The 72089-nt window shown below is 36.9% G+C and overlaps 2 protein-coding genes across 6 annotated transcripts; both read right to left on the minus strand.

The window, feature by feature from the left end:
• Window positions 1–6841: 6841 nt before the first annotated feature.
• LOC119788111 (protocadherin alpha-C2-like) lies at window positions 6842–30588 on the minus strand. Of its 2 annotated transcripts, XM_038292266.1 has the most exons (5): window positions 27773–30588; window positions 26654–26712; window positions 18493–18578; window positions 14076–14080; window positions 7133–7385 (listed from the first exon to the last, which is right to left on the minus strand). In XM_038292266.1, exons 1-5 carry the CDS (start codon window positions 30314–30316, stop codon window positions 7275–7277), a joined length of 2805 nt encoding a protein of 934 aa, XP_038148194.1. In that variant the 5' UTR covers window positions 30317–30588; the 3' UTR covers window positions 7133–7274. The 2 variants fall into 2 exon arrangements, with proteins under 2 accessions (XP_038148193.1, XP_038148194.1); XM_038292265.1 differs by lacking the exon at window positions 14076–14080 and having other exon boundaries at window positions 6842–7385.
• Window positions 30589–44369: 13781 nt separating this feature from the next.
• Window positions 44370–59828, minus strand: LOC119788105 (protocadherin alpha-C2-like). 4 transcript variants are annotated; one of them, XM_038292257.1, is made up of 3 exons: window positions 57234–59828; window positions 51123–51159; window positions 44370–48965 (listed from the first exon to the last, which is right to left on the minus strand). In XM_038292257.1, the coding sequence occupies exons 1-2, from the start codon at window positions 59646–59648 to the stop codon at window positions 51148–51150; spliced, it is 2427 nt and encodes an 808-aa protein (XP_038148185.1). In that variant the 5' UTR covers window positions 59649–59828; the 3' UTR covers window positions 44370–48965; window positions 51123–51147. The 4 variants fall into 4 exon arrangements, with proteins under 4 accessions (XP_038148185.1, XP_038148184.1, XP_038148183.1 ...); XM_038292256.1 differs by having other exon boundaries at window positions 44370–48968; XM_038292255.1 differs by lacking the exon at window positions 51123–51159.
• Window positions 59829–72089: the final 12261 nt, after the last annotated feature.

Genomic DNA, 72089 nt, shown 5'->3' on the forward strand with positions numbered 1-72089 from the left:
AGAACAAACATTGGCAACTTCAAATTAAGGGCAAAACCCAGACATTGAGATAAAGATTAGAAGAGATTGGACAAGTGAAGCCAGACTACATTCTAAATAGGCCAACCTTTACAACTGGAGCAAATGTATAATTTACACCATTTGTAGCATTAAAATCACAAGACACTGATACCTTTGGATGATTATACATACCTGAGGTAAAGCAATTAATATCTTGATTAATTTCACACTTAATTTTGTTCTTAATTGTTTTGTAATGCATTTATTTCCCATTAGAATTAGCACATCTGGAATAATTATCTGATGATGTGTCAATTTGTTTGAATGTGGCCCTTGTGATCTGGTACATTATTAATTCCTTTGAGGACAAAGTGCTCCTTCTTTGGTGAGCGATGTTAACTGAGTAAACCTTCTGGTTACATTTTCAATGGTTACATTTCGCTACTCATTCATCACATACGGATGGATGGAAAGGTATAAGGCACACAAGGTCACACACAAGGCCTTTGTTTCACAAACTAAAAAGTCCAAATTATGGATTTTAAGATAAAAGAGCAATAGGCAACATAAGTAAACAATGATGCCATAGCTTCATCTCTAAAATAAACCCAGGAACCAAAGTCAGGTCCGTCTGTAGGCCTGCATCCTTAATAAGTGTTGTGCCATATGCCATTATCATAGTTTTTGGACATTGACAACCAGTGTCCAGATTTCATCTTGACATGATGACCAGAGAAGAAAATACAGTTTGGTGAATAAACAGCTATAAGACCATCTTTTCAACCAATACCTCAAGGCAGTCACATGGCAAGTAACAGAGGAGTGACCAACCACACCCCCCTCCGTGTTGAGGACTGTGAAAACCACAGAACATACAGGATTTTCTCTCTCTTTCCCATTAGGCTGCCTAGGGTCCACTTCGGAAGGGTCGCCACCAAAATGGATATCCAGGCCCAAAAAGACCCAGATCTCCAGAATAATCATGGATAAGACATCATGGTGACCTTTTAGAACCCAGCTGCTGCAAAACAGACTTTTTGAAACACATTTCTCTTGAGTTTTAGAACTTATAGAGCCAGACTGGATGAGAAAGCCTGCCTTGGTATGGACCACTGAGACAAATAAACCCCTGGCTGTTGTTAGCCTGACTGCAAACTCAAGCCTTCCAAATGGACATGGACAAAATTGCAGGTCTGGCACAAACAATATGTCTTTTTATAATTTTGATCATTTCATGTACTTACTGGTGAGTAAAGACAAAGCTAACAGAATGGACTGCATGCTACGCTACAGTGATATGTTTTGATCTTTTGTTGAAGCTTGGACAAGCTTTATTTCACTAAGCGTTTAAACACTGATATAACATTAGTGTTCATGTTCCTCATATACTCATTACATTTCGATTACCATGTATGACCAAGAGTCATTTAGTGGAATCCCAATGTCTACTCGTTGATAGCTATTTCAAAGAGGGTAAAGAATCATTTGACTAAAGGCTACTGGTTCCTGATTAAGCAAATAATTTAATAAAATATTATTGGCCAACTAATGTTTTATTCGCCTCATGGATTGCATTGTGAATTGGTCTGAAATATTCCAATTGCTCTAAATTAGTGAAAAGCTAATTTGATCATATCCCAAATTCTTCCAAATAAACTTTGTTTTTCAAACGGAAAATGCATCTTAAACTGTAATATGGTTTTCAACCATGTTTCCCCATTCTCTTCATGCATAGTAGTTTAGTTTAGTTGTTTCACTAGCTTTAGTTAAGAGTTTTAAACTGAAATATGTTTCACTTGGAGCTGAATGATTTTTGTTAATAAACTCTTATATTTTGAACAGAAGTTCTGAGAATTTCTTCCATGTATGTGCAGAATTAACTGTTTGACCACAACCTTAAACTTAAATCACTCTTTCATCTAATGTTCTAACACACAGCTAGTAGGGTGTGTGTTCATAAATAACATCTAACAGCCAAAATAATATCTGTTTAAATAAGATATTTGCCACCCCTACCGGGGAGGGCAATAGACGTCTTAAAGTATCAGAAATATATATATATAATATATATATATATATATATATATATATATATATATATATATATATATATATAAATATATATTCAATTCCCAGCTATTCCCAACATAAATATGGCATCCAACCTGGATTGGCATTGAATATAAATACACAACATAATGCTGTGCTAGTTTCCATTTTTATCACAGAGTCCCAGGGGGAAGTGGCAATCTCCAGGTGTCTGTTGGTGAAAGGCAGAGTATGCCCTGGACAGGTTGAGATTCCATCACACACACACACACACACAAACACACATGTTTTGTCAAACTATTCTTGTGGGAACTCATTTCTATGGTCTAACCCTAACCATAAACCACACATGCCTAACCCTAACCCTTACCATAACCATAACCCACATATGCCCGACCCTAACCATAACCTAGACATGGCTAACCCTGACCCTTACACCAACCTACTCAATTTGTAACTTAGTCCTAAACCTAATCCTCACCCTATGAAGAGAACCTTTCCTTGTCGGTCCCCACGAGTACCTACTGTATAATTCCCCAAAATGTGGCATATTCTTTGGAACTGTCCCCATGAGGTAATAAAAACATGGCCAAACACACCTATGCAATACACACGTCTTTATTTCTATCCATATTAAGACCTAACATTGACTTACATTCTTTTTAGTTACTGCATTTACGCATAACATGGCATTAACCCAACCATTATCAGTATATTCCTAACTTTAACCTAAAGCTTATTTACACCATACCTTTAAACTATCCCTCTAAGGTTAGAAATTGGGGTCTGCCACGTTAGGACCAGTTCTGTCCCCATAAGGCCTGTTGGTTCGTAGAGGGTTTGTAAATATAGCAAAAATGGTCCTATACAGGTAACATAAACAAGTAAAGACACGCACACAAATTTGTATTTCTATCCATTTTAAGTCACAAATTAACATTATAGTAATGCCTTTGATTGGGAAAACCGACACATGCAAATTCAGTAAGCATTCAAACCCAAAACATTCTTCCTGTAAGGCAACAGTGCTACAAAACTGTGCCACCATGCAGCCAGTTTTGGACTGGTTTTAGTAAAGCAATTAAGACTGTCACAGATTAAAAAACAGGAAAACCACTTTTAAGATATTTAAGAAAAAAACTTTATTTGTGACTTCTTAATAAAACACATTACCAGGTTGATGAAATAATAAGAACCACTATTATCACTGCAACAATGATTATCAGGTGTACAAAAAAGTCATGAACAGATCTGCACAGACACAGTGGACCGGTTTGAGCCAGTCACAGCTCACGCACCCAGCGACTGAGGAACGTTCACTATACACAAGCAGAGATTACATCAACTTTACTACTATGTTTTTTTTTTAACATTTAATGTTTTTTATACATTTTTTTTTTTTTTTTCTTATTTTTTCTACAGGGCAACAGACATATATGCAAGATGAATAAATGGTTTTATTTCACATAAGTGTTTGATCTTTACAAAGCTCAACAGAGGTTTAAGGACTGATTTTCTTAGCCATGAAAATCATATGGATAAAAACATGAAAAAAGGCCTTTCATAGTAGAATACAACAGCATTGCTTATGTCTAGATGATTGAAGTAGTTTTCAGCAGGATAAAAATGTGATTCTTTTAGGCTTTTCCACAATTTTCTGTTTGCAATAGTGTCTTCATGGATCAGATGTCCGTTTACCTGGATAGATGAAGGCAAGTCTTTCAACATGTATTTCTTGGGTTGGATCTATATGTATTCCAATAAACATTGCAGAAAAAACATATCTATGTATATATAGTATCTATATAGAATCTGTTCCTTTGCTTACAACATGCAAACAGTCACTTGGTGATCTGACAGCACAGAAGTATGTCTGCAGAAAGTTCAGGGAGATGGTAGGGCCCGGGCTGTAGAGCACCACCTACATATGTACCCCAAAGGTGATTTGCAATACAATGGTCTAAAGAAAGGAACACTGAGGTGAAATTTTCTGGCGCTTTTAATCGTGTTGTTTTGATACCCGCTGCTATGAACAGTCTGTCTGGTAAACAGTGGTTCACATTTTGATCCCCACTCAGGTTTAATGCTTGACATGGCACTTCCAGGCTACTTTGTTTCAGCGAAGCAATAAAGCAGTAACAATAACAGTAGAAATTATACCAGACTGGTATCCTTTTTTTCCCCAAATGACTACCAATTATAGCACAACAAAAGCATTTCACCACCATTTATTCTTACCACTCACCCTATTAGTATTAAAACCTTAGGCCGTTTCCATTAGCAATAAACTGTGCTTCAACCCCTTTATGATTGAGTTCATTCAACCCAAGATGATCCGTTCAGAATGAGGAACTCCAATGTCTCTCCTCAAGCAAAAGGCAGTCAAGTTACCCAGTAATGTCTCTGTCTTCTGCACTGGACCAACATTTTTCACTCCTCTCTGACTTCTCTTTTTTGCCTATCCAGTAGAGCACTTTCTGCTCACCTGTCAGGCGTCTTCACCATGCCAAGTGCACAGTCCATACAAGAGGAGACAGAGCTGTCAACAAAGAGTAGTCAGAAGGTGGGTCTCGCTGGCAGAAGCACCTGGGCTTGGTTCAAGCCAAAGCTGAACCCAAGGAAAGGGGTAAATTGAGTGTGGTGCATTTTAGCCTGTGTTGCCATGTGTGGATATATGAATATACACAAATGTTATACTCTGTTACAACTGCACAGTTCACTGAAGGAGAGTGACTGGAAGGATGCCGTCGAACCATGTAGATCTGAGGAGTAAAGGGAGGAAACAGGCAGCAGGGGCAAGCAAATCCTACAAGCACTGAAGCAGATGAGGCAGTGGTGCAGAGCTTGAAGAACAACTACTTAACATTCAAAGACAGAAGCGGAGGGAAAGGGGCTTGAACAGAAATGAAGCGACAAGCAACGTTCCTGCTTCTGAGGCATATAATACACTCTACTATTAAGTACTGACCTTCAGTTTTTCAGTTTCCAGAGTGGAGGGAGGATTCTTGGTTTAAGTTTTATTTTTCCTTTTTCCTAGTAAATAGACAGTCTGTGTGTTTTCAAATTATTTTTATCTGCGGGTGTGAGGCAACAAGTCTGTATTTGAGTGTCTGGTATATACCATATTGAACCGTCTCATATATTAAGAGGAAGGTTTAGCTGCTGCATTCATCAGCTGCATGAAGGCTCCCTATTTATTTCCAGTTCTTGCTTGACAAGCAACACTACAAAAATCAGTTTGAACGTAACCTTATGGAACAACTATATAAGTAGGCAAGCAATAAAGCAAGTGCAAATGATACATAATCACAAAACTGCACTCACTACCAACAAATTAGCAATTTTTATCCCCTTTTTTGTTTGCAAACAGCAAATTTTTGCATTAGCGGCAAAGCAAAGACCCTAAACTGTGTGTTTTTATGTTTCTGTCCATTTTCTACACATTATGTAACACAAACCAACCAGTTAAACATCAACATTTCTATCTTGTTGTTTTTTTGTGTTTTTGTCCGGCAGATTATTCTCATTTACAAATTTACTTGAGATGCTGCATTTAAAAATTTATGTTTGGGTTCAGATTAGCTTAAGATATTTGATCTAACCTGTCATGTTCATATTTCAATTGGTGAAATCTACACAAAGGGCTTAAAAGTAATACGAAAAAAACAACAACATTTTGATCGCTACTTATAAATTGACATCAAACCAATTCTAGTACTTATGCAGCCACAATATTATATATATCCTATCAATACTGATTGCCTATTTTAATGTTCACTGATGTCATTAGGAGATTTTAGCTGGAATAAAGCAATCTAAACTTTCTGTATTTATGACTGATTTCATTAATTTACAAACTAAATATCAGAATTAGAGATTGCCCTGTATTCAGATGAGAAAACTCACATTAATTTAGCATATACTTGATAGGAAGAAAAATATAATCATAAATAAATGTAAGGCAGTAAGAGAGTAAAGCTACAGCAAAGGCTGTACTCACTCTCAGGGTTCTTGAGTTTCAGCATGTTTGCATGTTATAGAACAGTCCAAAATGAATGTCAATAAAGCAAAACAAAAATTACAACAGCTTTAGAAATTTTTTTATAGCAAAGAGTTAATGGCAGAGAATGGACAAAAACATTTGTATTATATTCTAACCATTATACTATTTTACCTTTACTTTAATCAAAACTCCATGTTTATCAATCAGCAACATATTGAAATTGCTGAGAGAGTACTCTGTAACTAACTCTGTACAATCAATTTCAGTAACTCCCTCATTTCAAATGGACTAGCAGTTATGAAGCCACTTGCTTGTAAACTAATCTGGGGACAAACTTGCTGTATAGTTAGTGCAACCCAGTGCAGGTCTTTAGTCCATCCAGTATGCGGCTTCATTACGATACAGCTCTGTTAGAGCGTGCTCCAACTTCTCTCAGCCACCTCATCCTCTTAAAGGTGCTTATCTCCTGGTAACTATATAGGAAATATTTGAACTTTTTTCTTTTTTCCCTTTTTTACAAAAGACTTTTGAATTACTAAAAGCCCTCTGAAATACTGAAGATGAAAGCTTCCATTTCATTTGCTTTATTTCATTGTGGCTTTGACTTCACATTGGCTTGGCGATAAATGAAAGGGTGCCAGATATGTTGACACCAGCAGCTTCAGCTGACAGCTGTCAGATACAAATAGAGCACCGTCTATGGTGCATTTCTGTTGTCAATGTACAAAGCAGATAACAGTTTGGGGGACTGGATGGTAAATCACAGGAAGGCTGATCTAACAAATCAACTGTTTTTTTTTTTGTTTGAATTTGGTCCAGTCTTTGGATTAAGAATATTTGTAGTTCGGGTAATATGGGAGCCAAAGCAGATCAAATGAGCTTCTGGCCACTGTACAAAGTCTATGCAAACATGGTTCCCCTGGTTACATTGTGCATTTGGTTTATTTTTCTGGCTCTGGAACTGGGACGATAGATTACAGTATGTAGTAGCTCTGCTTTTTGGTCACCTACTTTTCCCCCTAATCATCGCCACTGTCATCCTTTCCCTTATCTTTTTTGTCCTTCTTGTCTTTCTTCTTTTTTTTCTTCTTCTTAGCCTCATCCTTCTTGCCGAAGCTAATGAAGTCACCTTTGTCATCCACAGGGCCTGGGTCATGGCGGATGGAAATGATGGCTGGAGATCCGGGGATGATAAAGGCTTCAGGGGGAATCTCCCCAGGTTTCAGGGGTTGAGGAGGGATGTAGCCTTGTCCGGCGCCATATCGGAAGTGCCAGCTATTGCTGTTGACTCCAGCACCCACTGGGGGTGAGAGTTCTCCACCCCCCTCTCCATCTAAAAGACATAATACATGTTAAATAGTATCATCACTAATCTAAGCTAGGCATTTATTTAGATTTTAAGTTTATTTTATCTTAAATGGAGTGTGTAAAAGTTCAAGAAACATTTTGCAATACAAGTAATCTCATTTACTCATTAATTAAAGTATCTACAAGCAAACTTTAAGAAGTATGAACTATATCTTAAAAAGATATTTTTATGAGAATAATAAAGACATTGATCATAAGACAAACAACTTGTTTAAATAATAATCGATCATTAGCAAAACAAGCTACAATTTATTTAAATATTCTTAAAAGCTCTTGGTTCATAAAATATGTCAACTTTATATATTTGATGCCTAAGGTAAAGAACAAAACTATATCAAAAGAACAAAAAATGAACAATACAAAAATAATCAAATAATAGAAACAGCTAAGAAATTTAGTTAAGAAATATTGCAGTTTTACATGCAACGATCTAAAAAGACAGAGCTGAATTTTTTTTAAACATGTCTTAAAGCTAATAGGCTTGTTCTAAATTTAGTTTAATATGGTTGTTGTGTCAGTTATCTAATAGATTACTGAGTAATCAGTTGTTATTCTGTACTTCTTTGAAAACATTACAAATTGAAGTTATTTAAGTGTTTTTCATAATAAATCTTAATTTTGGTAAAATATCACTATTTTCCACGTTTCATGTTTTTTTCATGATACATCTCAATTTTGGTCAAATATCACTGTAGTAGCAACTGTCAGCAACAGTTAACAAATAAATTAATGTTGCATCCCATTCTGGGATGCATTTGTTCTGTTTAGTTTTCACATTGGGTTTTCAGTTTCGCTTGGATTTATCTTATTTTGTTTTTACTTCTGAATTACTTCTTGGTCTTACTGTTCCTGTTGGTGTTTTTTTTTTATTATCTCCTGTTCAACATTCCTTAGTCTTTATTCTAGTTTTATTTTGTCATTTATTGTCTACAGTTATCTTTAGGTTTTATTTTCCAGTTGCTCTCCATTGCCCCCTAGTGTCCCCTTCCTTCCCATTGGATTTTTTCTAGTTCTTTCTCTGCACACCTGTTCCCACACAGATCCCTACTCCAATATTTGTCCTGTTAGTCGTCTTAATACAACTGCGTTCAACATTAAACCCACCAGAAACTATCTTTGCCTCCGCCTCTGCATTTTGGGTCCAGCTACAAATTTCTACACATCCCGACACATGCACAACAGGCTGAAATATTTGGCTGTCCTTGTTTTGGTCCAAGTGGATATATTGTATAGTTGCGGGTGTGAGGCTAAGTGCTTTTAGCTTGGCACCCATTTTTATATTTTCTTTAATTTCATAGAGCAAAGTAGAAATTTTTCAGCTGCAGTGTGGTTTTATGACATTCAGTTAAAAAATAAGACACAAAGTGGCTAACAGCATTCGGTTACTATAGAGAGACCCCTCAATTAATTGCGTTGTATCTCTGCAGTTGCATAAAACAGTTTTTCCATGTAATCTTTGTCTGATTGCTCGGTCTCCATTTTCTAAATTTGGAAGATCACTGATCAGCCAATACTAAGATGTGAAACTGATTTTCTTCATCAACCTTATCTATCTCTGCAAAGGTTTCAAAAACACCCACTGTCAATTCCTTGAAATTGAGAGCAGTTATTTCAGAAGTTTCAATGTTTTGCAGGCAGTGATTCATATTTTTTCACTAAGATAGTATTGAAATATCTTGTGTCCTGTGATCTTATAACAACTGACAATTAGAGAAATGAATCTATAAGGGTCAAAATTGGGATCAGCATGTCAGCCTTTTTAAAGATGGGAATCCGTGATCTGCCAGAAACGTGTAATCGATGCACCCCTCATAAACTATTACAATCTTTTCTTGGTCACATAAAGGTTATACAGCGTGTTAATCTATCTTGTGAGCAATCACAGAGAAAAAAATAAGCATAACTACATTAATACATTTTAGAATGAAGCCTTAGTCCACTTAGCTGACTCATCCTAAAATGTTTCTATTGTTTAGATTGTATGCTTCTGATTTAGGGCTGAAAGAATCAATGTGATTAATCAATTATTGAAATAATGGTCAATTAATGTAGTAATCGATTAACCATTAATTGGACAATAGAGCTTGTAAAACATGCCTTTAGCTGACAGAGTAACCCACTTTAATTATAAGTTATACTTGTAATATTAAGTAATTATATCAAAATTATAAAAACATATGTAAATGTTTTGCATTTAAATAAAAAAGAAAAACTTGATAAAAAACTCATTATGCTCTATTCAGAACTCCTCAAGTGGAGCCCTAATCTGATTAAATCAGATGCATTTAATAAGAGTTAAAGTATGGGTTATTAAACAATTCCCCTGGAGTAGTAAAATTTGATTACATATCTGCAACACAAGCTGCAAAACAGAAGCAGCTGTTTCTTTTTCACTAGATAGATTATTTCACTTTCCATTAGTTTTCTTTGTCTTTTAAACTTGATGCATAGTAAGTAATGTACATATGGTGCAACTATTATTTTCACATTATTTTCAGATGTAGGCACGTTAACAATATAATGTTCAACAAATTACTTGATATTAAACTACTACTCCTTAAGAAAACTAGGAATATAACACCAGAGTGTATTTAGCTAGTCACAAACAGCTATTTCTTTATTTATAAGCACTTAGGAAGATCTCATCGCAGACAGTATTGCAATATTAAAATTGAATAATACTGCAAAAAGCACTCTCCAGTGGCTGTCAGAACATTGCTTTGTCTGAGAAAATAAGCCTATTGAGGTGAGTACTTTAAACCTGACAACCACAAACATTTTTGTATTTAGTTGGACAAGTTTGTTCTGTAAGTTCTGAAGAACTTTACATTTTCACAAAATTTTAGAGACATGTTATAAAAAGAAGGCAGGAGGGTAACGGGCTGGAAATTAAATAGCATTGTGAACAAAGAATACTAAAGCTAGCTGATTATTAGCTGCTAACAGTTCTGTATTTGGCACCTAAATCTGTCCTCTGTGTTTTCAAAGGCATACTCATCACGGATGAAGAGGATGGTTTTTTTGTTTTTTTTTTTACCAAAGATAAACTACGCAGTTTGTGCTTTCCTCACTGTGATAAGACAAAAAAATTTATTTTTATTTTATATGACTTAATTAGAAATTTTCAAGAGAAAATCAGTTTTTTTTTTGTTTTGATCTTCCCAATAGACCTAATATAGGACGGATATATCAATATACCCCTGTTTATTTTTCTATATAAGTTTTATTACTATCCTGCTAAAAATCAGAGGGAGTGGACCTTTATAGTACTGCAATTCACCCTAGATGACTGAAAGCAAGGTAATAACCTTAAGAGCTGCTTAACGTATCTGCGTGATTGGTTTTTGTATTTAGATGATGCCAGCCACATAATCCCCCTGCGTAGGTTGCCAGGGACAGGGATTCAGGCTCTAGAGCAAAAGAATGGGTTTGCAAAAAAAATTAACCAAAATAGTAAGCCAAAATATATCTATATTTATTCATTTATTATTTCCAATTTTGAAGAAGGCTGTTTAAAAAAAAAAAAAAAGAAGATGTGTGAATATTACCTGTTGGGATCAAAAGGTCAGATATTTCAGAATTAAATGAAAAGGGGTGTTTGAAAGGATGAGAGCATGGCAGCGGGAAGGATGGGGGTGGGCGGGTTTCGCAGACACGGTGCTCTCAGGCTCACACCAGTTCCCTCAGCGCTGACCTACTTTCAGTCTGGATTTTATTTAGATCAAACACGAGTCCTTGCAAAAAGCTTCGTTTAGTCTTTTTTTTTTAAATTCAATTCCTTTTCAGGCTATTTGTGACATTGCTGGAGTGCTGAACGTGTTTTAACCACCATCCCTTCAGGACAAACACTATTTTTAAAATATCTGCAATACTGTGTACTATGTTCTCACATTAGATCCCTGCAGCAAGATCATCAACAGGAGGAATAACATGTACCGAGTACTAAAAGAGCAGATTATTATATTATATAGAGTATTATATTATATAGCTTCTGAGTTCCATATGTGAGCCTCTATAAGTGTCACGTTTAACCATTTAATGAATAGCTGGCCACATCACACAGAGACCTGTGGCAAGTTATTGAACCACAACTCACTGCAAACTGATTATATCAGCCCCTAAAATGCAATAATGGGAGCAATCGATGTGTCCAGTTTACAGAGAGAGAGCTACTGTATGATATGGTAACATAGCAATAGAGTGACTGTACCACAAGGAAGAAAACATTGATATTTTACTCCATCAAGAGATTTGCATATAATTTATTTGGGCAAGAACGAAAAAGATGTCTAATGTATAACTGCTTTTTTTTTTTTTTAGTCGACATTTCCAAAAATTTCTATATTTTCATTTATTTGAAAATATAAACATTTTAACTGACCAACGTGATTGAGCTAATTTAAGAACTACGCATTTCTCAGGTCAACATCATCCAACTTATTGGTGTAATACTGTAATGATGCTGCTACTGAGGATTATAAAATTCAAGAGGATGGTCTGTCCCGTCTTAAATTAATCTGGGTATTAAACAAAGTATTTTAGTGTTATATTTGAATTGCATCAGTGGTGTTTTTTTTCTGAGATCCACAAACATAGTTTGAATAAAATCAATAACTACAGATCAGGATCTTTAAAATACCACAAAGCTAAGGATTTTTTAACATATGTGCAGATTTGGGCAGGTTTAAATAAACACAAAGTTAAAAACATGTAGCATTCCAACAGGCCTTCACCGTTACCTCAACAACTACTGTAAAGCTTGATGTACTCGAAGAGTTCCTTTTTTTTAGGGCAGATTAGCACAAATAAGTTATAATTCTACTAGATAATATAAATCTGCAGCATTAGTACTTGAGAACTAAAGGTTATTTTAATGTGATATTCATCATTATAAGTTAAACATTTAATGTGTCATAAAGGAAGTAGAAGCTTATCTGTTTTATATTAACAATCATGTAAAATATTTCTGTTTTACATTTGTTTGTAAATATCTGTTGTGGATGTCATCATGGCACCAGCCAATGTTTAGAAAATGATAAACTACCTTGAGGGGCAAAAACCTTTTGATGCGATCCTGTTAAAATGACGTTTGGTAAGAATTTCCTCTCGGGTTGTTCCACATGGACAAAAGTTTTCCCATGTATTTCTGTATTTACATGCCCAATTGGTTTAGTGTGTTCAACCTTACACTTAAATGATTTCGTACACAAACTGGTTCTTAATAATGATACTTTGCCACAGAGGACACCATGTAAATTACTTCATTGTTACATAAAGTACATAGACACAAAATCTATTTACCGGTACACATTACACTTATTACACTTAAGTCATTTTCACTTTAAAGTTAATTGAGGAAACAGTTTAGCATAGACTTAGGCTTTTTCTCAGTTGGTGCCAAATGTAACAGTCTGCAAAGGTGTCACATCAAATCCAGCTGATAAAACCTTTAATTCAGATGATTAGCTGGTAAAATGCTAACTCTGCTACTGAGGCTTCATTACATATCTTAAAAGGTAAGCTTAAACTTGAGCTAATAATAATAAGAAAAAATTTATTTGTGAAAACCAATTATGTTTATCGCAAATATCTAGTGGAAGATAATTACTTAAAAGCATACTTTGAAGCAACTTTGGGATTTAAATCTAAAAGAAAACCTGTGCATATATTTGTATTGAATTCATAGTTGGGGTATACAGTATGCTATCCTCTAATTAGGCAGTAGATTTTCTTTTTGCATTAATATTTTCTGTTATAAGTGGCTATTATTTAACACAAAGATAAACAATTAATGAATCTGTGAATTAGATTAGATCATTTACAGATTGTTTACAGAACAAATATAGTGTCAGTCACTAGTCAATTGGCAACTCTGGCAAAATGCGAAAAATAAAAACGCTTCTTTAGCAATATGTACACACCTTGTTCAGAGAGAGATATTTTACCCAGTCCACATCATTCAGAGTGTTCTGTCCTATCTAAAACTTCTGAAAGTACTTTAAATATAAAATTATTACATACTGTTCAATAAATGATAAGTGTCATTTTCATTTAAATGCCACCTATCGGTTTGTGATGTTACGTTGCTGTATTGGCTGTTGAACAAGTCCCAGTGCTGTATCTGGTGTGTGGGTATCGGGTTTACAACTGGCTATTATCCAAGTCCTCTTGAAAACATTCTTCTTCGAAATGTTTGCTACATATGACGTGTTTTTTCTCTGGCAAGAATTTCGATGGCAAATCCTCCCTCTTCAAGTTGGCAATCCAACGACAAACTCGTGAATCATGAATCGGAAAGGTGTAATGACAATTTGTTTTTTCACTTTTACCAGATTTATTGCAACATCCAACTGCCATGCACTTGGGCATTGTCACTTTAACGATAGCTGTCGCAAATTAAAATGGTGAAGTTCCTTGCTGGCCGGACTTTTCCTTTGATTTGCTAAACTCTGCTTTTATATTTGGTATGGTAGGTTGAAAGTACTTTTTCTCTCACTCTTTCAAATATTTGCAGTAAATATAAAATGCTATTTTCTAATACCTTCCAAGCCATTCTGTTCACTGTGCTGGCAGATAAATACAGATTCATAAATTACTAATTAGACGTTTATTGAAACTCTGCTTAGCTTAAAGAAAAATCGAAATGTTCACTCACATTTTCTTCAAACGGAAAGATGAGACGATTAGTTTGCAAGAAGAAACAGAAAAAAAAAATGTTACAAAGGACCTTTTGTCCCCTGACTTAATGTAGACAAGATAAAGGTTGGATGGCACAACATTTTTCTTTTTTTTTATTATTATTATTATTTTTATTAGATGGTGATCCTGCAACAATTCATTTTATTCCACAACTTTAACACGTCTGCTTCTGGGTTGCTAATAAATGTGACTAGTCCTACCAAATGAGATGAAAATTAAATTGAAAAAAGGACAAAGTATCTTTCAGGTAAGATTTAGCTACATTGGCAGCGCGAAAGAGATCACCATTAAGCTTAAAAATAACCAGATGGCATTTTTCTTTTTTTTTTTGTGTTAAATCTTTATCCACCAACAGTTCAGCCAGAAATCAAACCTAAAACTGGCTTAACTGCCTGCCATGTGCTGGCAAAACCATCCACAATCTGTTTAGGATTTTAAAGATAAAGAAATGAATAAATATGTAGAAAGGCTAGAGATGAGACGGAAAATGAGTAGCAAATATTTTAAAGAACATTTTTAAAATACTTTTAGAAAGGTAGCTTAACTATTGCATAGGACCACTACAGAAGATTCTAGTAAAGTCTGGCTCTGCTATCAGAAAATGAGGCATGTTTCAAGCTCGAATAGAAAGCCTTGGGAGATCCCAAAGCTTCTTGGGCTGCTGTGACAATCTTGATCTTGGATATTTTCATTAAGATATTAATGATCATTAGAAATCTTTGTCTGTAATTTAGTGTCTCTGTGAGCAGGTCATGCCTCAGGTCAGCCTCCATGTTCCCTAATATGTTTCCATTTTTTTCCAGATGAGCCTATATCCTCATATGAGGACCTAAAATGGATTATTGTATAACCGCTGGTAAGCAGGTCAGTACAGCTCCTTGTGAGGACATTGCCATGACACATGAGGAGGATTTAAGAGTGTCTGAAGTCTCATTTTGCTTAACCTGATGTCCTACATTTAAAAGAAAATGGGCTAGTTTATTTTCAGTCTTAATTCAAGTGAATCCCTAAAGAGTTCACATATCAAATGCAATGAGTTCCCATCGTAAGACATAAATAAGCTTCACAGTTCTACTAGAATCCTCTTAACTTCACATTCTTTTCACCTTCTATTCACTCTAGCTGTATTTTCTTCCGTATTTTTCCCTTCTCCTGTCTGCAGAAATTCCATTCAGAGATACAGCCGGTTGCGATGGAAACTGTCTTCACCCGCTCCCTGCTGATGGTGGGTGCGGCTGCTGCAGCAATTTCTCAGTTAGACAGTGTTGCCAGGCAACAAGTCACATGTCGTTACCTAGCAACAACACCACTGCAGGAACCTGACAATCCTCTTAACCTTTCTCTTCCTCCATTCCCCCGCACTTTGCTTTTTTCCCTTCTATGCATCTTTTGCTATTTCTTTCTTAAACTGCTTTTAATGGATTTCTGATTCTTTAGTACAATATCTGATAATAGCTTGTGTCCCCCTCTGGCATGACACAAATGTCTTCCTCATGTGGGCTTGAACGGCTTATATAAAATGTGAGTTTGAGGATGCTGCACTTAAATGCACAATGGTGTGCTGATAAAGTTCAACACTGAAGAAGATTAACTGCAGCTATGATACTGTGCCATTGTTGGTACTTTTAAATGTGCCACCAAAACAAGCTCAGTCTTGTCAGTGTCTAAGCCTTTAAATAGTGTTAAAATAAAAAAAAAAAGCAGGCTAAATTATCACCAATTACTAAGATTCATTAGCTAAATAGATTATCTAAAGACAATATCAATATTCAATGCTTTGCAAAAAAGGCACCTGTTTTAGTTATTTATTAAGCCAGAAAGAGAAAGATCTGGGCAGTGCTACCTAAAACTATAGATTCTATTTGTATACATGTATTTCTTTCTTGTTTAAAAAAGAAAACATTCCAGTAACGACAGCTACAGACAGAAGTACAGAGACCATCTATCACACACTGCCATGCTACCCTTCAACTTGAGGTCCCCAAGCCTGTTCAAGTTCCTGCAGCCCGACAGAAAATCAATGAATGGAAGCACAGCTGAAGGAGGGGAGCACTCTGCAGCACTGCAATAATTCACCAAAGTTTTCCAGGCCTTTTTGCCACTTTCAGCATAATGTAGTAGTACCAGGTGGTCTTATTCATTAGCTCCAAGGCAGACGATTCTGCAAATGATGCAACACAGGTCAAATCTAAGGCTCTCTTTGCTCTTAAAAAAGTTGTTTGACCTTTTTGTGACTCTAGCAGTCTTTATTTGATTGTTATGAATGTTAAAAAAGGGGGCAGAGATAGAAGAAGAAATCCAGCAAATGAACCAGACTAAATTCTGCAAATGAGGCTCGCCTCTATACAGTGAATTACACAGAAGCAGATAGGGATTGCTGACATTAAGTCAATAGTACTTAAATTTTTTGTACTGTTATATATCTGCAATATCTGCAATATTAATATTTTATCTCCAATATTAATAATAAAATTGTCCAAGAGGGTCTAAATAAGCTAATAATCATCACTGTTTGAAATGCACTTAGGAGGCAGTGCAGAACCAATGATATCTAAGATGTCTAAGGATTACTTTTTGTGAATGTGCTTTGTAGACAATAGCAGCTCCAAAAATCTTAATTTAATTTTTTTAACATCCAGAGGTTTGCTTTTGTCCTGTTCCTAACATAAGTTCTTGAGCCGAGCTCAAAAAGCCATAACTAGATATTCTTTTTAAGAAATTTCTAGGAGAAAGTAGAATTTACTTAGTCATAGCACTTAGTCCAGGTTAGGGTTATCAGCCAGAGCAGACTCAGACCATCAAACTAAATTGGACTACATTACTGCATTCACCGTCATGCTCAGTATAATGCTATTTTTATTTAAAAAAATATCTTTATACAAAAATGAGTGTGATTGCCCTGCAAGGCAGATAAATTGTTGTGAGATTTGTGAATTCACAAAATCCTGAAAAAATGAAGCCAACAGATGCATTAGCCTCAATACAGTAATGTCTGGGAAGGATGAAATGTGCTGATGTGTATGAAGTCAACACGTAGACTAGTTCTGCACCAGTTCTAGATGGAATACTCTGTTTCTTTTTGAGAAATGAGCAAAAGGACACGATTTGAGATTTTGTGGATTGAAGGCAGACCGGATTTGGTCATTTTACTCCACCAGTTGGGGAAACAAATCAAGAATCTGATACGTCACAGCTGCTACTGCTGCTGTGATTGGCTAAAAGCAGGCATCCAATCAACTTGAAGAACTGTAGTGTCCTTCCATTTTGCGAACAATTTCCACATGAGGCTTTCCAGATGGATACTGTGTAGAATCCAAATTGAACTACACATATGGTATAGCTATAATTAGTAAATATAATTTTCCTTACAACTGAAAAATGCATTTTAAATTTGTGTTGTTTTCTGAGGTTTTTTGGTTGGAAATACTATTACCTTATATTAAAATCTGTTTTTATAACAAACAGCAATTTAAACAACAAATACATTTATGAGATGACCTTTTTTCTGTACTGTAAGGCATTGAAAACCTTATACTACTGCTAAAACAAATCCTAATACCTTCAACGACGCCACCTACTCAGGATTTGTTATTTCTTATTGAAAAGGCTGCATTCTTAAAAAAAAGCAGCTCACCATGCTCCTGGCTGCATGGGAGGATACTGTTGATTTTCTCTGGCTCTGGATGAGCACATCAGGCATTTGGCTTCTAATCTAAATCTCATCTATGCCCACCCGGGCAAAAAGATGTAGACATCATATCAATAATTCTTTTGAATCCGTTCAAAATCAAAGCAAAGTCTCTGTATTAAATCTAATTTATATCTGAGCCTTTACATTTGGGAAAGTGGTATAATTTGTTCTATAAAGCTTATATTTTGCCTGCCAGTAATGCCTAAAATAAAGGTTACCAAAGAAGAAGACTGACATTTTGGAGAGTTCATTCATCCATATAAATGCTCAGAGTTAGATAGTAAGAACTGCTTCAGATTCTGCATCTGTGTATTATGCTTGATATAGCTTAAGATTAAATATTGAGCTTAACACACAAACCTATCAGTTCTGTGACAAAAAATGCCTAAACTCAGAATTAATCCAAGACATTAATACCCAGGTTTTAACTTTTATAATGCATTTTTTTAAAATATGTGATTTTTGTCTTGGATACTCAGCTATTTATTTTCATTTTTCAAAGGGAAATATTAAAAGGTTTCACATTTGTAATGTGCAATTTTGTTAAATTGAGTCCAGGATTCAGATTGTAGAGATACCCTCTCCTAAAATGAAATGTTGCTTGATAGTTTTGTTTCAGATTATCAGCCAAAAACTTAATTTAGTCCTGTTTTAATAAAAGAACATCCCGATGAGCATTCACCTGCAGCACTGGAGACAGTAGGCCAGTTCTGGACCAGCATCCCTTGGGCGCCCTGCATCACTGAGGACTCCTCCATGTGGACAGAACTAGAAGACAGATCAAACACAAAAGCAATAATTTGCATAATTAGTTTTTTTGGAGTTTGGGTTTTTGTTTATGACTTTTAGTAAAAGAAAAAAAAAGAGATGTTTCTGTAACAACTGATTATCATCTAACTAGAGAGTGATATTTTTTCAAGAGTTCATCTATTTTTGTTATTGATCACTGCTTTACAGATAAGATTACAATAAGATTACAATAAGATTAGGCTACATGATATGGTGAAAAATAATTTTTCATATAAAAACTTGGGACATACTAAAGATGGGATGTTTCATGCACAGCAGTGCACAGCATATGCACCCAACTGTTGGTTAGGAATTCTTCTGGATGGATTACTGCATTAAAGCAGGCAACTCATAATATCAGCCAGTGGCGCTCGGGATTCGGCTGCTTTTCAGGTCTCTGCTTCTTTACTCTTGTGTCTCTCATCTTCTCCTTCCCCTTAATCCATAGATCCCCTTCATTGTTTATGTTTAGGCCAGCGTTCTCTATTACAGCACAGCGATGCTACGAATGTTATTAGTTGTGACGGCTTGTCAGGAGAAGGAAACGTGGTGTTCTAAAAAAGACTGATAGCTACTTCATCTTTTGACTTTGTTGAACGTAAAAAACAAAAACAAATGACATATGGATAAAAACATCACTGACAATGGAAACATTTTTCTGGACTTAAACAATAAATGTTTGGTGCCTCTCTAGCCTGACTTCAAACACTGCCACCTTGATTTCCAAAAATCAGGCAAAGTTCAATTCTTTCAAATCATAAGGCTTTGGACCAATAGGTAGATATGTCTCATTGATTCTCTATTCTTTCAGCAAAGTCGGGGTCCTTCGTTTTTCCCTACCTGAGTTTCCCTTTCACCTTGAAAAGAAGACTATGAAATGTAGTAGCAGTTTTATTGTCTTATATCAGAAATCAGAATCAGAATATATCCTACAACATTGCTCTATACTTACTTAGCAACAAAACAGTACATCTTGAAGTTCAAGTATGAGTCTTAGCAATAATAAAGTCTCTAATGCTGTAGAATATAAATATCTGGCTGGCTTGCCAAATATGGAAGCAGTTGTACTGCGTTATGTAGTCCTGTTTCTGACCTTATGTCCACTTAGCAACACAGAGAATGCAACATGTAAACAGAGAGTCTACAAGCTGGGAGTCACGTACGAATCTTGGCAAAAACAGGGTTCCTACTGGCTGACTCGCACGCAATCGGGTCACAGGCCAAGAACTTCCAGGAAGTTCTTCAGAGCGTCCAGTCGTGCACATGCATCCACACAGTGCGTTGTGGAGCCTATAAAAGGCCGCCCACAATGGATTAAAGGTGGGGGAAAGACAACATTTAACAGCTTCAAAACAGTTTTTTTTAGCAAAAGCCCCCTCCCGTCTCTTCTTCACTCCTTGTCCTATGAGCCTGTCTGTGTGTGCGCTGACACACACACACACGCTGGAAGCTTAAAAATGCCACGACGTTATGTATCTGTTAAAGCTGAAGTCTGTAAGTTTTTAAAAATCACTTTTTTGTCATATTGGCTAAAACTGTCCCTATGCCCAGACAGCAGTACATGTGATATGTAACCTGTGAAAAAAACTGCTTCAATTGGTACCGCCTACTGCCTGTATTTCACTCTGGAAAGAATAATTCGGGACGAGTCAAAACAACCAATCACAGCCAGAGGAGCGTCTGATGGAGTGTCAATGAATACCCCCCCCCCCCCCCCCCTTCTGGTCGCATGCGGTACCCGCGCAGATGCTGTGAGAGGGGTGGAGCTTGGAGGTGGGGCATGAGTGAAGCAGAGAGGGTGGGGGAGTGGCGTGAAACCTGTTTTTCTTCAAATTTTCAGTCGAAGTCTGCTCTCTCCTCAATGTTACAGACTGCAGCTTTAAGCAGGACTACATATTGTTATAAACAAAACTATGTTAGAAGCCGGCATGTGTCTGTCTATGTGTGTGTCTGTCTTTATGTTCTTTGTCTGTCTGTCTGTTCTATGTTGTTTGTTCAATGTCAACATGTCTGTCTGGGGTATAAAATATTTGTTCTATTATGTTTCAGTATAAACAGATCAATAGGAGAATTAAACAGCAGATAATTAGATTACAGTTATGTTAAAACATAGATTAATATGACAACAAACATAAAATCCCATGAAGAACTGGATTCTCTCTATGCATCCACGTCCGGACATATGATAAGAAAGGTATGCAGGAAATCTGTTGCTGAAAAAGTTGAATTTCTGCACGTTCTTACTATTTGGATGCGTTTTGAGTAATTCAGTAATGAGTGGGACCAAAGTCATCAGAAAATACTACAAGACAAACAATAATAAAACTTTCTAAAAAGAAAATACAAATAATTTGCACAAGAAAATACGAATAATCTGGTCTAGACGATTATAAAGTGTTTGGTTTTAGTTATATTTTGTTTGTTGGTTTGCAAATGCTATCGATGTTGCTGTGATTTTTGGAGGTGAACCTTGAGAGGAGCTGTAAATATATGCAGTGTTGATCTTCTTGTTCAAATGTGTGTAAAAAGGGAAAAACTTTGGTCAATTTTATAACAAATATATTGATTAATATATTTACATCTTACTATGTCTTGAAATTAACATGTTAAAGGTTAGTGCTGTAAACCCCCCCCCCCCGCTCCCACCTCCCACCCACCCAGTAAAGTCCAAAAATGGTTCTGAGTTCTGTCCCTAGGCAAACGGAAACACAACACACACATTTTCTACACACAGACATTATGCCTGACACACACACAGCTGCTTGTTTTCGCTGAGAGGCAGAAGGAGGAGCACAGTTACCAGAGTGCACACAGGGGCGATCAAAATAGAATTAGGGCCCGAGGGCTTCGAAGCATTTTTAATTTAATTGACAACTTATTTTTTTCCCCTGCTACACCCGGCTAAGCTGCTTCGCTTCTTCTTCTTCTTGTTTACTACTAGCGGTTGGCTTTGGTCGCAGCACTGCCACCTTCTGCTCTGGAGTGTAATCGCTTCCTCTATGAGAAAAAGGAGCAGCGCATGAACCGAACGAAACGCACGTGAACCGAACCGAGACAGTCGAACCGAACGATTCTGACTGTCTTCATAAATCGTCCCATCCCTAATATATATATAAAACCTGAAAAAATGGTTAAGACATGACTATTTGTGTGCAATGAATAAAAGACTTGAGTTTTTACTTTTTAAGTTGAATAAATCATAATAATAAGAAAAAAAAGTCTAGTAATATTCTAATGAAATCAGAGGTAGTTAAATCTTTGTCATTTCATTTGTCATTTGTCTCATTTGATGCTTTCAAAATCCCCCAAACAACAGTTTACAAAGATATATCATAAGAACATAAGGGTGCCTTAATGGAGGAAAGAACACTGCAGTAAACCACTGTTGATGCTTGCTGAAGCTGCTTTGTTATTGAGGTTTTAAAGCACCACAGAAAACACTTAATACTTTAACTCAATTCTAGGGCCAGTATGAGTATCAAGCAAATAAGTAAAGCATATTATTTTGACATAATGAAATAAAAAAAAAATATTAAGCGTATATGGTATCTCTTTTTGCATTTATCTCAAACAACAGAAGTTTCAGAAAGGTTTTAATCTGGAAAAGGTGGGGAACTATAAACAGACCATGTATCAAATATTTTTGTCTTAAAACCTGTAAGGTTTGCTAAATAAAGATTGACTTTTGGGTAGATTTACTGCTCAAAATCATATCTTATTCATACATAAGTTAATAGCACTTACTGACATTATAGAAACTAGGTAGACTCTTTGATTTTGTTCATGTTTCATTTTGTTATTTCAATTGAGAACTTTGCATTATAAATTCTAGATTCAATGCCTTTTCATGAAATGGCTTGGGATTTCTATAAAAAAAATCATCTAAAACATGAACACTGAACTGCTTCACAGAAACTTGTGAGTTGACATGAGCTAGGCAGGTTTGACTAGAATCTGACTGTCACTACAGAAAACCTTTGCTTTAACATAGTTGCTGCCCTTTAAATCATTTAAATTCAAACCCCAGTAAACAAAAAAACACTGCAGCATCTGCAATTCAATACTGATCAAGCTAAAAATGAAAACATAATGACAAAGCTATGTGTGGACAGAATAAGTACAGTCAGATAAATATTATCAGTGTAATTGTTTTTATGTATGCAAGAAATGAGAATTGAACTATTTTGGAACCTGATCAAGTTCTTAATGATTTTCAAAATGTTCTAAGAGGAATAACCCTCACTATGACTATATATGTATTTAAAAAATATATATACAAATTGTTACATCCCTTAAAAGCAGAATTAAAAAGTTCTATGTTTTATTTATACATTTTTCTTTTATTTCATCATTTCAGAGTGAGATTTTTCAAGTCTTTATTTTTTGTGATTCTAATAATCGTGGATAAGCAAATTTCAGTATTACATAATATTAAGAAATAATTATACCTTGATAAAATAAATATGTTACTGACTGGTACTTTAAACTGACATTTGCTCCATCCTCTTGGAGCAACATAAACAGTGCAGATTGACAAATCCAATCATGCCTGCGCAGAGGTTAAGGGATAATATCACCCACCTCTGTGTCTATGTATGTTATAAGCACTGTCACTTTAAAAGATGGCAGCAGAAAATTGCAGTGATGATTTGTGTTAATCCATGTCGTGTTACAGTGACTTGATGACAGCATACATGCTATGATCTCCTGCTCACCATAAGAAATTAACACTAATATCCAATTAAATCAAACTTAGATGGACTCGATGATCGCACAAGTGAGCAGTAAGCACAGTTAGCATGAAATTAGAAAAAATGTGTACAAAGCGTGGGGATGTGAAGGAAACTCATTAGTTCCTGATGTTCCAGCTGTCGTCATACAGTATGCAGATGGAGATGCTCTTTGAATACACATTTAGAAATGTTTGCCTGACCTATAACCATAGTTGCATTTTATTCAGGTTGTTTTGATCTCCTTAAATACTGAAATATTCTGGTAAATATAAGCAGATACATAATAAACCAACCTGTTGTAAGAATTTGGGTATAAGCTTCAATTAGTCATCTTTAAATGCAATTTCCATAATCAGTTTGCCAATGAGTTAGTATTTTTGGATTTAATTTAATAATCAAAGCTTATGATAAAGAAGATATAGTTCATATGAGTTTAAACTGCCTCATATGAGAGGGACAGATGTCCATGGGAGGTAGCTTTTACAGCAGAAATTATCTTGTGTGCATCACATAATCTGAGAAAGGTCATCGTCAGCTCATTTTGTCCTTCATGCTCCATACGTAAGAACTGGAAGGGGAGGTGGGGGGATACTTGAATGCTGATGACCTATATATTACCACACTGCAGAGGAAAGCGGTTACTGGATCCACAGGCAGAGCTGTTCAGGCTTTTTTTCCCCAATGGAGGAGGACAGAGGTTCAAACAAACTCTGGGGCATACCCAGAAGCAGTTACTGAAAATGAGAGATGCTGAGCAGTAATATGATGCTGCTGTGTCTTTTTTAAAATGCATATTACAATGAGATTACAGTGTGTGTAAGAATTGAAAAATCTCATTTGAAACAATACTTATTGATGCACATTTTAAAGTTAACGCAAAAAGTAAACAATCATATGGGTTTTATCATAGTATGTAATGGGGTTAAAAGGTTAGTGCATCTCTGTTCAAAAATCTTCAATCTTCAACTTCTTGATTTAGGTTTCTCCTCATAGCAAAACTTATTATCCAATGCTCTAGTAAAATAAACTGGTCTTGGCCCCTGTTAGGGCCCCTGTATTGAAGACGGGATACTAACACAGTTTCTTTAATGTGCTGAAACAGAAACCATCATTGATTGGTGCCTTACACCAATTTAAGTTTTTACCTTTACTGTTTTACTTAAAAGAAAAAAAAAAATTAATTAAGGAGTTGCAATTATAGCTTTAGCCATAGCAAGAGAAAAAAATTACAGTTTTAATTTACTAGATTAGCCTGCAATATTCCACAAGCAGATTTTTGCTCACTTAATTAGATCATGAAGTAGTGAACTATTTTATTTACTTATTCTCTGTGCCCAAATGAACAAAAAAGGACTTGTTCCCCTGGTAAATTAAATACTTCAAAGTGGTTAACTCTATAGCACTAATATTGGTCATGAGATGACAGGTAACAATACAGATAAGTTGCTCTGTAAGGTGTGAATTATTCAAGTTAATAAAGTAAATTTGCCATTGTTCAATCTGTGTGAATGTCTAAACCTTTAGAGGAAAAAACTAAATACATCGCATAATTGCCAAAGGTTCATCTTTGATCTCATCTGACCAGGGCTAAATCTTTCAGATGTTTGCTGTAATCTAACAGGTTTGTACATGTGGCAGACTACAAATACTTCCCTCTGTGCTTTTCATTTAACAACTAATGATTCTTATCACTTTGACATTAAAGCCAGCTTAAATCATTTCCCTTTAACCAATTCTCCCACTTGAACTTTGCTTAGATCTCAACAGCTCCTGTAGAATACCTGCACAGCTCTTGCCTATTTCTCTGATTAAAGTTTTCCTGGTTGATTGACTATGGTGGAAAGTCCTCTTTACTAGGTTTGCAGTCATGTATTTTTTTTAATAATAATTTCTATGATGCTTTGTTAGAAGTTTAAAGCTTTGAGAATTATTTTTCGTGACCTAGCCCAGTTTTGAAGTCAAGACAATGTCTGTGTAAACATTCATTGAAGAAGCACAGTTAACATTGTTCTTTAATCTAACGACCAATTTATCAATAGGAAAGACCAAAGATGATGTTACATGGGGAGATATTTAACAGTCAAGAAAAAGACAAAATTCACATGATTCTTTCACTATTTAGCCATCCATCATCTACTGTGAGCTCACGTAGTGAGCTTCAATTTTATAGTTAACAAATTGATTCCAAGGGTCAAAAGTATATCTATTTTTTTATTACCAAATATCAAATCTGTTTTGAGTACAATAACAGCTATACTCAAATCATTATTTCTGGTTGAAAATGTAGCTAGTCCAAGAAATATTTGTGCATATTGATCTAAAGAGTCGTTTGAAAAAGCAAGTTGCAAAAAAGATGGTTCCTGGGTAGTCTTTGGGTCCACCAAACCTGCATTCAAGCATTGCCAGCAACCTCTCTCACAAAATAACAACAAAACAGATTGATAAAAAAATGAACAAAAAGAACTGATATTGTAAGATTTGTTCTTGTCAACTCCTGTACACACACACATTCTGCTATATATAGTGAGGACCATGCGTGACTCCCATTGACTCCTATTGATTTTCAGTCATTTTCAACCCATTCTATGCCCTACCCATAAAACTAACCCTAAATCTAACCATTACCAATGCATACCCTCACCCCTGACCCATTTGACACCTTAGCCCTAAACCTAACCATTAGCAAAATAGCATGTGAGGACCGCCAAAATGTTCCCACTTTGCAACAACTGGTCCTCAATTTGATGTTGAAATTGGAAAAATGGTCCTCACTCTGAGGGCTAGACAGACACACACACACACCTAAATGAAGCAGGAGTGAACTTCATTCACCCTGCAATGCATTCTACAATATTGCTTCTGTTCTTACCATTTTTGTTTCATTTTCATAACACAGCACATTATTTGTTACAGCCTAACCCAGTTTATTGGTAGGTTATGACAAAGGAGGACAGAGTCTTTGTTATTAATAATATTAAAAAAATTAATATTAACAAGTAAGTTATATACTTAAAGTGGTGTAATTCATACCATTGTATTAAACACACTTAGGTATATATTGAATAAAAGTATTTTAAAAATCAGGGACTTAGATATACTCAAGGAAAAAGTGTTGCAATCATCCCCGGTCTCACCTACTAAACATTGCATCCTGGAAACATTTATTGGTTTTAATTCACAAAACTAGTTTATCTGCACATATCTAAATCAGAGCCTTGCGTATTAGTGAGGCACTGATTTAGATATGATTGAAATCATTAAAGAACTTTAACCATCTTAAGAGTTCACATAAAGTTGAAGGGAGGGGAAAAAAAAGCTTACCTCTGCACCCCTGCCCTCAATGATGCAGAATATCGCCAGTCAGCATTCGGAGCTTTTGGCTGAGAGAGCATGAGGAAGAAATAGCAGAAGAGAAGCAATGGATGGAAAGAAACACAGAGGGAGAGAGACAGGGAGAGTAGAGAGTGTGTTTAATTTGATCTCATAGTGTGCATGGCCGTGCAGGGCCATGGCTTCATCTATTATTTATCAAGCACATCCCAGGTCAGGATTTGGTTGGAAGGCTGCACTTGTGTCACTCCATCACAGCAAATGCAGCAAAAAGATTTTAAACATGGCTGTGCTGAGCCAATATGACAGATTCTTTTTGACAGATTATTACTTAATCTTCGAATTTGACAGCTGAAAGTGTTTAGCCCTGTCCCTGAGTGCTCATGTCTTTTATCAGTCTGATGTGTGTGGGTTTGTGAATATCTAGAGTAAATCTGTCTGCTACTGATATATCTAGTCTGAAAGTTGGAAGGTCTCAGTAGACATGAATTGCTGCATTTAAAATCCAGAATGTAACAAACTTTATTGCTAAACAGTTGAATTATATTTCTATGGAACTAACCAGTACAAAAATAGGCTATTTTTTTTTATCAAGCTTTCGTGTTTAGCATTAGCCAATAGCTCTATTTTTCTTAGTGATTTTGAAATGTTTAAACCTTACAGTGAAATTGCTGATTTTAGATACAAAAAAATGTGGCTAACCAAACCTCAAATGAATAGTGAACTTGCTTTAGATCAAGGGTTGAAAAGGGTAAAAAAAATCTGGAATATTCAAAACCATCCTCGAAACATTCCAACTACAGTTAATCTAGAACAATTTTGAAGATATTGCAAATGCAAAAATTTAATGAGATTAAAAGAAATTAAAGGGTATTAAATAATAAAAAAATTTGACATTCTGGTGTGGAAAAGCATCAGGAGTGACACTAATGCAGAATAAGTCCTGAGCAACAAAGTCTGCATACATTTGATTCACAAGACGACAGGATAAAGAAAATACCCATAATGAATATAATCATAATAGTCTCACACACATTTCAAATTTGAAATATAAAAGCTTCACAAAACTATTAATATATACATGTTTTAATTCAAAATAAAAGGACCAACCTCTGGGCAGATCTGAAGAGAAGCATCAGGCATACTCAGTCTCCGTACAAATCCACTTCCACTAGTGAAGAAACGGTCAGCACCACTACCCCAGGTGCCACTGATTGGCCGACCCGTGTTGTAAAACATAAAGGTGTCGCTGCCAGAAGTAGCAGTCAAGCAGGTCTTGTAGCAGTAGGTTTTTGTCAGTGAGCCATTCCCACGCACCTCAATGTAATGAGGCTCCACTTTCAGGTCTCTTCGAAGCACCACATTGTTATTAGGCTGTCCTGCGGCCCCTCCGACACCTCCCCCGCCTGCACTGACACTGCTGTTTCCACCATCTGGGGGAGGCTTCTGTGAGCCACAGCAAGGAGAACAGGAACCAGGCTGGGTGCAGTAAGCATGGCAACGGACAATGGCAAGCACCACCACGGTGACCAAGAATACAAATGTTGTGGCGCTCAAAGCCACAATAAGATAAAGAGTAACGTTTGAGAAAAACAGCGTGGCATGAGGTCGCATTACCTTCTTGGTATCAGGTGCAACTTTTGGTGCCACCTCCATGACTGCCACATTAATAGTGGCAGTAGAGGAAAGAACTGGCTCTCCGTGGTCTTTTACCAAAACTGTAAGAGCAAAAGAGGTGGAGTTGTCCTCCAGGATTCTCCGGGTTGTCCGGATCTCTCCAGTGTGCTCATGCACTTTGAACAGGTCCAAGTCAGTGGCTGTCTCCAGTACGTAGACCAGCCAAGCATTTGGACCAGCATCAGCATCATATGCCACAACTTTGGTCACCAAGGCACCAGGCTCTGCATTCTTTTGAACTGTCTCTAAGGAGCGTGTCCCATTGCCAGCAGGACTTACTATTAGTGGAGCATGGTCATTCTGATCCATAATGTAGATGTAGACAGTAGCAACTCTACTTAGTGGAGGAATGCCCCCGTCCTGGGCTTTGACCTGGAAATGAAACTCTCTCAGTGACTCATAGTCGAAGGCTCGCAGGGCATAAGCCTCCCCAGTATCGGCCTTCACAGACACATATGAGGTGACAGGAATGCCGTGGTTGTTGTCATTGAGCACAGTGTAGGTAATGCGTGCATTCTCTTTGATGTCTGCATCTTGAGCTTTCACAGTACACAAAGAGGCCCCAGGGGCATTGTTCTCAGTCACATATACTGTGTATGAAGTCTGCTCAAAGCGTGGCGGGTTGTCATTAACATCCGCAACATCCACTTGTATCGTCTTCTGGGAAGATAAAGGAGGGTTTCCTCCATCCGTGGCACTCAGAGTGACATTGTAGGCATCAGTGGTCTCGCGGTCCAGGAAGGCTGAGGTAACCAGGGTGTAGTAGTTTCTGAATGACTTGATCTTGAATGGAAGGCCTGCTGGGATCTCTAAGGTCACCTGCTTGTTAGTGCCAGAGTCCCGATCAGTGACACTAATGAGGGCTACAACTGTATCTGCACGTGCGTCTTCCCTCACAGGGCTTGAGAGAGATGACAGCACTATCTGAGGGACGTTATCATTCACATCCACAACCTCCACAACCACCTTACAGTGGGCTGCAACAGCTCCCGGGCCTTTATCCATTGCCTGGATGTACATCTCATACGAGTTGGTCTCTTCATAGTCAACATTGCTCCTCACTCTTATTTCACCTGTATTGGTGTCCATGCTAAACATCTGTCTCACTCTTTCAGGGGTGTAACTACTGAAAGAGTAATAAACCTCTCCGTTTGTGCCTTCATCCAAATCTGTTGCATTTAGTTTGATCACCAGCGTGTCTTTGGGGGAGTTTTCAAACAATTTCACCTTGTAGACTGAACTGTCAAAAACAGGATTGTTGTCATTTGAGTCCAGGACCCGGATATTGATTTTGGCTGTCCCTGTTTTTTCAGGTATTCCACCATCCACAGCACTTAGAATTAGCTGGTGGTAAGGCGTCTGCTCACGATCAAGGGGCTTTTTAAGGACTAGCTCTATGTGCTTTGTGTTAAGGGAGGGCTTGTTTGATACCAGCGCGAAATTCTCGTTTGTGCTGAGCTGATACATGCGGACAGAATTGGATCCAACATCTGGGTCCTGGGCGTTTTCAATCGGGTAACGAGATCCCGGCATAGCAGATTCAATTATTTCCAGTTGGTACTCATCTCTGGGGAACTGCGGCGCATTGTCATTTGCATCCAAAACCTCCACCTTGACATAGTGCACCTCTGTAGGATTTTCTACCATCACCTCCAGATCAATGATGCAGGGGCTGGGTGAATCACACAGCGCCTCTCTGTCGATCCTGTCATTGACCAGCAGTTTCCCATTTTTAGGGTTGACAACAACGTACCGCTTCCCACTGATGGAGGTTAACTTGATCTTACGGGTGGAGAGCCTTCGAATATCCAGCCCCAAATCGTGCGCCAGATCACCTACCAGAGCTCCGTTTTCCAGTTCTTCTGTTATCGAATACTGCAACTGTCCAAACGCAAGGCCACAAAATAAGGAAAACAGCACAAAATAATAAAAAGGCACATTCCTCCCTGTCCAGTTGCATGTCCCCGTCACAGCCATGGCAAGCTCACAGGATCCTCAGACGGATTAAACGCAGCCTTCCGCCTTTTTTGCTTGCAGTATCTCGCATCCCAGCACCTCATTAAGGTGGACTAATTGGTCTCCCAGTGAATGTAAGAGGAGCGGCTCATCCATCGCGCTGCCCAGATGAAATCAACGCTCCACGGTGCACCCATCTTTTTTCCTTTGTCCGTGATGCGTTTTTTTCCTCTCCTCACTCCAAAGCGCGTTGCTGACGGGTGTGTTTCCCAGCCGCTGGAGCTGTGAGACTAACAAGGCAGATGAAACATTCACACACAAAACCGGAAACGAACATGTTTGATTTCAAAGTAAAACCACATATTCTTCTTCCTCTACTTCTTTGTATAAATTAATAGTATTATTTTTTTGGCCTATTAATTATTATTTGCAGTGAGGAAGAAGGCAAAAAAAGTATATAATTTTACACAAGCCTAAAAAAAAAATAAAATTATTTATTTTATACCTTTTTATATGCCAAGTCTTTTGTCATTGTCTGTATGTCTCTGTCATCAACTAAGAGGTAAAACGATGTAACTCAGATTTTTCATGAAGAAATCCAGCAGTTATTTAGATTAACAGGGAAGCAAACATCAGAAATAGTTAAAAAATAAAATAAAATAAATATATCTCAATTTTTTATTTAGCCCAGAAAGTTGCACCGAGGAAATATTTCAGAACTTGTTCATTTATTCACTTGCATTTCCTTGTAGTTTGGAGTCTAGTTAAAGGTATAAAGTGGAATGGGAGATTTTTTACTTCTAACACACTGAACATCTTATTATAAAGTTTGATTAAGGTGAAGAAATCTTATTGCTAACCTTTGAAACAAACAATCACACAGTGATGTAATATCATTCTCAGTTCAACCAATAGATTTATATAAAAAGAAAAAAGTCTACTATAAGGATGGAATAAAAATCGAATACAGTAACTAGGCATTTCAGCGGAAGTGGCTGTGTTTACTGATGCCTGCTTTACATTGAAAGCAGCGCATCCCACCCTGGCGCGCGCTCAGACTCCAGCTCTCTCCTCCTCTCCGCGGTGGCGCATCTTTCTTCCATCCACACCCATTTCTCTCCTATCTCATCCCTCCATTGCGATACTGGTTCTGAGAACTACTAAAGACAACACCTCCAGTGAGAAAAAATAAATAAATAAATACACAGAAGAGATCGTGGAAGGAAGGGAGGGAGAGGGCAAAAGGAAAAAAAAAAAAAAAAAAAAGCACCAATCATTTTTACACACATGCCCCCAGTGACAGCATTTCGGTTAAATAAATGATTCTGCTGAAAACACTAATGAAGAGATAATAAATGTGAATATAAAAAAAGAAAAACAAATTTTGGGCTTGGATGTGTGAATATAGCCGCCTGCAGTCCACCAATCCCATGTTTACAGACAGAAAATACGCGTCTGCAGCCTCAGACGCATGTTTAGAGACAGGCTCCTGCTTTTGTCGTCCTTTGTCTTCCACGCTTGACTCGCAAGGACGGTTATTTCGCCGGTAGCTATTCTGCGGCGCAGGCGGCCAACCCATTGGCAAGCATTTGGGGAAGACAGCATCGCCCTGACAATCGCAACCTTCCCTCCTTATGGATCACTGTCAGCAGTGGACCTCACGCTGTCAGGTCATATAACCGTTTCGAATACAACGCGAGGGGGACCTCATGAGGCCAGCAAAAAACCTAATTCCTCCTTTGGAGAAACAGGACGAATTCACCATGCATGTGGGGCCAAGCAACAGTATAAACACCCCATGAATATTTACATGTTTTTCACATTACAACTTCAAACCAAACAGAAATTCCTGAAATATTTGATTTAAGATTACAAACAAAACTTTAAAATAAGAGTTGTGGTAAACATGATTCTAAATGCCTGTTTTAAAAACAATAATCTATAAGTTTAGTATTGATATGTTTTAAACCCACTTAGTCAACACCAGGGGCTGAGATAGAAGGGGGGTCAGGGGTACCCATGGCCACCCTTAGCCAATCATTGGCCACCCCTGTGGCCACCCTACCAATTATTTCCCTCTAATACAGATGGTGGCAACAGTAATACTCTCAAGTGAAATATTCAAAACATTTTAATTTTTCTTATTTTAACAAAAAAAAAACACTGTGATTAATTATGCACATCAATATAACATTAAAGACGATAAATACAGAATTTAAGCAGAAATAGCTTTTGTGTTTTATGGGCTAAAGTGAACAGTCATCTAGGAGTCTCATGAAATCATAAATTACTATTTTAATAAAAAAATATTAAATAATCAATTTATGTAGATATTTGTAATTGTAAATATCAATTTTATGCAGAATGATAAAAGTAGGTAAGTAATGACAATGGAAAAGCACTAATCTTTGAATATATTCATCTATTTGTTAGCAAAGGCTGTGAAAATAAAGTTGGTCTTTATCTTGAAAGGATGGATGTTTTGCTTGTTAATTTTCCTGTTGGAACAGTGTAGATTTACCTTGAGGTTTTGGTGCCTATCTACTTTCAGCGACCCCTCAGTGTACATTGGTTATTGCCTGGCCACCCTTATAAACATTTTCTGGCTACACCTCTGGTCAACACTTAGCCTATGCATTGATATAACTGCAGCCTTTGGTAGTATGTCAACCAATTTGAAATAATGAATTAGATAATCATGCTAAACTTAAAGGTTTGTCATTTTATTCTTTGCAAATTCCTTGCTTAGCTCCGGGTGTACATTTCAGCCATTGTCTTAAGCTTTAGTGGTAAAGGCCAAGCCGACTGGGCAAAAGTTCAAATACAAAGCTTTCATTTCAGGCAGAAGTAACAGTAGCTGTAATGTCTTCTTTGACCAGCTAAACCGGCTGAAATGTAGAACATGTCTCTCCTAGAGGGAGGGTGCATCGTGTCAGAGCAGGGCCGAAGTCTGGGAAATCCATTCTAAACACAGAAGCAAAGTCGGTCACAACAGCTGGCACAGAGGGGCTGTCCTCATAGCCTTAAGCAGAACACATCATGGGACACATTTATTGAGGGGGCCACAATGCTTTTTCTCAATAAGCTGTTTGTATAACTGACTTTCTGTTTTCTCCTGCAAAACATAAATGAAATAAATAAATAAATAAATAAAATGTTAACTGTCATGACAATGTATCATAGGATACTTATAGGGTCTTTGACCTGGGGGTGGAGATCATTTCATCTTAAGTTATGTTTGTGTAATGTTGGCTTTAACTTGTGATTAATAATTTCATTTTCGTAATGGCCGATTGGAAAATATGAACAATGAGCAGTCAAAGACGGTGGCTAACAGGGGTCAGTGCCCTGTATAACTAGCCCTGGTCCCTCTTATGGTCCCTGTATTGGAGACATAATACTAAATCAATTTCTTATGATTATATTCTCTGGCATAGAAACCATGATTGGTCCTTTAAATTATTTAGACTTTTGAATTTCAAAGTTTATCATTAACCCAGTTTTCATGTTAGATCAGAGGTTGATTCTATGCTAACTCAACATTTTAACAATAAAATATTTCCATTGTTTTGATTTACACTCCACAATGGCCCTCCTGCTACATCTGCTGTATAACTTTTAATTGTTTTAATTAAAAAGCTATTGGACTAAATTAGAAATTGATTCATTAAGAAACAACAGAAATTACAACATTGAAGTTTTTCACCTTCAGACTAACATAGACTTTATCTTATATTTTGCCAACTTTAGGTAAGAGCAGGTTCCACTTATTACTGTCTTGATAGGCTATTCAAGATTACAAAGACATGTTTTCCCTCATCTAATAAAGGAAACACTAACCAGGTGGATAATAAAATAATTACAACTCTTTAGAACATTTAATCTTTAGTTTCCCTCATCCAACTTGCAAAGCCACAAAACCTCATCTCTTTGTTACTTTGTATTGTCCACCAGGTCCTTACTCTGAATTTTTAGATGAGTTTTCAGAGTCCCTTTAACAGAGTTAACCCTTTAAAGCCTGATCCAAGAATAAAACAAAACAGAAAATAACTTTTTTTGGTTTGAATTCCTTATTTGACCTTTTAACAAAATATGTAAAAAGAAAAAACAGAAATACATTTTTGATATTAATAATTTATTACTATGCGATAAGACAAGATTATTTTTTGTGTAATCTTCTACTGGTTGTTATCAGGTATATCTGATTGTGTACAATAGGATTTTGAGCAAAGTTTTTACCATTAAATTATGCAAAAGGTGTCAGATGCAAAACATTTCAGAAACCGTATGTATCAAATACGATACATTTGGCATTATAGGGTTAAAGGATAGTTCTCCTCCCCAACAAGAAGGTTTCACATAAGCAGCTCATTTTCAGATAGTGCAGTTATACATTTTAAATAATATGTTTCACTTTCTCCCTCCTCTGTGTCGCTGAGCAGTGTTGCAGAGGGCAAAAGTATTGTTTATTCACAGGTTGGTGATTTTGTTGATAGGGTTGCTTGTTCTCTGTGTACTGCCTTAGACAACGCAGCCGCTTTGAAAAAGAAAAACTTTCGAAATAGAAGGCTGGCTCCCTTAGCTGCACACTCTGTAGCAAAATACTAGGAAACTAGAGAGAAAATGGCACTCTTCATGCCTATGGGAATCCTACCTAGTCTGGAAAAATAGTTTACTGCTGTAGAGGATCCTTTGTAAAGTAAGAGCAGCATATTTTACCTCATTAATAGAGGAGAATAAGAATAATCCTAGATATCTTTTTTAATACAGTTGCCAAACTCAGTCAGAGAAACAACTCGTTTGAACCGTCCATCCCACCTGCTCTTAGCAGTAATGATTTTATGGGATTCTTTATAAATTAGATTTCATCCCAAACAGGGTCACAAGGGATGCTGGTGCCTATCTCCAATTAACCTAACAGTCATGTTTTTGGACTGTGGGAAGAAGCATGCTCAGGGAGAACATGCAAACTCCATGCAGAAAGACCCCGGGTCGGGAATCGAACCCAGATCTTCTTGCCGCAAGGCGACAGTGCTACCGACTGCATCACTGAGCAGCCCTAATGGAAAGAGTTCACCCTTTTATAAAACATGTCTGGATGTGTAAAGACCGGAGGCAAGGCCAGGCCAGTTCCTTTGTATCTCTGCTTCTTTCTGTATGTCTGCTTCTGTCTCCTTGAACCCCTGTCCGCCTCGGCAGATGACCACTCACAATGAACCTGGTTCTGCTGGAGGTTTTTTCTTGTAGAAGGGAGTTTTTCCTTTCCACTGTTACTATAAGCATATCTGGGGTGAGGGATTGTCTTCGAGTCAATGAGTCGATGCAATCAACTGGTTTTCCTTGGATAGAAAACTTTGAATCATTTTGACTGTATGATTTGGTTGAATTGTCACTCAAGTCCCTTGAGATGACATGTGTTGTTAATTGGCGCTATATAAATAAACTGAACTGAATTGAATTTAATTAAACATGCAACTAGTTACTGTGTGCAGGGAATTATTCAGACTTGGTCATTAAAACAGCTTTAGTCAGTAATTAAGGCATAATGCAATGTGACCTGCAACAGTATTATACAGAACGAGTTGAGATCAAACCAAAAATCAAAAGTGGTAACATTGCCATCAAAAACTCTGAAGTTATGCCATACGCTTTCAGATTTTAAATAATTGAGTAGTGTTTAAGATGTGGCGATGCTTCAAATGTGTCGCTGCTTGTACACCTGCCTGGTTCTAGAAACCATTTTTTCCCTTTTGTTGCATAAGAATTGTGTTTCCATGGTAACAGCAAATTGATGAATGCATGAGCTGTGACCAACATTCTAAATCGGATGTACCCCTCCCTCCCCCCTAAACACACACAAACAAGAATGTGCTTATGTATATGCAGGCTTAGTGACATGGCTCTAAGAGTGTTGCTTGAAGGACTATTAAAGCAAATCATGCAATATTGCCTTTGGGGTAGCTTCATCTTTAAAAGACACATATCAGTTTTTGAATGGTAGCCCTTAATCACCTACAGGATGAAAGAGAGCTTCCAGGTCTATGTTCATTCATCTGGTCATCAAATGCAGCTCAGACTGCCACTTCGAATTAGTAGGATAAACTCGGAAGGTAATGAATGCTTTAACTCAACCAGCAACGAATAGCAAATATAAACTAGTGCAGCAGTGGGCCCATGGCGAAGGCAGCCATGCACATAAGTAACCTGCCACAGGGCTCACTCATATAAAAGTCAAAATCTCACTGCTCCCTACCTCATCAGAACTGCTATCGGGTCCTCTGTTTCTCTTCCTGCATTGCCTCTAAAACTGAAATGTATGAGCTTTTTAAGAATAGATATAAATATTAAAGACAGTATTGGTATTTATCAGTTTCTGGATTTGCCCCATCAAATGTAGAATAATGACAAGAGGACAGACGTTGTCTGTAGAGATCTCCATTTTTATATAGTAAATTTTACAGATGCAGTAACAGATTTGTACTCCTGTCTTGTCCAGTGTGCTTCCTTAAATTGGAGTGACAACCTGCTCATATCAATTCCCTCTGCAGTGCTATGATTGTTTCATCTCTCCAACAAAGCCCCGTCTCAGACTGAAACGAGTGATGCACCCATTTTTTCCCCTCTGACTGCTGTTGGAGCCACACATCACTAGACACTTGCCGGAGAGCTCCTCGGTTTATCCTCCCAACTGTTATGCAAACCAAAGCTCTAGGTGAAAAGACTCCTGACCCCATTGTGCATGGGCTCTGGCCAGAGGATCGCAGAAAATGGGTCAAGCGCTTGCAGCATCTCTGACACTTTGACTGATGATGTTGCAGTTCAAAAAGCAACACAGATTTTTAATTCATGCTACGTTTTTGAAGTCATACTTGCTGTCCTGGCATGACCTAATGAAGTGGCAATTTAAAAAGCATAAAAAATCAAATAATAAATAATAAATTTAAGTAGCTAGGTTCGCAATGATAAAGTAACCAATTTCCTTTTAGATAGGTAGGAACTATAAACTGTAATTTTATATCTGCTCCTCTGGGGCTACAAGCATAAAGCGAGAGCTGACTGCTGTCATCTGCAGATGTATTTAACTTGACAAAAAGAACAGTTTTAAACCCACATGCAAATGGTGCACAACAAAGGATTACAGACCCTGATATGGGAATAAAACAAATCATTCACAAGATGCACATATAGTGCATACAGTACCAATTTTGCACAATTTTCGCAATACAACCAATTTGATTTTAGAAATGTACGCATGTGACAATCCTACAAAAAGTGAAGTTTGGTTCCATAGTGGAGTCAGAAATTATAATCTATGAAAATCTGGGGTGGGATTTTTTTTTCAGTTTGTCATGGTCAACACTCTGTTTCCCTAACATAAGAGCTATTTTGGGGTTTATGTCAGTCAGCTTTGTACATCTAAAGCCTTGCAAGAACATATCCATTCTTCTTCAGAAAGTGGCTCTAGGTAAATCTGATTAGAAGAATACAGTCTATGCACATCTGCTTTCAAGTCTTTCCCCAGGTTCTTAATTTGATTTAGGTCTGGACTTTTTTTGAGGCTAGCGTAAAACATGGACCAGCTTTTACCTAAACCATTCTGTTCTGTTACACAAAGATAAGTCTGAAACTATCAGAAAACAGCTTGACAGGGTGTTGCTGGAGAATAAATAAGGAGGAAGTCTTTTGCTTGGGACTTCATCTGATCTAGTAGTATTCCAGCGCTGAGGTAAAACTTTCCCTGTGTTATGTGCTTATCAAAAAATTGGTAATATTTTATTGGAATAAATTACATTAATACTTTTTTTTCTTTTCATTACTTGGAGAACACTCCCTCACAAACTGATAAAAGTGTCTTACAATCCCCCCGTAGCTCAGCTACCTCAGACCTGAGCTTTTCTATTCGCTTTCAGCTTTTTCTCTTGGATTATCCTAAATTAAGCTCCCCCAATTTTTACATCCCAATTTACCAGTATCCCTGTTCCCTGTAATGAATATCATTCCCACAGCCAGATTTAGCTACCACCATGTTTCACTCTGGGTGCAGGACGTGTGTGACCACTTGTCTCTACATAAAGCATTTTGGATTGTTTTCACCTGCCTCTAGCGCCTTTTTTTTTTTTTTACATGTTTGATAATTAGCATCACTTTAAATAGAATTGGGTCATCTGAGAGAGACCCAAGGTAACACAGGATCTGAAAACCTGAACTGCTTTTGGACTGCTTTCATGCAGTTACTGTAATCTTTCACTGTTAGGAAAATTATTATCTTCTCTAAGCCTTCAACTTGTATGTTAGACCCAGTTCCAACCAAGTTATTTTGAGGAATTATTCCCTATTTTCTCCACCTCAGTTTTTAGAGTTTCCTTTTTCATGTCATTTCAATATTGCAAAAAAATGAAATATCTTGACCAGGGGTTATGGTGAGAAACTAGATAATTCTGTATTGATATAACGTTTTGTAACCATAACCTGCTTTAATCATAACCTTATTCCTGACATGTCTACTGTGTATTTTAGTCTTTATGATGCTGCATCTTAAATGAAAAACTAATGTTCTCTAAAAGTCTCTGCAGTCATCAGAAGTCAGTGGAATAGACTGAGATTTATTTTGAAAATGGTGTACTTTATTAACCTATTAGGTAGCAATTTGAAAGCTATTGACTTACAAGTTTAATCAAAGTGTGCCAGGATAAAATGAGGAACCAATTTTTATTGGTAAATGTTTGTGTCAGCCATTTATTTTTTTCTTCTACTTCACTATTATGTGCTACCTTTTGTTGGTCTATCACATAAATATTCAAAGAAATATTTTGATTATATTTTGTGAATGCAAAGATACTATAAGGTATTGATGATTTTGCAAAGTAGTCTAATTGGTTGCAAGTATGCTTAGGAACCCACATGTTTACACTTGTTTTGTTGTTTTTTTCACTTTGGACACAGTAGTTAAGTACTCAATTTGAAAGAACAGCAGTCTGTAGTGAAAAAGCACTTAGAGGATCAATACAATGCTATCTGCAGGTCCAGCTCCCTGCAAACAAATAGAGTTTTCCCTATGACTTGGAAAAATACATAATATTTTATGATAAAGGCTGAAAACTACACATAAAGGCTTTGCATCATTGCATTCAAGAATGTAACGGCTCACTGACCAACCTATTGATGACATCTCAAGAATTATGTAATGTACTCATTGCAAATCATATTAGCTTTATTTATCATATATTAATTTACAATTACATCCTAAGACATTTCACAGACTCAGTTAAAACAAATGATACAGACAGATTGGTTAACTTTTTTTATGTATTGCATCGAGTCATTGACTTACAGAATTAACTCCTTCTGGATGAGCATATGGAGACAGTAGACATTCACTTGCATCATGTCGCTGACATAGCAGAAGTCTCTCCTATCAAGCATGCTTGTAGCAACAGTGGAGAAAAAAATAGTGCTTTAATAGTGAGAAACTTCCAGCAGAATCAGACCCATTATGAACAGCAATCTGATCTAACAGACTAGAGACTTGAGTAGACCCCAAAGAAGAACACAGGCACTAATCTAAGGTTGTGCTCTGTGTTAAAACCCAAGCATTTTTTGGGAGTCACTTGCTAGTTTAGGGGGCCTTAAATAGTGTCTACTTTCAATTGTGCCTTAGGCCAGCTGAGATGGAGGTTGGGGTCTGCAAATCTAACAGCTTAACTCATATGATGAACTGCAAAGAATGATGCAAAGGAAAAAGATTCAGGGCTCAAAATAATCTAGATAGCTTGTGCAAAGACATTGGTTCTCCATGCTCCCACCTTGCTAAATGTTAAAGAAATGTCCTAACGATTGTTTCACCAATGATTACACATCAAGAAATAATTGCATCAATATTGACTCTGAAAATGTGTAGTCAAAATATTATTTTGCATCTTACTTGAGTGATAATATGCTTCTGTAACAGATGATTAACTTTAAGCCCTTTTCCACCTTTATCAAAAACAGTTACCTTTTTCAAAGGCATATTTAAGATTAGAAGGCAATCTATAAGACAATGCTGCATTTGTGTAAGTCTTTGGTATCTTATGCAGCACATAGCCATTTTTACAGAAAATAGTTCATTTCTTGCTTCAGGTTATCTTAGGCACAATTTTACACTTTTTTAGTTTGGTTGTGAAGCACTTTCAGAACCAGGGACATTGCCCACTCTCAAAATCGAGCCCACAGGGGGGGAAGAACTGATGGCAGCAACACTCAGCACCAGTCTGTAGCCTGTGGTGCACTGGTTAGATCTGCTGACCTACTTCGGATTCTCTGAAAGCAAAAGCAAGTTCTGGACCTCAAGGCCTATATTGTGGCAGTTTTTAGTGTTGCAAAGAATCAGAGTAGTGAGAGATGTTGATGTTTTCTTCCTGCTCTACTAACTTGGTGAAACCTTTGCTTTTACATTGAAATTCTGCTTACCATTGCCTTGTTTCAGCTTAATTTCACACAAGGTTATTAGCTTTGTCATACACTATATTGCCAAAAGTATTTGCTCACCTGCCTTGACTCACATATGAGCTTAAGTGACATCCCGTTCCTAATCCATAGGGTTCAATATGACGTCGGTCCACCCTTTGCAGCTAGAACAGCTTCAACTCTTCTGGGAAGGCTGTCCACAAGGTTTAGGAGTGTGTTTATGGGAATTTTTGACCATTCTTCCAGAAGCGCATTTGTGAGGTCGCACACTGATGTTGGACGAGAAGGCCTGGCTCTCAGTCTCCGCTCTAATTCATCCCAAAGGTGTTCTATCGGGTTGAGGTCAGGACTCTGTGCAGGCCAGTCAAGTTCATCCACACCAGACTCTGTCATCCATGTCTTTATGGACCTTGCTTTGTGCACTGGTGCACAGTCATGTTGGAAGAGGAAGGGGCCAGCTCCAAACTGTTCCCACAAAGTTGGGAGCATGGAATTGTCCAAAATGTCTTGGTATGCTGAAGCATTCAGAGTTCCTTTCACTGGAACTAAGGGGCCAAGCCCAGCTCCTGAAAAACAACCCCACACCATAATCCCCCCTCCACCAAACTTTACACTTGGCACAATGCAGTCAGACAAGTACCGTTCTCCTGGCAACCGCCAAACCCAGACCCGTCCATCAGATTGCCAGATGGAGAAGCGCGATTCGTCACTCCAGAGAACGCGTCTTCACTGCTCTAGAGTCCAGTGGCGGCGTGCTTTACACCACCGCATCCGACGCTTTGCATTGCACTTGGTGATGTATGGCTTGGATGCAGCTGCTCGACCATGGAAACCCATTCCATGAAGCTCTCTGCGCACTGTTCTTGAGCTAATCTGAAGGCCACATGAAGTTTGGAGGTCTGTAGTGATTGACTCTGCAGAAAGTTGGCGACCTCTTCGCACTATGCGCGTCAGCATCCGCTGACCCCGCTCCGTCAGTTTACGTGGCCTACCACTTCGTGGCTGAGTTGCTGTCGTTCCCAAACACTTCCATTTTCTTATAATACAGCTGACAGTTGACTGTGGAATATTTAGGAGCGAGGAAATTTCACGACTGGATTTGTTGCACAGGTGGCATCCTATCACAGTTCCACGCTGGGATTCACTGAGCTCCTGAGAGCGACCCATTCTTTCACAAATGTTTGTAAAAACAGTCTGCATGCCTAGGTGCTTGAATTTATACACCTGTGGCCATGGAAGTGATTGGAACACCTGATTCCAATAATTTGGATGGGTGAGCAAATACTTTTGGCAATATAGTGTATGTTAACCTTAATAATAAAAAGAAAATAAATCGCTGATTAATTTACTCCAACCATAGTCATAGTACAACCAAAATTTATTGTAATGAAGATTTATTATACAAACATAAAAAGCATTTAATGTTGGGATCCTCAGGCTTGCCCACCAGAGGGCGCCGAGGATCCTCTTCTGCTCTCTTTGTTTTTCCCTTAGGTTTGGAGTTACTGTGGGGATCTGGAGATTACCCTCTGTCTCCAGCAGGATGCGCTGTGGGTCTTCTGGAGCTGGAACCTTTCTGCACACCTGTTCCTAATCCTCTCATTAGAAGACCTCTCCTTTATAAGCTCCTGCCTGACCTTGATCCCACGCCGCAGTGTTGATCTTAGTTGGTTAGCTTCCTGAACCTCTGTTACAGGTGAATCTTTGTTATCTCTAGTGTGAGATCAGATTCTAATTCTTCCTTGTCTCTGCCTCACAGGAATCCTGTCTCTTCGAGAAAGCTCTGGATGAGCTTAACCTCCTGTCTCTTCGAGAAAGCTCTGGATGAGCTTAACCTCCTGTCTCTTCGAGAAAGCTCTGGATGAGCTTAACCTCCTGTCTCTTCGTGAAAGCTCTGGATGAGCTTAACCCCCTGTCTCCTCGTGAAAGCTCTGGATGAGCTTAACCCCCTGTCTCCTCGTGAAAGCTCTGGATGAGCTTAACCTCCTGTCTCTTCGTGAAAGCTCTGGATGAGCTTAACCCCCTGTCTCCTCGTGAAAGCTCTGGATGAGCTTAACCCCCTGTTTCCCTGTGAAGCTCTGGAAGAACTGTCTCTCTGGCAACCTGTCTCTGGCCTGCAGCTCTGGGAGAGTTGCATCATAGGAAGCCAGTCCCAAGCCTGACGCTGTAGGAAAGCTAACCTGCTAATCTGCCCTGGTGAGCCAACCCTTGAAGTCTACGTGGATGCTACCTGTCGACTCCCCTGTGGAGTTTCCCTAAGAGGTTCCCATGTGGATTTCCCCTGTTGTTTCCCTGCAGTGAGCTGGAAGCTCAAATCCAGCCATCTCCCTTTCCCCGCACAGACCCCAGCGAATCAGTCCCCTGCCTGAGCTGTGATTCATGTGCTTGAGCCTTTAATAAACTCTTTGGACTTTTACCAGTGCCTCCGTGTGTGTTCTGCATCTTGGGCTTACTCTCTGTGACACCCATCATGACATTTAATGGTTTGGTAAATGAAAGTGATACATGTTTCTTTTTAAACTTTCTTAAAAGGAAAATTTGAAACTAGTGCATTCATTGTATGTACTCATCCCCCTTCATTCCCTTGACGTTGCTTTATAAAATCATATCCAGCTATATTGCCACAGTTTAGATGAAATCATTTTAATGTATTAGAATAGAATATAATTAAACTTTATTGTCAGTACACTGTCACAAGTACAAAGCAATGAAATGTTGTTTAGAGAGTATCTGTAAGAGGCTATAAAATAAATATGGAAGCTATATACAGATAACAGGAAAGTTAGGATATGGATTTTATATATATATTAGCAGGGTCATAATAATAATTTTTTTATAAAAAGATACATTCTGAATAAGTTAGAAAGCATAAAGAATCTGTTTGAATAAATTTTGTTTAATGGACAAGATTGTAGAATTATAGCTTTGTGTTCCCGCTGCCAACAGCAAGCAGACTTAAAGGCCTCTATTATCCTGAAAAATAGCTTTGTCGGGTTCTCAAATTCCAGCTGTGGCCCTATGTCCTTTATTTAGTTTTCAATTTCTAAGAATTAGCACACAGTATTATAATGAGAAACTGGGTCAAACTGTGTGTGAGGGAATTTCAGAGAGACAGCAGGGGGGGTGCATTCTGCAATACATCTTTATCACAGACTCAATGGAGAGATGGATTAAAAAGCTTTATTCAAACTTGCATGATCAGGCATTACATTAAAAACCAATAAGCAACATCAAAATCGTTCAGTTAACAAGACATGGACATAAAGAAGGACCTTTCTCATTCGTACTCTTTGATTGGCTAAGCAGGATGAAACTGGTGGGAATTTGATATAACTGCTGAAGCTTATTGTACAGTATGAGTGGCAAAGTACCTGCAAGAAAAAAAAGACAATAAATTCACTTATAGTCTACACTGAGCACAAGTATCTCCTGTGCCACTCAATCACAGTGAATACAGAAGATATCAAAAAGTTATGTTGTATAAAAAACACAAAGTAGAAAGCAGTTTCATTTACTAGTTCATAACAGAACCTCCCTTCTGAGTCTTAAAGTTCCTACCATACAAGCAGCTCAAGATATTGTAATCTGGGGAAACTTATTTATTACACCACACACACCTAATAACAACAACAAAGGAAACGCTGTTTTTTTTTTTTTTTTTTTTTTTTTTTTACCCATTCCCTGGGATTATTCTGTTGGGACAGAAGTTGGGTCCAACTGGCGAAACACTGGGTCACAATTGGTGACTGTTGATTGCAAAACAGATATAACCTCCTAATGGCCAGTTTTTAAATATACAAAAGCAAATCTGACTTCTCTGAACCCCTTCCACATCATTCAATAAGGAATAGTAAGATGCAAGAATAATTATACAGCTATGTTTAATCACTACATCTTGATTTACAAAGGAACGAAGAAGTTTAAAACCTTATTGTAAAGTTTATTAGCAATTCTGGCACAATAGTGTTACTTGTTTTAGTCAATTTTCATTTAGGAGTTTTACACTAAATACTGGGTTTTTGCTGTTGGGACAAAATATAGGTTGGGTTCCCTAAACACTGGGTCTAAAAATGCATCCATGTTGGCCAAGACAAGAGAATATATCAGGCTTACAATTTCAAAGCTGCAACCATATTGGAACCACAAATCCCAATGATTTTTTTCTAAAACTTTAAATAGGAAATGGTAACAAATTACACTGCATATTGAATGCTAAAGAAAACCTGGAACTTTTGTTAGTTCTAATTTATTTTAGCTATGTTAAACACAATTGACTCTGGGCAACAGAATTGGTCATAAACTGAAGCTAAGAGCATATATTTATTTCTGCTTTAAATGCTCCTGAAATTGTGTTTTTACATTACATTGTGTTTTGGTGGTGGTATTTGTACAAACAAAAAAGTTAATCAAAACTATTCTACAGAAAATAAAAGCCATTTGAAGATATTACATTGATGCAGTAAAGTAATTCCAGTGTTCATGTGTTGTTTATGCTTCTGTTCATTCAAAATAAGTTTGCTAATTTAGGATAGCATTAGCATCTTCCCTATTATGAAGCTAGAACAAGTACTAACCTTGCTTTTTCAGTTTTTGACCAAAGAACTGTTTAAGAAGTCAAAGTAGGCAGGTTAAAAAGCCAAATTCATAAGAATTTTAACTTTTCTTGCAATTTTTGTGGATACATTTGACTGCTTTAAGATTTGAATTTTGAGAAAAGATATGAACAATTTAGGAAAAGAACAGCAATTTAAATAAAATTGTCATTTAACGGGGATTATGAATTTCGCTGTGTCAAAAAATACATTGATTTGGTATATTTAATATATATATTATAAATTTTCTATGAATACTTAAATCAAATATTGGCATAACTTAATTTAAGCCCAGATATTACAGCCCAGCTAGATGATTCTTATATTAGGTCGAACCCAAAACTACATACTATATTGGTTTGAATCAAAACAAACTTGAACTGGCTCATAGTTTATGCAGAACTTGATTAGCAACATAACCCTTATATATGTTCATAAACATATTTTTTCCTTAACACTGTAATCCATTGAGTGAGAACAAAATACTATTGTTTCAGTTGTCAACAGTCTTTTACCAGGCAGAAGGCACGCATGGAGCTAATCATATGTGCAACCCGGTAAGTACATCATCACTGGTGAAATCAATCAGTTCTGTCACTGACTGCACATCTAACATGCACTTGACCACAAGATCCCTGGTTATTCATCTTGTTCAGTCTGACACACAGCCAGTGAGACGCTCTAAAAGGTGAGCAGCTTGAAAGAGAAGAAAAAGGGGGGTTACATTTCACTGACTCAGAGCGTGAAGCCGGATATATCCAGAAATACTCCCCTTTCACTGCATTACCGCAGAAGTGCTGCATGGGATTACATTTAGATTCTGTGCATATCCAAATTCAAACTGCTGTCATCTGCTTTATACTTTTTTTTTTTGCACTGTCAGCAGTCAGTACAGGAATACGGTCGCTATAATTAACACAATGTTCTCTTTCCTCTGCTAATCCAGCCTTCCTAAACTCACACCAGTATATTTGATTTAGCAGCCTAATTAGCACACGTAATAAGCTTCATGTAAGAGAGAAATTAAAGTCCTGAACTTGACAGTGGTGTAACAGCACTGCCTTTGAGGTCAAAAATGTTTTTTCTACCCTTTTTTATTCATGTACACAATTAAAACAACTGCACTGCACTCTAAATAAGCAAAATAAATTATTCTTTAAGAAGCTCACAAAAGCAGCAATAAATGTACATAAAATATATGTATAAAAAACATGAATATTTTCAAAGAACATATTGCCTCCACATCAAACCATTCACACCGGCCAAATTTGTACATTTCTTGTTCTTCTCCTGTATTAAACATAACTTTGATTATTTATATTCTATTTTAAATCTTGACCTTATATAACCTTTTTTCCACTATTTGTATAAATATCAATATATGCTTTTACTTTAATGGGTGGTTTTGGGGGAAAACCAAAATTGAACGTTCATTGATCTTTTATAGAAAATATTTGATTTACAGCCAAGTTGGTTTTGTAAAATGGTTCACCAATTGTGTATGATGTATTTATGAGATGCACTTATCTGACTTAACAATGGCAGACAATACACCTGCTCTCACATCAACATGGAGAGATGGGCTAATTGTATGCAATCCATGTAAATGTCTGTTTTTCTCAGAAACGTTGATTTTGCATTGACATATAACGACTGTTAAAAGTTTACATGCAATCCATTAAAAAAAATATTTTCATATACATTTTTGGCTTACAGTGATACGTTTGTCTAGTTATTTTTTTGTCAAATGGGTATGATGTTATATAAGCAATTAATATAATAAATCCTAATAATAGAGCATATTGGAATTCTGCTTATCCCAACATAACCAGCTCCAAAATATACATAGACCACCACTAGTATTCAGAGAGTGTGAATGCCCCATTACAAGTTGCACATCAATAGTTTTATTTTTGTGGGTTAGAACTCAGTAACTATCAGATTTAGGACAGGGATTTGATCACACCTTACAGGAAGTCTTTGAAGTCACCTTCCAACCCCAAATATTGACCATTCAAATGAAAAAAACTTTGATTAGAATGTTAGAAAAACCCCAAAATGAAGGTCTAAACCTGTTGCTAGTGCTCCAAAATTTTCATCCTCAAGCACTGGAATTAGCAGCTACCCGCATGGATAGAACAACGTTTGTGGTGGGAGATTAATACGTTACGCTTCAATGATATAAAGAGTACCTGGATTGAAGATAAGCTTTTCAAGTTTTACATGAATAGAACAACTTGGTAGCACCATACCGAGGGGTCTGTTTCACACAAGGAAGAGATTTAGAAAAACATTTGCGCCCCTCAAAAGTGTTCAACTGCACCTTAGAATAATAGCTTCATTACTGAAATTTGGACAGAACTTGGCCTTACAGTAAGACGATCCAAACACATTAAAATGAATAGCCTACACTTAAATCTTGTTGGATTTTTCTTATAATGTACTTAAAAGTTAGGACCCATCCAAGAAAATCCCATTTTTTTAAAAAAAGCTTTATATTTTCTTCCAGGATGACGGATTTTATCTTATAAAGCCCTTTGAATGGTGAGTGCTGCTCTTTAGATGTTCCTATGATCTTGTTAAAAACTGCAAAAAACTTTTTTTTTTCTCTGCACAGGGAAATTCATCAAAATATTAGTTGGAGTTTATATTTATATTTGAGCCAAATACCTTGTATGGATAAGACAATATTCATTATAAAATCTCTCTCGTTTACCCAAGTGTTATATTATCAATCAAAGCTGGTGATCAATCCTAGTTCAAATAAATGGATCTATCTCCAATTTCATATCTCATGATGATAAGAGGATGTACACTCCTCACAATGTGTACATTGCACCTGCTGTTGTTTAGCCTTTTACTTTCTCTAATCTCATAACGACTCCCATATAACCTATAACAACTACAATCAAATAAGAAGATAAATTTTTGCTTTTTCTTTTACTTTTTTCTTTCATTCTTTTTGTCATTTTTTTTAGACATTCAGAACACACAAAAAAATCATTGTATAAAAAAATACCTAAAACTGAATCACTGGTTACTACTAGATAAAAGATTGAACCTTATCAAAGAGAAAAATTTCTCAATACAAAAAAAAAAAAACAAAAAACACCAAGTTTCATGCCTGAATCAATGTTATGACCGGCTACAATAATGGATATATTGATGGAAGAAGTATATTCACCCTGATTTATGTCTATATTTATGATTAGGCGTGTTTCAAACTCCAGTTTAAAATAAAATTATAACTTAGGTTTATTTTGGGCTACTGATTGCTTCTAGAATCGTAGCGAACTGTAATCCCTGGATTAAAAAGGCAAATTTAAGAACTGTGGCATTTTTAGACATACTCCACGAAACCTCAATAGTAATAGTCCAGGCATCCTGTAGCAACTGTTTTGTCCAAACACTAGTTAGTGTATGACTTTATACCTCATAGCAAAACACTGGCAAAGAATATGGGGATTAACCATTGATGTTGGTGTGTTGGATTAGTGGGAATATAGTAAATTAAGAACTGGAGCACAGAGACTAAGGGCAAAAAAAATCTTTTTATCTTCTTTCCAAGTCCCTGGGAAGTTTCGTCCTCCCGTGAAGAGATGGTTACATCACCGCAGGTCTCTTCTGGGCTCCTGCTGAGGGAAAGAGCATAAAATGTAGTCTAGAAACAAAGTAAGTCTTCATATGAAATTTTAGAAAGTCCTTACTCATGCAACAGTGGATTGTGACTGGTTACTGCCACCATAAACATCATGTGATTGGACTTTTTGCAATTACAGATGACTTAAGTGATTAACTTCATTATTTTAATGACAATGTTTAGGTTTTAATCAGTTAGGTCATTTTTTTTTTTTTTTTTTTTTTTATTACCAATGAGAATTTTTCATGTAGGACACAGAGAAAGTTATTCATGCACGCACAAACAGGCATAACAAGATTTAATTCTGGAATCCAGATTCAAAGCTAGGGTTTGGCACTATACCATTTACCAATATACTCCAAAATAGATACCTTACCCTCCGAATAAGTATGGTTACATTTAGGGCTGCAAATAACAATTATTTTGCAAATTGATTGATCTGTTGATTATCTTTTTGATTAATCGAATAATAATTGGATTGCAAAAGGTTCCTTAAAGAAGACTTTTTACGACATTAAAGCAGGTGAATCTAAAACTTTTCCACCTGAGGAGTTCTAAATAGAGCATATTGACATGTGAAAAAGTTTTTTTTTTATCTTAAATGCAAAATTTTGACATATTTTTTTACATTCTTTATATTTTTACTGCGCTAAGTCTGTTGCTCTGTCAGCTAAAGGCATGTTCCAGAGTCTCTATTCTCCAGTTAACAATTAATCAATTACTAAATTAGTTGATGATTATTTCAACAATCTGTTAATTACGATTCATTTTGATTAACTGTTTCAGCCCTAGTTACATTTGAGGTTATTGCTTTCTGATGCCTACTGTTGGGGAGGAAAATTGCACATGTGCTCCGCACTTTCTTACTGACTAACTAATAACTAACTACTGACTAACTAATAAAGTTTTAACTATAGAAGTAACCTAAATATTGCTTAATCTAAACAAACTTTTACAGCATAGGAAAGGCCAACTTAGTCACAAATAAACTACAATAATATCATTATTGTTTTTGTTTTTTAAGAATGCAGCTAAAACCTCTATACCATACTACCATCATTTATATTTTTCTAGAGTAAGATATCCCATACTGCCTACTAATATGTTTTATCATTAACACCCAATCTTTAAACAGTTTTAGATATGGCTAATATGCTTTGCTCTTAGGTTTCATTTATATATAAAAAAAGCACATTGCATTTATAGCTATTTATCACTTAAATTTTAACCCCAGGAAGAAGACCAATTTATCTAATCTTGCTATGATACATAAGGAATCCCCACAAAAAGCATAAATGAATTAAAATATCTATCAAATAGTTTAATACCCTGATATATATGGACAGATTGGTTTATCATCATAAACAATTCATCATACCTTTATGCAATTAACTTTTTATTCATATTTCAGATCAATTATATCCCATATGACAAAGCAGATGAAGTATATTACTATAGCACTTTTAATCTTATTAAATAAGGAACATATGTTTAAATAATAACAAGCTTCATACAGTTGTATGACATCATAAGACTTTCTTGTCAGATTAAAATATAACTTACCAAAATACATTTTGAGGAATAATCATGTTATTGAAATATGTATAGTGCCAAACCCTTTTACAATCAAATTCCTTTTGTCATCCTGAAAAGCGTGCCTATGTTGCATTTCTTTCTCCTCAAATTTGAAACATAGTATAACAGATGTTGTTTGAACCTAAAGATGACTTTCTTTTCCTGACAACTTGTTGAAACAATTCACTCCTTAATTGTGCCAGCAGCACAGAGAAATGCGGACAGCACAAATCTGACCAGCGGCCAATTTTAGTCTAATCTTGGTCCTTAACATAAGCTGGTGTTCTCACTTGATAGACAAGCCAATTCCCATCTCACGTTAGAATCAGATTGGAGCAGATTGTTGAATTTATGAGGGTAGATTTTGATCAAGCTTAAGCAGTAACATTGGATTCTGTTCTATTTAATCGGGGAAATATGTCGACCAAAAGAGATTACATAAAAGATTTGCACTGGAAATTGTGGCAGTTTATTTATTTATATCCCCATGAAGACTGCAAATCAAATAGAAAAGGACAGTAAATGTCTATAAAGCAACAGTGGCTCTACAGATTGTAGTTAGCAACCAGCATACCTCCAGTTGTAGAATGGACTTCCTTTCATTTTGAGTACTTAAGAACAGAAAGAAGAAACAAGTTCAGTAGAAGGTTTAGCATGCAAATGCAAAATACAGATACATTATAAACAACTGTACCCGCTCCCCCCCCCCCTATGTGCGCCTGTGCATGCATATTTATATTGTTGAATATTTCTGTGCATCACTTGGCTTAGTTTGCTTTATAGGACCAGCTGTAGGAAAAATAAACAACATCTGGATCATTCTCAGCTCGAACAAGTCGTCTCTGCACCAGAGTGCTGCTTGAGAATTATAACCAATCTCATTTAATGCAGCACTATTTTCTATCCTAGAAGAGAACCCCCTCCACTTCTGGGTTTCTTTGTAGTGCTCCCCCTCACACGCCTACAACCCATGCTGCGATTGTGTGTTGTGAATCTGCAATACATGACCTACATACCACATAAGACATCAAACGCTTGCAGATTTTGGAGGTTGAGGGGGTGGAAGTCTTGGCATAATTAAGACTAAAAATGCAGATAGTTTGATCTAATGATGAACAGTTAATCAAAATCAGCAAGCCTCCGTTACCTTAACTGTATTTCATACATTTATTCATGTGTAAGGATGGAGCAAGCTTTAACTTTACTTGCTATACTGTAGATGGAAACCTTTGTATGGAGAGCAGATTCATTTAATTTTAAATACATAAAGAAATACATGCTGTTGTTTTTAAACTGTTAATTAAAATTCAATCGAACAAATAAATAAGTCATGAAATTAAACAAAAAAATGATTTAAAAAGAAACTTTAAGCTTATCTTATCATTTACTTACTTTAAGCTGTATTCATGAATTTACATAACTCAAGATTATTTTTTTTATTTATTTTATATCTGTTTTAAGGTTTATTTATTTATGTCTTTATTTGAAGATTTACTTATTTGGTCATTTATGAATATATTTTATCTAGGGCTGCAACTGACAATTATTTTCCAAATCGATTAATTAGTTTATTATTCTTTCGATTATTCGTTTAATAAAGAAGAATCCTTGGATAAAGCATATTGACAGACTAAAAAGTTTGTCATTATCTTAAATGCAAAATGTGAAATTATTTATTTTCTATACAATTTTGATGTAATTAGGGCAGAGTCTCTATATACCAGTTAATGATTAATCAATTGATAAATTAGTTGGCGATTATTCAATAATCATTTTATCACAATTAATCAGATTAATGTTTCAGCCCCAATTTTATAATTTATTTTGTTGGTTTTTTTCTCTTTTATTTAGTAAAGCTATTTTTATATTAACTTTCATTTTCATGTTTTGATAATTTAATGAAGGGGTAAAGTTTCCTCTGTGGCATGGCTCTGGTCAGCTTTGAGAAAGTAGGAATGAGAATATTGCCCAGTTCTAAACAACTGGAGCTTCCTGCAGCACCTAAACACCAACAAACCAACTTTTAAATGTTCTGAAGTTTTAGTACATCAGTTTGTTTGTTTCCAAAACTTTTATCAGACTGCTAGAACTACATAACTATGGTCAAAGCATAAGCTCATTAAACCTACTATGGCTTACTACACTAAAAAAAGTGAATGACTTTTTGGTACAGTAAACTCTATTACCCCTTGCTCACACTGGCTCCGGTGCGGTTACCGAGCCGACGGAGACCGCAACTCCCGCACACCCCCTCTCAAACCGCCCTTTTGACTACGGTGCGGTGCGGCTCTGCGGCTCCGGCAACAGGTCTGGAGATTTAACAGAAGTTCACTTGAGTTCACGTAACTTCACGCGATAACACGGCCCAAACAAGGATATTTGCGAGAGCTTGTTGCGGAGGGCTCCGGCACGCCGCAAGGATAGCTTTCTTGCGGAATTTTCTGCAGCGCCGGAGTGTCTCGGTAACTGCAGCCGTACAGCTCAGCAGCCGGTGAGAGAGGTTTACGTCTTTTTAATGACTTGGAATCACTGCGGCGCCGCACCCACCGCACCGCAACGGTAAGACCGGAGTCTGTGTGAGCCTGGGGTTAGAGTATTCGTCAAAATTTCTACTCTGTATTTTTAAGCTTCAGTAAAAACTAGAGTTTCTGAAGTACAACTTAACCCTTTTTTAAATGAAACATGCATTTTGGGTAAATTTTTTATTTCATTATACCATTTAAATGTTTAATAGCATAAACCTAAAAATACTACATTAACTTCACTCTAAAAATGTAGCGTTTTGTAACGCATGCACGGTGCATGTGCACTGTAGCTCACAGCAGCACTGATTCTGCTCCGAGTCTAGATGTAACAGGACCACACACAGAGCAAGAGGTAGTCCCAATGACAGTCATTTTAGCAGGATTCAACAGTGCTGCAAAAGCCTGCTTGCTGCTCATGGGACTGATATATGCCCTGAACTTGACATACCCTCCCACTTTGCATTACACTTTTGAATTCTTCCAAAAACTTTCCCTGTTGGATTTAAACTGTCCCCAAAAGTAAACACCCTGAGGTCGAATTTTCCTACCTAAATGCATTCATGACTTGGTGGAAGGTTGACTGTCAATAAAGAGGTCATAGAATGCAAAACCGAGTTTACATTGCCATAGATGAATAACGAATGTTTAGTGGGTGAAATGCATGTACTGAGAAGTTCAAACCCCAAATCTTGCAAATCTTACAATTCTAAACTTCCTCCATAAAATGGGCGAATCAAACAAAGAACCAAACCGACGTCAATTCTGGGATGTTGCCTTATTTGGTTCTGGCCTGTACTTTTTTCACGCCCTGAAATTGAGATACAGACCAGCCCACATGTTCACTGGGGGGGAGGGGAATTATGAAGCTCGGCAGCTGACTGGACCGAACCTCAGCAAAGAACCATGAGTGGCCCGTCCTCAGATGGAGGAGGGGGGCTGGGGGTCGGTAACAGACATCCCAAGTCTCCCGGAAGTTCCAGGAGTCTCCTTGATATAGGTAGTTGTTCATGGATGCCCGCGAGTCGGATAAATTATCCCGGATTTTAGATTATGTAAGGTGGTGTTCTTTTAATGTGAGTGAGAGCGTGCAGGCAATACAATACTGTAATTTGTGCATCATGTGCGGATAAGAACTACTTCAATTGCGCAGACAACAAGAGAGAGCGGGGTGTGGGGAGGATGTTCCTTATGAAACCTGTGCGTATCTGTCCAAAGCGATGCTCTGTTCAACGAGCGTTCCAGGTGACTGGTTGTCAGAGTGCGCGCTGATTGGATTAGTCAGGAAAATAAGCCAATAAGTTTCGGTTTACTCTCTTACAGTCACCTTGTTACCACTAAAAGCTGTGCATCCTGTGAAATAGGTTGAATCTTTCAGTAAAAAATGAAAATATAAGACTAATTTTACAGCAGAATATACTAAAGTAAGTCCACATATAGTGAAGGTGAAGAATAATGAAGTGTGTATCTATGGGGAACGGTGCTCACAGCTCATCTAAATATTCATGATCATACCATGAAATGAAGAAAACCTGTCGTTTCAGTCTAGAGCTTATAACCAGGCTTGGATTAGGGCTCATAGAACAGCAAATCTGCCATTTTTCAGCCCAACCAATGTTACACACCCCATTCAGAGACCTTAAGGACCAGCACCAAATACCCTATAGAATCATTCTATGACCCCTTTAATGTTTTATATTTTTTGCCAAATAAGGCATATGTTATTTGGCAAAAAATAACAGATACCTTTATTCAAATATTTAGTAGAGATTTTATTCTTCATTAAGAATGGTTAGACAATTTAAGATGTTAATTTGTATTTGGGTTGATTTTGTTTCATTATTGTAATTGTATTCTTAAAAGTCCACTGGTCTGGACGATTAGTTTAAATGCTGAAATTGCGCTGTTTCAGTGTGTAGGTTTGTAAGATTTTTATCACATATTTGAGTAGTGACTATATTACCAGATCTGAGTTGGATGTGGTGTATACGAAATACTTTCTATTTGTCATTTACAGGTAATAACGAATGATTCAGAGGGTTGTACATTTTTTATTGTATATGTTAGAGGGCTGCTCAGTAGGGCAGTGGATTTCTATATGGTCTTTACATGTTCTCCCTGTGCATGCATGGGTTCTCTCTGGGTACCTCGGGTTCCTCCCATAGCCCACATGACTGTTGGGTTAATTGGCTTCTCTAATTTCTCCTAAGGCAAAGCGTGTGAATGGTTGTTTATCCTGTTTGTCTCTGTGCTGCCTTGTGACCTGTCCAGGGTGGACCCTGCCTCTCGCCCATAGACAGCTGGAGATAGGCACCAGCACCCCTCGCGACCCCAACTGGGATTAAGCGTGACAGAAAATGGATGGATGGATAGATTTCAGTTAGATGTGTAATTTCTGGATGGCCCATGAAAGATTGGGCAATAAATTCAATAGGGTACTTACGTCTTTGTTAAACTTTTTAAAACGAAAAATAAACTGTTCAATGTATATTAAATGTATAGATTATTGGTCCAATTTATTTGGTAACATTTATCAGAAGAAACTAGCAATGATTACCTAATATTAGTGAATAATGTAACAAAATGCAACAAAGTAAATTAATATCTCAAGCACAAAAAAAATGTATTAATATCTACTCAAGTATTTAATAACAGCAAATACTACAGGGGATATAAGATTTACTCAAAATTTTGAGTAAATTGTTGTTTGTGCCTATGAAAAACAAGTCTACTTTACTTAATTTGTTTAAATAAATCTAATCTACAACTTGGATATGATTTAGTAAATGTTACCTAATATCTTCACAACTGTTATGTTTTATGTAAAATAAAAATCACTTGATACTGGCAAGTTTTACTTGATATTGCAGCATTAAATTGTACTTAAATCATTTGTGTGCAAATACAATATTTTTTAATCTTAGAGTTGTTTTTTTCAGTGTACTCATTCAGTATGGGTATACTTGAGTTAAAGCTCTGACCAGACAGAGCAACCCTACATAGAAAGCTCCGGTCCTTTATTTAAAGAATTATTAAAATAAATTAAAAAAAGACACTGAAATAAAAGGAGCCCGGTGTTAAAAATAATAAGTCACTAAAATACGTAGAGAAGCTTTACAAAACAAGTGTCGTTTATAAAAGCACAATAATGAAACAGATCAATCTCAAATCGAATAAAAATATGTTGAAAAAAATAGAATTACTAATAAATACACTTAAAATATGATACACATTGAAGTTAATAAATGTGTAAAGACATAAGCAGATCATATTTTTTTTGGTAATACTTGATTTTTGGAAACATATTTATTATAAATCGAATTCTTATTTTATTTCTCTGTTTTTTATGTACTGGATGGATGGATGGATGGATGGATGGATGGATGGATGGATGGATGGATGGATGGATGGATGGATGGATGGATGGATGGATGGATGGATGGACAGACAGACATAGTTTGAAGGAGGAATGATTGGATTAAAGGATTGATGCACTGCAAAAAATTAAATCTTAATAAGTCATTTTTTCTTAAAATAAGTGTATTTTTTCTTGAACTGAGGAGGTAAGTGAGACACTTTGCCAATGGAACAAGACAATTTACATTTAAAATAAGAAAAAAACAATTGCATTGTCTTATTTCAAGTGAGTTTTATCTAATTATCCTATTTTAAGAATAAAAATACTCATTCCATTGGCAAATCCTCTTACTTACCTACTCAAATTAAGAGTAAAAACACTTAATTTAAGAAATCTTTACCTATTTCTAGATTGTTTTTGCAGTGTGATCAGATGGATGGACGTTTGTGAGGATGGATAAAAACATTTTTCACCATATAACAGCCCTGGGATTTCATACTCAGCATCAGAAAGTTGTTTTGTTTTCCATTTACATACATTGGTATGGTTGCAGCAGTTTCAATTCCACATTATGACCCCTTCCTCAGAAATACAGTCAAACCAATTAGTACAATTCACGCTATTAAGTGATTGTTAGATGTTAAGAATGAAAAAATGAAGAGATTTCTCTGAACCAAGCAACCATGTTTTTCTAAAAACACTAACAACTTTCAACAACAAAAAATATATTTAATCAAAATAGAGAAAAAAAATAGATGCAATATGTGGTAATAAAACACTAAGACCCTAAGCCATTTAAACATACCTCCAGTGTTGATGCTCTGGAGTCTGTGGTTTCACTTGGGCCTATGCTCCTGGGTATGCTGGATACAAAATATCCTGCTCCTTTGGGAATGATGGGTTGTCTCACCACCACTTTCCCCTTTCTGGTTTCGGCGAGGAACAAGCTATACCAGTAGGCATCACTGGAGATCAGGGTGGAATCTGCAATAGTGGAGCTTCTCTGGCTGATCAAGCTGTTTCTGTTGGCTGGGGGCATCTTGATGGCCTTTGGCTTTGGTTTTTGACATTTCAGGACAATGATAACCAAGATGGTTATCAGCAGCAGAAAGGACACAGCTCCTAGACCAATAACGAGGTACAGGTTTAGGTTTGTGAAGACTTCATACTCTAATGGTAACTCTGTTGTCTCTAAGAAGGTCATGGAATGCTCCACTGTTGATATCTTAATAGTAACAGTAGCAGACAGAGCAGGTTGTCCATTGTCTTTTGCTATAACCACCAGTCTCTGCTGTCTTGGGTCTCTATAGCTGAACATCCTTGTTGTTCGGATCTCACCATTGTACTGATCCAGGCTAAAGAGAGTCGAGTCACTGATCTGCAGCAACTGGTATGTGACCCTGGCATTCTGCTCAGAGTCTGCATCAATGGCAACCACTTTGGTCACCAAGTGTCCTTTCTCTGTGGACCTAGGTATGACCTCCTCAACCACAGAGCCATGGCCCCGCCATGGTGATACAATGATGGGATTGTTATCATTTTGGTCCAGAATGACTATATGAACTGTCACGTTGCTGCTTAGTGGTGGAACACCAGAGTCTCTAGCTTCAATGTGGAACAGGAACTCCTTTTCTCTCTCATAGTCAAAGGTCTTCAGGCCATAAAGATCTCCGTTCTCAGGGTTGATAGAGAAAAGCATGGACATAGACATGTTTACTATTTCTTTTTCCATTATAAAATAAACTAAGTATTGGTTTTCATTCAAATCTGGGTCATGTGCACTTAAAGATGTCAACAACGCACCAGGTGGATTATTCTCCATAACATGGATTGTATAGAAGGACTGAGAGAACATGGGAGCATTGTCATTGACATCCAGAATCTCTAAGGTGATGGTTTCATTTTCAGTTAAAGCTGGAGAACCTCTGTCTGTCACTAAAAGTTTGATATCATATCTGCCTTTGACCTCTCTGTCCAGCGGCCTTGACACCAGCAGCTCAAAGTAACCCTCTGAGGATTTGTTTAAAAGAAAGGGTAAGGCTTCCTGTTGGTTCAGGGTAAGGTCCACATCCCCGTTGTCTCCAGAATCTCTATCACTGACACTAACCACAGCAATCAGAGTCCCTACAGAGACATCTTCAGCCACTGATCTCTTCAGGGATTTGATGATCACTTCTGGGTGGTTATCATTCAGGTCCGTAACATAAACCATCACTTTACAATGTCCTGACAGCGGGTTTGCCCCTCTGTCCTTAGCCTGAACGTGCATTTCAAAACTTTGATTCTCTTCATAATCAATCACCCCCTTCACTCTGATCTCACCTGACTTTGGATCCAGGGAGAAGAGCTCCTGTGTCTTTTCTGATGTGTAAAGAGTGTAGGAGTATACCAAGTCAGCGTTTGCGCCTCCATCTAAATCAGTTGCGTTTAAGGTCATCACCACCGTCCCTACAGGAGAATTCTCTGAAACATTGACAGCAAAGACGGGCTGACTGAAAGTGGGGGCATTATCGTTGATATCTAGAACATTAATGATTATGCTGGCTGTGCCGGAGCGAGGAGGCACTCCCCCATCCACTGCAGTTAAAATCAAATTATGAATTGCATCCTCCTCTCTGTCCAGTTTAGCACTGAGCACCAGATCCACATATTTGGACCCATCGCTGCCAGTCTGGATGTTAATGCTAAAGTATCTGCTTTCACTCAGATAGTAGGTCTTGACTGAATTCGCCCCCACATCCGCATCCACCGCGTTTGTCAGGGAGAACCTCTCGCCGGCAGGGGTTGCCTCTGAAACGTCCAAATGCATCGTCTTCCTCCGGAAAACGGGCGCGTTGTCATTGATGTCCAAGATCTCCAGCTCAATGTTGAAAATGCGAACGGGATTAGAGAGGATGACATCCATTTTCAGGAAGCAAGAGGTCGTTTTGGTCATGCATATGCTCTCCCGGTCCATTCTTTCGCGGATGATCAGCTCCCCCGTGTCTTTGTTGATGTCCAGGTAATTTTTGCTGTGAATGACATCGAGCTTCGCGTTGCGCTCCAACAAACTGCGAACATCCAGACCGAGATCTGTGGCTAGATTGGCAACAAAGGAACCCTCTTCCATTTCCTCCGGTATGGAGTAGCGGGTGATGGAGAGCGCAAAACCCCACAGCGCAACGAACGTGATAAATGCCAAGAGCGGATGTGTCCGTGAAGGTTCATAATTAAGAGCCATTGTGATCAGTAATAAAAAGATTGGTTTGACAAAATATGTCCTTACGAGCGGGTTGTCTTCATGCAAAGGAGCGCCAAAGACATTCTAGTTTCCACGAGTTGTAGGAGCCGCAGCAGCAGCAGGCCATCTGAGGTGTGGAGCAGCTGAAGGAGCGGGGTGCGCTCTGACAGCACAGGCAGGGGCGTAACACAGAACCCGGGGGTTGAGGGGCCGTCCATGACGATTTTAAAATGTGCCCCCCCCCCCCCCCCCCCCCCCCAAAAAAAAAAAAAAAAAACTCGGCTTTTTCTTAAATTAATTATATTTGAAAATAAGTGTTTATATCTTTAAACATAATTAACTGCAAAAACAGTGAGATATAAATGGTTATTTAGATTCCTCCAGTCCAATAATGGAGCACAAAAATACATAAATGAATATCAATGTTTTTTTGTTTTGTCTTGCAAAGAAAAAAAAGTAAAAAAATGAACAAAAAAAGCACTTTTGAAAACAACAAAAGCACTAGATGAACCAGGAAAGAAGATATGAAGAATCATGTAGGCCATAAGACAGTAACCATTAACAGTAAACTTTGTGTATCCCATGGAGCACTATTAAATCTGTAATCTGAAATGCAAAGAAAACCTATTACCAAAAGTGATAGGCAAGCCATATATGTCAGCGAAGTAGCCAAAAGGCTCGTTGTTACTTTGAAGGAGCTGTTAACATGCAAAGCTAAGCTTTGAGAATCTGTTTATATTTACAGTTGTGTTTAAAAATGTAACATTTAAAGTAAATCAAAAATAAAATAACAAATCAAAATTATGACACTAATTTTGAAAAAAAAAAACATATAAACAAAACATACAAAAACACACACACACACACACACACACATATATATATATATATATATATATATATATATATATATATATATATATATATATATATATATATATACAATAATAAAAGAAGTAAACAAGTCTGATGCACTACAATTTTGTTGAGAAATCAGGCATTTTTGTAATTTTTGTTTGTTGTCTAAGAATCATTATCAAAGCACATAGATCAGTAAGTTTCATTTAGTATCTTTTATTTATTACTACTGTTTCAGTTTTGTGTTATTTGCATTACTAGTGTGAATTGATCATTTCCCTTAAAGGAGAAGTCCGGTCACATTCAGAATATAAACATCAGACTTTAAGTATGAAATTATTCCTTTTAATAATAATAATTGTTTTTAATTAAGAGTAATTCCATTCAATTGGGTCATATGGGGCATCTTGGTTAGCTTTTGTTGCTGCCTGCTAATTTTGTCTGCAGTATTTTGCTTCTACTAAACATCAAAAATAATAAAGATATATTACTATATACTAGAAGCAAAGTGTTAACTTACCAGTCTACTCATAAAATTGAGAAAAGAGAATCGGTTTTACATCACCAACAAACTCCTTTCCAAGATCGATTGCTGTTTTTCCTTGTGCACGATCCCTTTCTTATTGTTTTTTTTAGCCTAATCAGAAGGTTTAAACTTTTTCCTTGCCTCAGCCATGAGCAGTAGTTGAGCAGGCGGAAAAATAGTTGAGCTAAAGCCTTAGCTCCATGACTATATATAAGAGCCTGTGGAAGTAAAGCAATATGTTCTTCCAGGTCACATGATCTGGCCAAGGACGGTGTGTCTTCTCACAACTTACATAGTGGGTATTTTAAGAGGAGAGGCCGGCTTGTAGCATTGATTGTGTCAAGTGCTACATATTGGCCTGAGGAATTATTTAAAATAACTCATATACGTCAACTCTTTAGGTCACAAAGTCTGAGGTGTACCTTGAAAGGGGGGGTATGTAAACTTTGAAATTCAACTGTAAATGTTCTGATCAGTTGGGACAAATTTCAGTATTTCATGTGTTTATGTGATGGAGAAATTAAACTGCACATCACCCTAAACATTACTATCCTAATCACAAAACATGATGGTGATAACCTTATATGCGAAGATTCTTCAGAAGGGGTGGAAAGCCAGTCAACTTGATGGAAAGATGACCAACATGATTCAGGCAGGGGCTGAATGCAAAAAATTAGCATACATTTTAGACTGCCTTTGAATAGAACATGAAAACCACAAACACTTTTTCTTCCTTTTTAATATTATGAAGCACATTGTGTGTCTTTAAAACACACAATTCAAATAAAATAAATTGACAAAACTCGTAAAAGCTGACAAAATATAAAGACTGATATTTACACCTTAAATACAAATTTTAAATTAAGATTTATATGTTGTAAGTGCATACGTTTTTACCTAAAATGAACTCAGAAACTTTTCTTCCTTTGCCGCTTGCTTCTAGCATTATGGGAAAATATTACTCATGTCTTTCATATTTCATACCTACACAACACTAATCTCCTTCTTCCCCTTCACCCCTGTTATACCATGAATGCTCTCATATTGTTTTTCAACCGTCTATTGAGCATCCAGCTAAGTACACACACACACACACAGTATTGGCTTTTCTTCGTCTCATGACTAGTTCCTGAAATCCTATTGTTCTAAATATATGAAAACTATATTAATTCTAATACTGTCTTACTAGTTATTAGTATTTCTTTTCATGATGGTTAGACTATTTGATTATATGTTACGATTGAGGAGATTCTGATGCTCCAATAAGAAGCTTTCATATGAATCAGTTTATTGCACAGTTTAGGCTACAAATAAATGTTTACCAGTATGAAAATACTATTTCTTTTGACAGAATAATGCAAGATAAATAATATATCAATATTCAGTCTGTATGTAACGAGTTTCACTTCTTTGCTAACCCCTTGAGCCAGAATAAATAGTAATACGTTCATACATAGACGAGGTGTTTTAATGAGTCTAGTTAGTCCAGTTCAGGGTCAGAGAGAAATTCCACTCTGTTTAAACATGTAATGCGATAAATTGCATTTAAGTACAAAAAAAAAATAAAAATTGCACATTACCTATATTCTTTTTTTCCCTCTTCTCAGCATCATAAAATTAGCTTTTCAGACAAATTGAAAATTTCAATGAGGAAACATGATTTATATAAACAATATTAACAAATATTAATTTATTTATTTACTTAAGCTTCTCTTTATATAAGGTTCTGAAATTAATAGTAATTTTAATGTTTAATTAGTTTAATGATACGAAAACTATTTAATAATAGAATTGTAATTATCTAATTTATAAGCCTCTTTAACATCCTAATTGAAAGGTCACATATCAAATAGCAGATGCCTGTTTACATTCTCTGTTATCACGGAAACAACAAAACAATCTTAAATCAGAGGTAACCGGAGTTTGGCTCATTTTTCCCCAAAGACGTTTCAATGCTGATTCAGGAGTCTTTGTCAATTATTTTAGGCTCGCGCTTATATAGAGGACCTTAGTAATTGTGGCAACATTTACCTTTGCATTCTCGCCATCTGGTGGTATAATAGAGAATTACAGCTACCCTATTGATAATTGAAACAATTACAAAAAGTTGTTCTATAATTGTATTATTGTATTATCATTAATGATAATAATGATGATGATGACAATAATAATAATTAACAAGGAACAATTCATGATTGATAATTAACACAATTCATATAATCAAAATCTAAAGCATAATATTGTACCATAAAAGCAATTGCTCACAGAAAGCCGATCACACCAAAAAGTTGTTAACTAATGAAGCCTGGTTAAAGAATTTAACTAACATATTTATCTATTCATATTATATTAATTTAACAAGTGATTTATTGAATGACTTGTAGCTGTGACTTTTCTCTGGCAATTATAATTCTGAAACTAAACAAATTTGCACTTTTACAACCTTTTAAATATGTCTAAAATATTAAGTGTGGGTACAAAATTGTGCCATGATATTTCACCTTATTAAATTAATAAATTGTAATATACAGTATTATAGCCTGGTTCTTTTAATGCAGTACTTCCACAGGAAGGAAAAGCAAACTGACACTTTTAAAAGTGAGAACAAATGTTTTATAGACTCTACATAGGCCTATTTATGCTTCTCTGTTTTTATTGATTATTCATCAAACAAAAACTATAGACATGCAGCGATAATACTTGTGTTTTAAGGTGAAACAATATCACATAAACACAAATATCTTAGGTGGGAACATTTTAGTCTGCAACCTTTAATACAGTACAACAAAACTGCTATGAGACCTACCAGAAATTGAAAATCAGTGGGGAAATAACGCCCTCCAGTGGGCATTGAGTGGCAGCTCGTATTCCCTGCCAGAAAACAGTGTTTTGTTGATTAAAGGCAAATGTCAGACATTAATTATCTTAAATCCCTTAAAGATGTATAGCATGTTAATCATAAAACAGGACTTTGTAATAAAGTTTTTAAATAAATTGCAGTCTTGGAAGCATGTAGCTGTAGGACTATCAGGAATAATATTTTGAATTATTTACTGTCACGAAATGTCAGTGCCGAAAGATCGAAGCTTTCTATCCATCTGACATTATTTTCCAAGGCTTTGAAACACATTCAGAGACTGGCCTATAGCTGTCAGAGTTTTGACAATGAAGCTGTTCACTGAGGCGGTCAGGCTCAAGCAAGCTCCAGATTAACCCAGTGGTCTGTGCTGGCTCAGTTAGAGGCAGTAGATCTTAAGGATAATCTCTGTTGCTGCAGTTTAAAATCTAAGCTTTGTTGAGCAGAGGGTCAGGAGAAAGGTTAAAATCCATTTTTCGCCTTGAAAAAGCTCTCTTTTCTCTTTTTCCCACCACCAGCTTATTTGTCTTATTCCATGGCTAGAGCTGTTGTCTTTAATTTGCAGAAAAGATAAGAAAGCTTCCCAATATTCATTACAACTGTGACTGTCATTGCGTATAAATCAAATTAGGAATTGATAAATACTGAACAGATGTACTTAATTAATAAGACTGAAATTTAGCTTTGCTTAAATCAATGAGCTACAAGAGAAATAATAATTCTTTAACTTTTCATAAAGGGTTGTATCCTTTAACTGTTATATAATCAGTAAGGTCTGTTGAGAACACAGTCTGATTTTGCCATTTTTATAGACAGCCTGGTCAAAAGGCAGTGTATAGTGTACCCCTTGACTCTTTCAAATGTTGGCACGCTTGTTGTTAACATATTTACGTTTATACTAAGTCTATAGGTGCACCAAAATCTCCTCTCAAGAAGAGAAGCTTTTGTACGACAGAGTATTAGGGCCAGGCAAGAGATTTAAAACATTTTCTTTTTGAATTTGAGAATAAAGTTGTAACATTACGAGAATAAAGTAGTAATACTATGAGAATGAAGTCATCATATCACAACCCATTTCAGAAAGAAAGCTTTGAGCTCCAACCAGCATGACAGCCGACCAGCTCCACCAAAAAACAGCCTCACTTTGACATCCTGCCCAATTTATGCTTAGGCTAAAAGATTTCCTTATTTGTCTAATCCAGAGCCAAAGAATAACTTCACATGATGCTCGACATTCCTCATTTTAGAGAAGACAGTGCTTCTTGTAAGAGTTGTCATAAAATACAACTTTATTCTCGTAATTAACGACTTTGTCGTAATTTAATGACTTTATTCTCTTAATATTATGACTTTATTCTCGCAATTTTATGACTATTCTAGTTGCGACTTTATTCTCATAATATTACGACTTTATTCTCGTTGCCTTATAACTTTATTCTTTAATATTAGACATTTTTTCTCGTAATGTTATGGCTTTGTTCTCGTAATATTACAACTTTATTCTGAAAATAATTCTGTTCATTACCCTCATGGACAGAATTTCTAGGCGCAGCCAAGGTGTTGAGGGGATCCGTTTTGGTGGCCTTAGGATTGTGTCTCTGCTTTTTGCAGATGATATTGTCCTTCATCAGGTCGTGATCTGCAGCTCTCGCTGGATCGGTTCGCAGCTGAGTGTGAAGCGGCCGGGATGGGGATCAGTGCCTCCAAATCCGAGGCCATGGTGTTGAGCCGGAAAAGGGTAGAGTGCCTTCTCCGTGTCAGGGGGGGTGTCCTGTCCCAAGTGGAGGAGTTTAAGTATCTTGGGATCTTGTTCACGAATGAGGGAAGAAGGGAGCGGGAGATCGACAGGCGGATTGGCGCAGCGTCTGCCGTGAAGCGGACGCTGTACCGGTCCATCGTGGTGAAGAGAGAGCTGAGTCAAAAAGCGAAGCTCTCGATTTACCAGTCGATCTACGTTCCTACCCTCATCTATCGTCATGAACTCTGTTTCATGACCGAAAGAACGAGATTTGCGGATACAAGCGGCCGAAATGGGTTTCCTCCGTAGGATGGCTGGGCTCTCCCTTAGAGATAGGGTGAGAAGCTCGGTCATCCGGGAGGGACTCGGAGTAGAGCCGCTACTCCTCCACGTCGAGAGGAGCCAGTTGGCTTGGGCATCTGGTTAGCATGCCTCCTGGATGCCTCCCTGGTGAGGTTTTCCGGGCACGTCCCACAGGGGGGACGCTCCGGGGAAGACCCAGGACACGCTGGAGAGACTATGTTTCTCGGCTGGCCTGGGAACGCCTTGGGGTTCCTCCTGAGGGGCTAGAAGAAGTGGCTGGGGAGAGGGAAGTCTGGGGCTCCCTTCTTAAGCTGCTGCCCCCGTGACCCGACCCCGGATAAGCGGAGGAAGATGAATGGATGGATATTCTCAAAGTAGAAATAAAAAATTTCTATCCTGGCCCTAATCCTCCGTCGTACTAATCAAAAATCATCAATGAGCAAAACAAAAGTTACACATAATTAGCTGCAACATATTCCATTTGAAATATTTTAATTTCATCTTGGTTTTAAATATAATGTGGGATGTGGCAGGATGGCACCCTTTATTGGCCAGCTGCCACTCATACACCTCCAGTCCAGCAGATGGCAGAGATAAGAAACCAAGGTTATCCTCATTTTTTTCTGCTTTTACCCTGAACTGTAGCCACTGTTAAACTGTGTCTGCAGACACCTTTATAATTGCTATTTAATTAGTGCTGGCAGTTAGGAAGGAGCTAGGACCATGAAGCAGTTTCTTTCTAGCTCCAATGCAGTTAGCATGGGCATCTCTTGAAGTTCCCAACCGCCACTAGGATCTATATTGTTGCCCACAATTCTTTGCAATACAGACAGTATTAGCACACCACAACTCATGGAGTTTAACAATAATATATTTATTTTGTGACTTGTACTTTATGATACACATGCAAATGCTTGTTCAGATTCACCAAAGCAATCCATATCTCCTTTCCTACTTTTGACAGAGTTCGTACTGTAACCGACAGAAGGTGCAGGGGTGGAGCAAGGAATAGGAGTTAGGAGCTAAATTAAAGGTATGTTGGTTTGAGCCCCTAATTCCAAATTGGGAAAATTGTAGTTCCTACATTCTATTTCTCGCTCTTATTCCTTCACCTTTCAAGGGGTCAACAGAAAGAAATTGTGAGTTGGAAAGGAACTCCAGATTGCTGTGCTGAATCCAGAAAGCCTTAGCCCTTTTGGACATTGCTACAGGGCAGAAGCTCAGATGGAGGATGCTTTTCAAAAATAGAGCTGCAGCCTACTGAAAGAGAAGAAAAACAAATGTTGCACAAATGAAAGCAAAGGACTTAACCTACCCATTATAAAACCCAAAACAAGAAGGTGTATTTACATTTTCATATGCCACACAGTAAACATTAATATATATTTTAGACTCTTATACATATTTTGAGATGCAAATGATAAAATGTGGTGCTCTGAACACACATTTCACATATTTCATTCAACTGCCCTCCAGGTGAAGCAAACCTGTTTTATCCGCATTTATTTTCTACTTCCCTCTAAAACTGAAACATGGACAGGGCATTTCTTAAACAATCACTTCAGATTTGAAAGAAAAACTGCAATTTGCAGAATTTTCTTTAAATGTGCTCTCAAAGGATGTATTAAAAACTGATCAGGAAATTGTTTTCATTATTTGAGTACCCAATAGCTGACATTTCAGCTCAGACTTCCTTGGATGAAATAATCCCGTTGCAAATTAAACAGCAAAGGACATTGTTGAAGGACTTACGGAAGTGTTCATCACTTGCTGTTTACCGTAGTGTGTGTAGTGTCAATGTTAGTATAAGACACTTTGCACTGTCCAAACTATGGACACATTTGTGGAGGGCCACTCATTCTAAAACTGGGAGTTAGTTAATCAATCCAATGTTAACTTGCGAAGATTTTACCTTACGGGAGGGTGTGTTAAACAAGTTGCCAGACTAAAAATATGTGGGGAGAGAGCCATACCCTTTATCGAGTTGGGAAAGTATATCAGATGGTATCAGATGGTCTATAGACAGTAGACCTTACTGAAAATATAGAGAATATTACTAGCCATCCAAATTTATTGGGAACAATTTGATAAAACTGCCCTGACACTCATCTGTGTTTTTGTTGTTTCCTCTACAACTATTCTTGATGTTGGAAAAATTCTACAGCTCAACACAGCATACAAATTTGACTATTTATAAATACAAAAAAGAGGAGCTTACTGACTTTTTAATCTTACATCTTAGACTGTTGAAATAAAAGAACACAGTTGAAGCAACACAACTCTTAGAAACATCCTTGAGAGGTATTTCGCCAACATTTCTGTTGACACTTTAAGAAAATGGAGGTGCTTAAAGCAAGCTGGAAAATGTTTGGCAGTCAACTCTGTGTATGACCTGGTTAATTTTGTGAAGACAAGCAATCCTGACAGTTACTCCAACATTCAGAGTGCCCTAAACTTGTCCCTCATGCCCTTAAGCAGTGCTCCATGTGAAAGAGGATTTGAACAATGTTAAAAACAAGTATAGATTCTCCTTGTTTGAATCTCTCATCTCTAGTACATATTTTTGTGGTGAATAAAGTCCTGCTTTGCCTTATTTTCAGTTGACACGGAAGTTGTCATAGTATTCATACAATTCTCTTTTGTCTGGTGGTGTTCCATCTGTGATGTGGGTTAAGAAAAAATGTATTTAAAAATGCAAGGACCAAGCAACAGCCTCAGGTTCTCCCCTGTGGACAAGACCAAAAATTTTATGTGCACCCCTGAACTAAACAATAATTTGTGAATCCCTGATTCCCACTCTCTAGATTGACCCAAAGCTATTACATTGTGAAAGGCTGGTATTTGAGTAATTTTTCTTGACAAAACAGTGACATTTACTTAGATTATGGTTAATGATTATTACTTGCCAAAATCAATTATAAATTTGAAGTATTAACATTGGCTAGTGATAAAATAAAAACAAGTCCAGTTTTCAACATCCAAAACTTACCAATAAATTCATTGATGGTTGATTATCATCTCAAATTTGTTAATTATAATAGTGTCATGCTAGTAGCTTAGTAATGCCAATTCCCTACTGCACCCTATAGTTGTTTCTGGTTTCGAAAGGTAAGAGTTATGTATAAACAAAAAATAGAATTTACACATCTACCATTACGCAATTAGGAGAAAGGCACAGGATCCTCATGCATGCCTGTCTACAGTCAGTGATGACTATTTTTTTGCCTCGATGTTACTTAGAGGTTCCTCGTCTGCCTGATCTCTCCTTTTACACACAGCGTTCTGGCTAAGGGACTGCTCATAAATCTCAAAGCAAATACTTTTGAGAAAAAAAAAATAAATAAATTATTAAATTTCCTGTCTTTTCCTGTTGTTACATTTTCCTTTTTTCCAAAAGTACTTTGACAACATTTATGATTATTTTTCAATAGCTTTTACTTTTTAAATCACAAACAATTATATACATTTTTACACTGAGAATATATGTCCATGCTTTTCTTTTATCTAACTTTTGCAAATCCCCCTCTCACACGACACTCCCACCGGATCTTGCCCTCCCCACCGTGTTTGTGGACAAAGCAACTGCTTTATGCTTGTCCCATCCTCCTTTACAGCTGAACTCAAGCCAGCCTCATCAAAGAGACCCCATGAATAAACGCCATGCAGGCCACAGAAACCCGAATTTGCAGACAGGTCAAAGGCTAAGTTGAACTTGTGGCTAATTTCTGAACCCGGCTGCTGCAAAAACAGACTGCTCTGCAACATTTCTCTCTGCATTGACAGGAACGTTTGAGATGCTAGAGACTACAGGAGTGGAGCATCTGAAAACAAATGAATGTTTCCCTGCTGGGGCCTGAATACTAGAGAAAGCTTAGGTTTGAATCTGGCAAAATTAGAATAATACAAATTAAAAAAAATGTGGGTTTCTGATGATTTTGATATTTTCAGGTCTTTACTGTTGTGTAAGGCAAGCTATTAAGAAGCTCATTGTGACCACATGGTTCCCCACAATGATATGTTTTGAGCTGTTATTGATAAAGCTAAACAAACTTTATTTCACTAAAGGTTTAAACATAATACAGTGTTAATGTTTATATATTTCTTCACATGCTCATCCCATTTCATTTACAAAATTTGAGCAGACTCCTTTAAGATGAGTCCCCACATGTCTGTTTACTACTAGTTCAAACGCCGAAGGTTAAGAATCAGTTAACAAAAGTTGATTAAGCAAATTGTTTATTAAAATATTATTTTATGAAATAATACTTTGTTTACCTCTTCGATTTATATTTGAACATATTATATAAATTGCACTAGATTAGTTAAAAGCAAAATTGACATAATTCCAAACTTTTTAATGTAAACTGTGGTTCTCAAAACATAAAATTCGTGCTGAACAATATCATTGCATCATTCCATCGATTGTGGTTTTCAACCATTTTTCTTTATTTTTTTGGTGTACATAGTAGCTTAGTTTATTTGTGTTTCATTAGTTTACCGGTAGTCAAGAGTTTTTCATTTAAATATTTTTGTATTGGAGTGAAATATTTTTGTTAATAAATTCTTATATTTTGGATGGAAGTTGTGGTTTATTTATTTCCCACATCCCTAATTCACATATTAATTTTCCGTCCTAACACAGCCAGTTGAGTGTGGATTCAAAGAATAATATATGAGTCCGAAAGTTATTTGGTTAAATGGCATATTTGCCAAGCCCACAGCGGTGGGCATTAATTGATAAGTTATTGCACAACATTGTTGTTTGATTTCACACTCCCTTCTAACTGGTTGAGCACCTCTTGAAAAATACTTCTTGCTCCCAGAAACAACCTTCTCTTTCATTGAAGTGACTGAATCAGTGATGTCAGAGGTTTAGGAATAAAAGTTATCCGCAGGCTCATCAATAGTTAGAGGGCAGAGATAGAAAAGTAAATCTGATATACGTTTCAGGAGCCAACCGTCCTTAAATGTGTGTTTTCTTGTCTCTTTGGCAAACTGAGGACATTGGAAATTATAATTTCAAAAATAGTAGAAAAGTTGTCAGATAAGGCAACATCAGTCCAAGATCCTTAGTGATGATTAAATCCAACATTTGTCCTTATTTGTGCAGTTGCTGTTTTACATGTTGGGTATCACACAGTTGTATTGCACGTTCATCCAAAGGAATGTTATTGGTAATCTTGAAATATCCAACAATAAATAAAATGTGATAATCTAAACATCCAAAAATAAATGGATAATCAAAACAATTGGAAAGTTTGTTTTGGATGTACAGTAAGAGGTCTGTAAATATTCAAGGACATGGTTCAGACCTGGCTCTTAATCTGGAGAGACAAAAACTTTAAGAGCCAAATTTGCCCAAAAATACATTTTTAGACTTCAGTAAATCTCATAACAAAGTGGCCAAAACACCCAGCTATCCTTTGATATCTACTCTCACAAACTAACGTGTAATTCAGAATTGTTATTCCTACAAGACTAGGTGGATCAATATATTAATTTAACCACTTTTTTCCCAAAAGTATATTATAATTTTGGGCAGATATGAAGTAATGAAAAAAGATATGCTTTTGTGGCTGATTTTAACTTTTGTGGCTGTTCTGACAATTTATGTTTTTCAACTTTGTTTATTAGAGTGTCTTTGTTCTTTCTGTCACATATTAGAATAGAGGGTTTACAACTATCTCCCATCAGGGCCGAATCTCTTCCTGGGAGTTGCCACTGGAGCCCAAAACGTGTCACAGGAGCTCAATTAGGTGATGATTTTTGCTAAAACCTGCTAATAAGTATATTTTCTTTAAAAAGGTCAACGAAATATTGTCTCTGTGTAAAAAAAAAAAGAAAAAGGTCATCATTAGCATTAATGAAGCAGACTATATGCATAATGCATAAAGTAAAAACAAGACTGAAAAAGGTAAAATGATACGTAAAAATAGAAAATTTAAAGAGACAAGGTAAATACGGTGGGGGAAAAACACACTGATGCTTCTGTTTTCAGGATCTGCAAGTTAGATTTTGCTTTCAACTTTGTTCTGTAAGGCCTGCCAGATAATGTTATTAAGTCTGTAATTTTAGTTCTATTTTTTTTCTTCACCTTTAATCAGGTGTCATCTGGTGCATTTCTCTTGTGTATGTCTTAGCAGTTCAGATGTTTTTGTC

This window comes from Cyprinodon tularosa, unplaced genomic scaffold, assembly GCF_016077235.1.
Source record: "Cyprinodon tularosa strain WSP-4 unplaced genomic scaffold, ASM1607723v1 ctg31, whole genome shotgun sequence".
Classification (NCBI taxonomy): domain Eukaryota; kingdom Metazoa; phylum Chordata; class Actinopteri; order Cyprinodontiformes; family Cyprinodontidae; genus Cyprinodon; species Cyprinodon tularosa.

Excerpts from the sequence above, each read along its gene's own strand:
- LOC119788111 (XM_038292265.1), bottom strand. The coding sequence starts at position 30,316 with ATGGCTGTGACGGGGACATGCAACTGGACAGGGAGGAATGTGCCTTTT. Across the intron at positions 26,713-27,772 it reads CTCTTCAGATCTGCCCAGAG|CCAAAAGCTCCGAATGCTGA; the intron begins GTTGGTCCTTTT and ends ATGCTCTCTCAG. Across the intron at positions 18,579-26,653 it reads TTGAGGGCAGGGGTGCAGAG|TTCTGTCCACATGGAGGAGT; the intron begins GTAAGCTTTTTT and ends TCTGTCTTCTAG.
- LOC119788105 (XM_038292254.1), bottom strand. The coding sequence starts at position 59,648 with ATGGCTCTTAATTATGAACCTTCACGGACACATCCGCTCTTGGCATTT. Across the intron at positions 48,969-57,233 it reads CCAGAGCATCAACACTGGAG|CAGGAGCCCAGAAGAGACCT; the intron begins GTATGTTTAAAT and ends TCTTTCCCTCAG.